The 51,499-nt window shown below is 32.7% G+C and overlaps 1 protein-coding gene across 2 annotated transcripts; it reads right to left on the reverse strand.

Moving 5' to 3' along the window:
* Positions 1 to 1,093: 1,093 nt before the first annotated feature.
* LOC127791528 (ABC transporter C family member 3) lies at positions 1,094 to 39,072 on the reverse strand. Of its 2 annotated transcripts, XM_052321448.1 has the most exons (11): positions 38,365 to 39,071; positions 4,973 to 6,750; positions 4,540 to 4,626; positions 3,805 to 4,455; positions 3,489 to 3,653; positions 2,839 to 3,133; positions 2,528 to 2,742; positions 2,102 to 2,407; positions 1,930 to 1,993; positions 1,598 to 1,837; positions 1,094 to 1,496 (listed from the first exon to the last, which is right to left on the reverse strand). In XM_052321448.1, the coding sequence occupies exons 1-11, from the start codon at positions 39,002 to 39,004 to the stop codon at positions 1,387 to 1,389; spliced, it is 4,551 nt and encodes a 1,516-aa protein (XP_052177408.1). In that variant the 5' UTR covers positions 39,005 to 39,071; the 3' UTR covers positions 1,094 to 1,386. The 2 variants fall into 2 exon arrangements, with proteins under 2 accessions (XP_052177408.1, XP_052177409.1); XM_052321449.1 differs by lacking the exons at positions 1,094 to 1,496; positions 1,598 to 1,837; positions 1,930 to 1,993; ... (5 more) ...; positions 4,540 to 4,626; positions 4,973 to 6,750 and adding exons at positions 32,702 to 33,106; positions 33,208 to 33,447; positions 33,540 to 33,603; ... (4 more) ...; positions 35,418 to 36,068; positions 36,153 to 36,239 and having other exon boundaries at positions 36,587 to 39,072.
* Positions 39,073 to 51,499: the final 12,427 nt, after the last annotated feature.

A 51,499-nucleotide genomic window follows, 5' to 3' on the forward strand; every position in this document is an offset into this window, starting at 1 on the left:
TGAACCACCTAATCTGATTAGAATTCTTTAATAAAATTAAGGAATAAAGTCGAAGGTGATATAAAATTACTTTTTACAATCCAATCATTAATGCTAATCTTAGTAAACCTAAGATAAACCCCTTCTTATAAATTATCAGAAAGTGATTTTAGAGGATGAAACTAATCTCCTAAAACTATCTAAAATAAATTATTCTTAGTCAATGATCAACAAGGAGACTTAATTCTAACCAATAGACTACATGTAAACTACTCCAGATAAAATAGATTTTCTCTTTTCGGATAAGCTTTCTCAATTATGATCTCAACCTCCCTTACTTCCTTACTATTGCTCCACGCCTAACTTAGCCATTGGAGTGTCTTTTTAAGCTAACCTTGAGGCAGCTTCACCACTCTTTTTTGTAGAGGATCGATTTAAGAATCCAAAGTTTATGACTTTTTTTGCTATCTAATACAATTTCTCAATAAATATATTGATGGTTAATTCTGCGCATCATCGATGATATATATATTTGTATATATATCTATTACAGTGAAGATCACCTTAATTTTCTATATATGCTTTTTCTTTTGCAGGAGACAAAATATAATACCCCCTCATGAGGAATGCTAAGAAGATGAAAGGAAATTAAAGGAGAAATACATATTTCCCACAAACCCATATTTTGTTGTTTTATGGTACATAATCTTATATTTTTAGAGTAAATCAAATAAAATCAATGCTTGAGCTTATAAGAGTTAAATTAATTATTATTTTTAGAAAATCATAAATGCTAGGTTTAGTATTAACTCGAATTCAAACTAGTTTTGATTGGATTTTTAAAATTAGACCCGAAACCAATTCGAATAGAAAGTTGAACCGAACCAACCCCAACCCAATAAAAGTTGGAATGATTCAGGTTAGGTGGTGACTCCAAAATATATACAAGATTTCAAGAGAAACAAGTAAAATCCTACAACACAAAATTCTACACAGCAGAGAAATGCTGCAGAATTCAAGTGTTCCAATAGCAACAGAAGTAGAGTAAATGGAGATGCATGGATCCATCAACAAGGCTGGACATTCTTGTTCTTCATCAGAAAGGTTAAGAGTCTTAGGAAAACCGAATAGATTTTATTCTAAACATATTATACAACATGAGTCAATCACCGGTAACAGAAGTGCCCAGCAATATTACAGTTGATCTCACTTGATCTTGCATGAAACTAAGACTGACTGATAACTTGGTGTTTTATAACCAGAATCACTGAAGCAGTACAACAAAACAAAATCAAAAAATGAATCTCAGATGCTAGTAACTGCCTGATTTTCTGGTTTCGTCATCAACCTTGAATGCTAGAGATTTGCAAGCTCTATCGCGATCCCATCCTTCAAACAGCTTGCCGCTTACTTGAAAGTAGAATTGGATCTTGAACTGTATTCTGCAACTAACCTTGAGAAGGAGGATGACTTGTTTTCGAGCAACTTTATTGGGGAATCATATTCCATTACAAGTCCTGTGGAAGAAAACAAAATTGCAAATAAGAAGGCAAATACTAAGAATATTTCCCACAGCTTCAAAGGTGTAGAGACAGAAGAATAAAGCTGCGATACTAACCATTATCTAACAGCAGAACCATGTCGCTATCGAGTACAGATGTTATCCTGTGTGCAATGGTTAAAACCGTACAGTCTGAGAAGTGTTGCTTGAGTGTTTGCTGAATAAGAGTGTCGGTTGCAGTGTCGACTGATGCTGTTGCTTCATCGAGCACCAAGACCTTGCTTTTCTTGAGTAGCACCCGGCCAAGGCAAACAAGTTGCCTCTGACCCATACTCCAATTCTCCCCATTCTCGGTAACTGCAAAAAACAGGATTCTAGAAGATAAGAACAATTGATCATACAATTTATCAAGTCCTTCTGGCCAAAAGTACTATAGTTGATGACAATACCTGATGAATCAAGCTTGCCTTCCTTCTTCTTGACTTCATCTACAAGCTGGCACTTGTCAAGAGCCTAAAGCAACAAGAGTATTTTCACAAACGCAGTCCAAAGAAGAATGCACTAGCTGTTGCTTTATATAAGTTCAATAAACCGCATAGACATCAAAGAATACAAACCCACCTCCCAAATCTGTTCATCAGTGTACTCTTCGAGGGGGTCCAAGTTGCTTCGCACAGTTCCTTCAAACATGGTTGGATCCTGCGGAATGATGCTTAACCTAGACCGTAAATCATGCAGTCCAATTGAGGAAATGTCTACACCATCTATCAGAATTTGACCAACAGTAGGATCAACAATGCGGAAGAGTGTCTGTATGAGCGTTGACTTGCCACTGCCCGTCCTCCCAACAATTCCAGTCTTCATTCCACCAGGGAAAGTGCATGTAAGGCCTCGTAAAACAAGTGGCAAGTGCGGGGCATATTGGACCTATATCCATGCTCAAGATATTGGGATCAAATAATTCCATACATGAATCTCATTTCTTATTAAGAAAGAGAATTTAGCCAAAAAAAAAAAAAAATGAAAGAGAATGGAAATTGGCTTTACCTGCAGATCTCTTATATTGACTTCTCCCTGTGAGGGCCACTGACTATTTGGTCTCTTTGCTTCAATCACTAGAGGAGGCTCACTCGGGATAGTAGTGTACTGAAGTATTCTTTCAACTGATATAATTTTATTCTCCATATTGCAAATATTCCATATAACCCATGCCTGTAACATGTTAAGATTAAGCCCATACGTCACTGCTAATCCTGCAATACCTGCAAATTAACAAAAGAAGATGAGTTCATAATCAAGTGTTGAACACCTGCAAAACAAGGAACACTGAATCAGAAAAAAAAAAAAAACTTAATTACTTGGATCAATTGCTCCTGTTGGTATAGAGATCAAGACAACCAGAGAAAAGGCAAATGTAATAGAGGACAACATATCCATGCGGAAGCATAGCCATTCCATTGCAGCAGCATTATAAAACTTTGGTCGAGAATATGCATCTGTCAGTTTCATATATAACTCCTTGAATCTTGATTCCTGATCAAAGCTCCTGATAGTAGTTGATCCTGAGATGGTTTCAGCAAAATGCTGTATAACTGGACCTTTGCATACTCCAACCAAGCGTGCAAGTTCTCGTGCTGAAGGTATGTAATATTGCTGTGATGATATGAAGAGGCAAGAACCTTCAGTAATCTTCTATGCATATACGTTTGTGTTTTCATTGCTTTACAATTAGAATGATCAAATTTTCAAGGAAGAGGTGGTCGAATAAAGTCATAAATCTATTGTCAGCCAGCAGGCCTCTTTGCATTAAATCCTTTTGTCAATAGAAAAGAGCATCAAAACTCAATTTAAAAAAAATGAAAAAAGATAAAAGAAAACATTTATTTCAAATAGTTAGGAGCAAAGATAGGCATAAATATAATTAAACTCAGAAGGTTTGTAATCCTAAAGGCAATTGAGATTGTAAAAGCTTAAGGTGCACAACTTGATTGACAATCAAACTAATTACCTGTAACCAAATGCAGGTTGCAATTACAGGAATGAATATAACAAAGACCTGCCATGCAACCTGTGACATTACTGCAATAATTCCCAGGAGCTGTATCGTTGAGAAAGCAACTGCCCCAACTCGAAAAGGAATATCCAAATCTATCGTACTTTGGTCTGTAGATGCCTGAAAGAGGAAAACATATTGATCAACTAAGGTTTTATATTTATGCAAGCATACAAAACCAACACATTCACCATCCACACCCTTGTTGGAACAAATTACAGAATAGGACAACAACAATGATAGCAAGGGTGAAGTTGATAGATATACTTACTCTATTTAAGATTCGTCCACTTGGGGTGGCATCAAAGAATGACATGGGAGCACGGAAGATGCAGTAATGCATTTTAGAGAAGAGTGCTGTGGCAGTTTTATACCCAGCTGTTATAAGAAGAAAGACTCTGGTGAAGACACAAAAAGCACTTCCAATTGCCAAAGCTACATAAACGCTCAGGAGAGTAACACCTCCAACTGGAGGTGCCATATCCTTTGACACAGGAGTTGCCCAAGCCATCCAATAGTTGCTTCCAATTTGAAGTCCCTGAAACAGAATCTGTGCCATCAATATGAGGGGCACAAGAGCTCCTCCATATGCTGTTGTTATATATTTCCAGTAGACTGGAAAACCAACTCTGCCTTTCTCTCTTTCTTCCTCTTGAGTGAGTTGTCCTTTTTGTCCCACCACATCATCAGCCTTACCATTTTGACTATCCCCAGCTTCCTCTTTCTTGACAGACTTGTTAACACTCCCAATACGATCATCCTCCTCATTGATATTTAAGTTTTTTGAGGCTGAACCAGCCACTCTGGAATCCAAGACTGATAAAGCTTCCCTGTGTGCTCCCACAAGTTCCATAAAGTCAGTACCTGAACTGAGTATGTCGTTGTACTTCCCAGCTTGAGTAATCATTCCATCTTTCATGACCTAATGAGAAGGAATTATATTGCGTCATGCATTGTATTCATCAAGTATAAAAGACATGGAAGAGACAATACAACAATAGCTCACCAGGATGAGATCTGCAGCAGGTAAGAACTCTACTTGATGAGTAACATACACCACTGTTTTTGAACCCAATTGTCCCAGTAGACATTCCTGTGAATCAATGATTAACAAAGTGATTCAATGCAAATGCAGCTGCCTATCCAAATCTCAGAGGAGAGAAGAAGATACAGAAGAAGAAAAGAAGCAAATGCCAATCAAACACAGCAGGAGAATTAAATCGCAAAGAAATACAAAAGTCTAAGAAGATTTTTGTTCCTTTTAAAAAAAATACGAAGCCAGTAGACATATTGCAATAGTTGTTTATCATCAATTTAGTACTTTCCTGATTTACTAACCAAAAAAAAAAAGAAGGGAAAAAACAAACAAAAAACAGAAAGTTATCCCTATTTTTGTTCAAAAAACCAAATAATGAGTAGAAAAGGAAGAACATAATCACCTTAAAGAGATGGCTTCCTGTATGAGCATCTACAGCACTAAATGGATCATCGAACAGATAAATATCTGCATCTTGGTATAGAGCACGTGCAATCTGTATCCTCTGCTTCTGGCCTCCACTCAAGTTGATTCCCCTCTCACCTATCTCTGTCTGATCACCAAATGATAGAATTTCCAGGTCTTTCTTCAGAGAACAGGCTTCAAGTACCTTCTCATACTTGTCTCGGTCCATCTCCCTGCCAAACAGTATATTCTCTTCTATCTTCCCACTCTGTATCCATGGTGACTGGGCAACGTAGGCCTTTGTTCCGAAGAGCTTAATGGTCCCTGATACTTTGGGAATTTCCCCCAAAATACATGAGAGCAAACTTGATTTGCCTGAGCCAACAGTACCACAAACAGCAACCCTCATGCCACGGGACACACTGATATTTATATCTTTAAGCGTTGGACTGTGGGAAGATACATCCCAAGAGAAATTCCCATCAACAATCTCAATTGCAGTTTGTGAACTGTCTCTAGGAAGCTTCTCTATGACATCAGGCTGCAAGTCATCGAGACTAAGGAATGCTGCTATGCGGTCAAGGGACACTTTAGTCTGGACAATCATTGAGATTGTGTCGGGAAGGTTATAAATAGGCTCTTGAAGTATCCTAAATGTTGCGAGTGCTGATAAGATCTTCCCTGATTCAAGTGGGATACCCATAAGAATACAAGCACCAAAAGTGGCTACGGACACAAATACAGGGGCAACCCAAAAGACAAAAGATGTCATAGCTGACGTATATAAAAATTTTCTCAACCATCCTGCTTCAGTTTGCCTGAGATCAACCACTCTTGACAAAAACTTCATCTCCCAGGCCTGAAGCTTGAGAATCCTCATGTTCCTCAAGATTTCAGATTCTGCTTTCATCCTCCTATCTTTGGATTTCATTAAATTATCCTGAAACTTCTCCTGGAACTTCCCAAGTGGAACATTTGCCAACATCACAATTATGGTAGCAACTAAAGTCGCAATGCAAGCAAGCCCAAGATTTCTGTACAATATCACCAAGGCCAAACCAATTTGCAGGAGCACCATCCATGGATCATGTATATACCAACCAAAGTCCCCAATCCTCTCCGCATCAATAGTCATGAAATTAATGATCTCCCCACTCGTGTGCCCTTGTTTCGAATGGCATGATATGGTCAAACCTTTATTGTAGATCATGGTAACAAGAACTGCCCTGGCCCTAATTCCAGCCTGCTGCAACTTGAAGAACCAGCGCCTCTGCGCCAAGCACTCGATGAGCTTTGCTATGAAGAATGCAGAGACCAAAACATAGCCTTCATTATTGAACTCCCGACGTCCGTTAAGGTACTGAACAAAGGTGTCTATGAGGTAAGGACCAACATAAGACGCCAGCGTATATACGAGTACAAGAAGAGCCGTCAACAGAATCTCTCTGGACGTAACGGAGATCAGGGCCTTCACCAGCTTCATTGTCGTTATTCTATTTCCACTTCCACCATCCGACTCTATCTTACTACTAAAAATTGAAAAGGCCCCTTTCACCCTGTCAACATTGGCAAGTTGAGGAACATCCTCAAGGTTTAAAGTTTTCTTATAACCCACTCTAATCAAATTACCCATCCAAGAGAAAGTCAGGATGCTAAATAAACTAACATTTTCACAAGGGGCATCGATTTCACCTTCACTAGACTTGTTCAAATCTGTACCATTACTCAGACTAGTAGTACCATTCAAAAGGGGTTCTTGAAGAATACCATCTTCACCTTCACCTTCACCTACCCTCCTTCCCAAAAACCCCAAATAACACAAGAACAAACCCGTAATCGCCGAAATAGCATCCGGTGCCAACAATTGAATTGGTAAGGACCGGCCCTTCTGATTAAGGAGGAAATCAACAAGAAGGAAATAACATGACAGTGAGAAGTAAAACCCCCACCAGGCTCTTAACAAAACTGGGAACTTCATTTGCCCCGAATCAGATAAATGGGTGTGCAAATAAACAGAGACGGCTAACCAAGCCAGCGCTCTGAGTCCAAAATCCGAGATAAGTACAATCTTCTCCTCAGACCAACCATTTCGATACCAATAAAAGTAGCTCAACGAACAAAGAACGAGATTAAAGAGTGAGAGAGCCAGAGAGCAAAACAGAGCTTGCTTAAAGCAGGAGATTCTAGCTCTCATGGCGCTCTGTTTCGGGCCTCCATGGCGGCCAATCCTGACCCTCCTCCAGACCCAGAAGACAAAGAGAGAAAGCAGCAAAAGCAGGTGGAGTGAACCGGAAACCCCATGAAGGAAGATGGGTCTGAGGAGGAAATCACTGGGCATGGAGGCGGAGTACAAGCGGGTGAGGAAATTGGACAAACCGGTCTTCGGCGCTTGAAGAAGTTCCATTTTTGTGGAGAGTTTCAGGGTCTGTAGAAGTAAGGATACGCCGGATTTTTCAATGGGGTTTCGGCTATAGGACAGTGTCTGATATATATATATATATATATATATGGGGAGAGAGAGAGAGAGAGAGAGAGAGAGAGATTCTAGGTTCTCTCCGTCAGCCGAGTCTTGCGCGCCACGTTATCCTACTACAGTCACGGAGTGCCAATTTTGACTCTTGCTCCTCCCCTCCCTTTCAAGGAAGTCTCCCTCACCCCCCCCCCCCCCCCCCCCCCCCCACCCTTCTCTCTCTCTCTCTCTCTCTCTCTATATATATATATATATACATATATATAATTATTGATGTATGATATATTTGTATTGATATAGTAAATAATATAATATCTTAATATATAAACATTTCTCTAAATACTAAAATTAAGTGTTTAAATAACATTTCTAATATATATGTTTGGCTTATCATTCAAAGGTTCAATGTGTTTGTTGTTTATGATACTCAAAAGTTACTAAAAATCATATGTTTTACTTGAAATGATACATTTCTCGTAAATAATTGATATTATTAGTTTTATGGTATTGTTTTAACGTTTATTCGGCATAGATAAATTGAGAGAAGGGGTGAAACCCACACACTCACTCTCTACAAAATTGTAAACCTGCGTCAAGCAACATAACAATGCTCATTAATGTTATACTTTTAAATTTAGTGTCATTAACTATTATAATAGATATTTTCTTAATATCATCCACGGATATTTTAACGGGGCATTTGTTAATTAAGATATGGATTGAAAAAATCAAGATATGGGATCCATGCTGGACTTTTATCTTTTTCAACATATTTATTAAGCTTATCTGACCATTTTTAGAAAAATTATTAATGACTTTTTATCTTAATTTTTCAATATATGCATTTATCTCTTCTCTCTTAAAATAAACATATCTTAATCTCTACATATAAGAAAAAAATGACGCCTGTGTCCTCTAATGCATTTCAAAGAATTTAACAAATAATTTAATAAAAATTTTGAAATGCTTCTCAACTTTATCTTGACCATTCCATATTTTGGTCCAAAAACCATTCCAGACTTATCTTGATACTCTCTTATCTTGCTCATTTTAACAAACGCTATCTAACTCTATTAATAATAGCAACTTTACCCCGCACTTGTAATTTGTTATATTTTAAGTTAATATTTGTTATATATAAGCTAGAAAATATAAGATATATAAAGTATTTCAAACTTTTGTTATTTTTAATGTGTTTGTTAAATTTATCTGATGATCATTAAAAAAAAGTTACATGACTTGTTATCTAGTATTTTTCAGATATGTTTATCACTTTCCTTCAAGATAAACATATCTTGAATCTTACAAATAAGAAAAAATAATACATATATCTTCCAGTATATTCTAAAAAATTTAATAAATAGTTTGATAAAAATTTTGAAATTCTTTTCAATTTTATCTTGATTATTTTTTATTTTGGTGCAAAAAATATTTTTATCTTATTTTGATACAATCTTATCTTACTAAATTTAACAAACGTTGCTTAAAGTACACTAATTTATCTTATTTTATTGGTAACTTTACCCTAAAATAATTACAATGAATGAAAGATGTTTAAATTACAAGATAACAAAATAAATTGAAAAATTAATAATATATTCTGTCACTATTATTGAAAAATTGATAATAAATTGAAAAAAATTGATATCTTATGACACTCAAGGTTAATGGTCAATTACTCGCCAATGATTCTTCAGTATGAAAAATCACCAATGAAGCAAATCTTTACAGATCAGTAATTAACTATTAATTTTGAGTGTTCAAATAATACTTGTGTTTGTGTCACAAATGTCATTAGTTTTATAATTATAAATTATTAATTATTTTTCTTTCAATATATAATTTTTAATAAACTGAATAAACTGCTTTCTAACTGATGAGCAAATGCAAAAATCTTAAAACAAAAAAAAATAATATAAAAAAGAAAAGCATTAAATATATGATTCATTGTTGAAATTAAATATCAAACAAAAAATAATAATTGATATTCACTCTCATTTTTAATAATTTTTAGTTTAAATACTAAAATGTAATTAATTTTCTTCACATACTTCATAAATCGGATTAGATGGACTTCAATATGGAAGTTGGATTAAAATAAAAATTACATATAATTTATTTAAAAGTCACCTTAAAAATTAAAAAAAAAAATTAGACGGTCCATTTAATAGTTTTACTTTTCTGGATTAAGGGATCGAATCTTAAATATAAAATCCATTTGTGAAAAGTAAATTTTAGAAACGATGTTAAATTTGGGATCTATGCAAAGTAACGAGTTGGTCATTTTAACAATAACTATGACTCAAATTTAATATTTCTTAACCACAAAAAAAAAAAATATGATCATATTTAAAAAAAATTACTATATGGATCCCATCGCATCCACCTTCTGCCTAACAAAAACAAGTTAGGAGTCAATAAAGTAAAAATGACAAATACTAATACATATATATACATATGTTTTAAATTTGTATTTTGGGGAAAAATTAGGGTGGGGACCCTACAAGCACTTGGAGATGGTGTGGTGAGCAAGGAAAATTTTTAAATTTAGGGCAATGTCAAGGGGACTAAGGGAAGTGGGACATTTGGTGGGTGTAGACAGCGCATTGTTAATGGAAAGTTTTTTTTTCCCCTTATTTTTTATAATAATTGGTAGGTATTTTTTTTTTCTTCTTTTTTTATTTTTTTATTAATATGTATCTTTTTATTTTCATGACAACCAATATTGATGCTTTTGATTATTGTAACAATCCCACTCTAAGGTAGTATTTGTTAAAATAAATAATATAAAATTATATTAAGATAAGATTATAATATTTTTCGAACCAAAATATAGAATAATCAAAATAAGATTAGAAAGTATTTTAAATTTTTTATCAAATTATTTTTTAATTTTTTTAGAATATATTAAAATATATGAATCAGATTCAAAATAAATTTATCTAAATAATCTCACATAAAGAGTTACATGATTTATTTTCATTGAGTTGATAAATAAATTTAATAAATATAATAAAAAATAATTTTTATAAATGTAATTTAGATTATTGAACTCTATTTAATATTTCAATAAATTAATAATCTTAACTTGGCATTTACAATTTGTTGTGACCACGTGAAGGATGGCATCATCTTTGGGAGTCATCATTTTCGCGCGAAACAAGGAGACAGCTTCATGGAAGTTACAATCTTCTACGCTCGTGCTTTGACCCCAAAATTTACCCTTTTTTTAATTGGGGGCCCAAGGAATTGGATTCTACGCACCTGAAGAGTTTAAAATTTAAAATTTATATTATTGTCGTTTAAGTAAGATAATAAATTTATTAATTAAAAATATCATCATTGATTTATTTAAATTTTATTTAAAAATACAAATAAATCATTACATAAATATTTCGATATTTAAATCAGATATTGAAAATTTTAAAAATATATTAAAATTAATATTAAATATGTATTTTTTTAAAAATAAGAACTTATCTATTTATAGAATAATATAAGATTTTTTGAGATTTATTAGAATTAAATTTTTTTTAAATAATATGTATCTCAAGGTCCACTAAAATTAATTTTTTATGAATAATATTTATTCTTTTTACAAAATTTCTAGAAGGATCTAAGGTCAATTTAAAATTTTTTATAAATAATTTGTTCCACATCTACCCTTATTTTATTAAAATATAAAATAAAATATTAGAATTTAAGATCGGAAATAGATGAACCCATCCCTGGCATGACTAATGGGTTGGTCAAATTTTTAATTTTTTTTAAAAAGTCTTTTAATATATAATTTGACTCATCTCATATTATTTATATAAAATATAAAGACTTTAAATCGCTTGTCAATTCTGAGATCCGTGTCTTAAAGGACTTAGATCTGCTGTCCCCAAAATAGTATTCCTTTGGATGTAACAGCTTCTAATAAATTTGTTTAGATGAAGAGATAATTTCTTTTAATAAATTTTGAAAAAATATTAAATTTTTTATCATAATTTTAGATAATTACTATTTAATAATATATATTATTTTGATAATATAACAATTTTTTTTATTAATGTACTATCACGAGCGTCTCTTCTGTTTCGCCCCATGATTTTATAAGAGAAGTAAATTAGGGAATCTAGCAAGCAGATTTTAACCCTTAACACAACTATAAATGTGAGGGTGACAAATATTTTTTATTTTTCAAAATTATTTTTTATCCATTGAACTATTTTTAGTCAGAGTCAAACACAAAATTTGAGAATTTAAAAAATAACACGCCAATAATATAACAACTTTTGATGATGGACGACAAGGAGACACCATTTGAGAATGAAAAATGCTAGAAAGCTCGATGGGATTATCGAAAGAAGTCAAAAAGACCTAAATGCCCTCGTCCACCTTCACCTCTCTCCTCTCTTCTCTCCTCTCTTCTTTCTTCCACGGTTGTTTTGCAGAGCCCTCGCCTCTCTGGCCAAAGCACTACGTAATCGAACCCACCAGTGACGTATGGCTGCTCGTCTGGGGTTTATGATACCAAAATGATATTACACATTTATTAGTAACTATTTATTATATTATATTGTCAATGATCATTGATCTGATCAGAGACTGATATGTCAACCCCCAAACCCCCTCACAAATTTCACCCACTCCCCCCTCCTCCATAACAGGCCACGCGTCCCCATCCCCAATTATTCCCACATATATACATATATAAAAATAATTTTATATTTTTTAAATATTACTATAAATTATTATTTAAATAGTTCTGATCTATTCAGTTAAAATTACACTTATAAATATAATTTTTTTAATAATTAAATTATAATCATAATTAATAATTTTTTTAATCATAATAAAATTTATATTTATTTTATATTTTTTAATCATATTTATGAAATAAAAATGTAACTGAATCGATCAAATTACTTAAAAGAGTCTATCGTGATTTAATTGGGAGGAGAGAGGGTGAAATTAAGGGTTTTAAATATATTATTGTATAGATTATGTTAGTGTTCAATAACATAAACGATTGGATGTAACTAAATTATTTAAATTAAATAGATTATTTTTAAAAAAAAATCGAACCAACTCAATCGAATAGATACTCAAATTGAATAAATTAAAAAATAAAAAATAAAATATTAAACTATTTATATTGTCCAACACTGATGTAGCCTAGACAATAACAAACTTAAAACTCTCTATTTCACCTGGCAATTAAATCATGTAAAGCCCCTCTGAATAATTTGATCGATTTAGTTACACCACTGTCTGATAAACACGATTAAAAAAATATAAAATAAGTATAAATTATATTATGATTAAAAAAATAAATAAATTATTAATTATGGTTATAATTATAATTATTAAAATAATTATAATTGTAATTCTAATTCTAATTGAACATAGAAGAACTAATAATGTTTTTAAATAATAATTTATAATAATATTTAAAAAATATATAATTATTTTCATATATATATATATATATATCGGGGGGATAATTTTTATTTTTTTTTGGGCGACTGGCCTGTACTCGAGGAAAGAGGTGAATTTTTTTATTTGGGAGGAGGGGATTGGGTGGTGGGGCTCCATCATTAGGCAATATAAGGTTGCTTGATGTGGGCAATATATCAGTTCTCTTATTGATTAATAAATAATTATCATTAATGTTGAGTGTCATAAAAGAAATTATCAAAATTTAATGTCCATATAACATTTTTATTTAGGATGAATATATAAATACATTATTATTATTTTTTTTTATGACTCAAGTGACCAGGTCTAACCCGTCTAGTCCCAGAGGAGACTAGCCTTCTCCCTTGGTTAGACCTTCAAGTAAATCGAATGCAATTGCAAGCTTATATACTCTCAAGCGGACACGCAGTCAGTCCTCATCAAATGGGGCATTTCTATCTCCACCAAGAGTTGATTCTCTGTCATTCTCAAGAAAATTTGAGAGTTTTAACACTTGCGTCATGCCCTAAGGGCATATAAATGTACTCTTGGGATTATTGTCTTTGCATGACCCTTGGTATTCGTGCCGTTGATTACGTCATGAGAGATAAATTGTAAGTTAGGCATTTGGCTCTTGCATAAGGCAATGATCAAACTAGTAACCCACCGGATTGACACCCCTATATTGTTTATCCAACCATTAAATCTATGCCCTAAGTGCTATATAAATGTACTCTTGTACTTTATCAAAAAAGGTATTATGACAATATTTTAAATTTTCAAAAAAAAAGTCATATTAGAGACACGTACTTTAAAAAAGTAAAACTATTAAATAATTTAGCAAAATTAGCGAGAACACATTAGTGAATGCGTGAAGTATGGTCATTGTTATGGTGGGTTTATATATGTGTGCATATATACATAATTAATCAATTAGAACAACAATGGGTTTTATCGATCAGAGCAATAGTAAATTTATAGGAGCAACAACGAATTTATATGCATACTTATATATACACACACCTATAATTGACCCACTATAATAAAGAATGGTTGTTAGGAACAACATCGAGAACTGAACGATGATGGTCTCAAAGATGGGCTCGACCAATTTGACGACAGACACAACAAATTTTGACATTCTGGTATAGGAACTATGATAGGCTCGATGAAGACGAGAATGATGACAGGGATGACGGAAGGAACGACGAGCGGGAATGGTTGGTCGGACGATCTGCAAAGTACAAGAAAATAATAGAAAAATGGGTGAAAAAAAGAATAAACCTAAAACCCTTATGAGTGCATTTCACTTCCACCGTTCTCCCTAATTATTATTTGTTGAAATATAATTTCATTGTTTTGAATTACATGTATTTAACTAGACATCTTAAAAGTTTGGAGTGACACAATACTTTTTTAATAAAGTATAAGAGTGTATTTATGCTTTCACCTTTTTATTTACAATAACTATTCAAAAAAATTTATGGTACCAAACGACATGGAAGGTATTTTATATAATATACAAAGTGTATTACATAATATAAATATAAAAAAGATTTGATGTACAATAGGATGTATTCTTTTATTATGTGACACTCTTTACGTTGTATAAAACGCTATTAGGCATTGATATCCTTGACACCATAGGGGTTCCCATTTTATTTCTCGTGTTTGTATTTATTTATTTTTTAAAAAATTAAATATAATTTGCATAATGTTGTTTTCTAAAATTTTAAATAAAGATAAAGTGATAAAAACTGTATATTCTATTAGATAATTATGTAGCTATATGGTAAAATCAAAAAAATTGAAAATGATATAGTAAAATCAAATGACCCATATGATATATAGTTATATAAAATTATTTTTTTATTTAGATCACTTGGCAAGTTAATGGAGCTCACAATTTTAGTCAAACTCAGTTAGCGATTTATGTAGAGATACAGTCGATATTAGTGGACAATTATGCCACGAGATATTTTCTAACATATTTTATTTCTAAATAAAGTTGACTTTTGATGAGAGTATGATTATTTATATTATTATTCAATAAATACAAGTCCTATGTATCAAGTCGGTCTATAAAAGAAGGCCCACGGTGGCCTACAGAGACGCTTTAATTCAGACACATTTGTTTTCAAACAATTTATTTCAAATACTTAATTTTACATAATTTTGATTTGTAGTCTCATAATTTATATATAATATTTATCTCTCTGCCTTATATCTCAACAGTCAGTATCTCTTGACATCAAAGAGTGAATCGGCCTATTAATTGGGTCACATGCCAGTTGGTCCGACCGATTAGACTGGAGTAGTCCGACCGAACGATGTCATATATATTTTATAATTAAATAATATATATATTAAATATATATTTAATATATATTTAAAATACTAATATTTTATATATTATTATGAGAAATATTATTATTAACTAATATACAACTAATATTTTATATATAATTGTTATATATGTTGTTAAAGAATTAATTAAGAATTAAAATTTTAAAAATAAGTGAGAGAGTGAAAAAATCAGGGTCAATCCAATTCCCGGTTCACCGATCCAATCGAATTTTGACCGGATTGAAGGAAATTTGATTTTTTAACTCAAATCAGACCGAATAGACCATTGATTCCAAGTTAAACCAGTTTAATTGATTGATTTGATTTGATTTTTAAAACAATATTTTCATCAATTATATTACTGACTTGAATATGAAGAAGCGATTCCAAGAGTGTTTCGTGAAGTCGCAACCCTTATCTTGCAAGTGGCTACCCAAGATATTGTGTCATAATCTATAAATAATTTGGTGGCCGATTTTCGTATTATCACTACATTTAAAAAATAAATTGAATAAACTGCTTTCTAATTGAGCAAATGCTAAAATCTTAAAACAAAAAAAAATATAAAAAAGAAAATCATTAAATATATGATTCATTGTTCAAATTAAATATCAACCAAAAAATAATAAAAGTTAAATCCACTCTCATTTTTAATAATTTTTAGTATAAATACTAAAATGTAATTAATTTTCTTCACATTCTTAATAAATTGGATTAGATGGACTTCAATATGGAAGTTGGATTAAAGTAAAAATTACAAATAACTAATTTAAATGTCACATTGAAAATTACAAGAAAATTAGAACATTCATTTAATATTTGTAGCAACGTCACTCTAAGGAAACATTTATTAAAATGAGTAAGATAAAATTATATTAAAATAAGATTATAATATTTTTTAAACTAAAATATAAAATGATCAAGATAAAAATAAAAAAATATTTTCAAATTTTTATTTGCTAATTTTTTTAGAATGTATTAGGGGTATATGAGTTTTTTTTTATCTTTAATATTTATAAATTTAATAAATATAATATAAAATATTTTTTATATCTTATATTTTTTAAATTTATATCAATGAATGCAATTTAGATTATTAAACTCTATTTAATATTTCAATAAATTAATAGTCTTAAACGATGGCATTTTCAATTTGGTGTCACCACAAGAAGGATGGCATCTTTTGGGAGTCGTCATTTTCGCGCGAAACAAGGAGACAGCTTTTTTGAAGCTGCAATCTTCAACGCTCGTGCTTTGACCCCCTGACTTCCTGTCTTTTCAACTTGGGGCGCAAGGAATTGGATTCTATTCATCTTGAGAGTTTAAAATTTAAAATTTATATTGTTGTCGCTCAAATAGATATAATTTATTAATTAAAAATATTATTATCAATTTATTTAATTTTTATAAAAAAAAGGTCAAATAACATAGAAAAGTCATTGTGTAAAATACTCTAATACTTTTTAAAAATTAATATTAGATACATATTTTTTTAAAATGAAAACTTATCTATTTATAGAGAAATATAAGATTTTTTGAAATTTACTTAAATTATGATATTTTTAGATAATATTTATCTTAATATTCTAAGATTTTTAATATTAAAATTTTTATAAATAATATTTATTCTAACATTCTAAGATTCACTATAATCAAAATTTTTATAAATAATATTTATTCTTTTTTCAAAATTTTTTAATATATTTTTGAATGTCAGATTTATTTTGTTTGCTCTTTATTCAAGACTTCTCAATTAAGGAAAAAAATTATATTTTTAGTAATTTAGGCTTTTGGAACTTTTTTTTTATCTTTTAATGAGTTTTTATCTATGACACATCATATATAAAATAAATTATTATAATTTTTATAATATAAAAATTTGTATATAATATATTTTTTTATTACATACTAAAATTTTATATTATTATATAAAATATCTTTTATTTATATAACGTCGCATTCTACTCTCATTTAAATGTCCATCCGCTTTGAAGCTGACTTCTCAGTCCAACCGGACAGTACTAAAATAAATAAATAAAATCCCACCACCAACACGTAACATCCACATCCGTTTTAGTCAAAAGCAAACCATACCGCAACCACAAAATATAAGTAATTTTCGTGCACATTACATTTATTGTGATCGGTTTTAATATTATAAATTTTTATAATTTATTTTTTTAAATAACAATTCTTGTTTAAGGTACATTTGACAGAAATACATTATATATTATTCAGAACTGAGTAGTGTTGGCAAAATATTTCGAACTTGCTAGGACTCGTTCTTAGTGATGTGTTTTAATATTAAATTTGGATGACGTTTGACATATGTTATTAATACGTGTGATGTATTTTTGTATTTATAATTAATAACAAACAAGTTTATTTTTATTTATAAATTTTTTAGTTTGCTATATGAATCAGTTTATAAATCTCTTGTTTGATAATCTTATTCTTAAGGTGTTAAGAATGTGCGACAAATTTTTTTGATAATATGACTTCTTAACTTATTCTTGATTCTTAGATTAATTGGATGGGACTCTGATTAGTCAAATATGAACTGACACAATATTTACTACCTTGATTAGTATGAATTATTAATGGTTAAGGGTTAGTGAGTCACATATCATATGATATGAGGATGTTTTTAGTAAATTTGTGAGAGGTTGTTGGAGAACAACGCATTGAATGCGACATTGATTGTTGAGCCAACTTGCTCTATTTAAGCTCTAATTTAAGTTTTGATGATTATCAAAAAGAATATTTTTTAATAATATACAAATTGTAAATCTTAATTATTTTTGATTAATTTATAAAATATTTTTTTATAGTATATACATAATCAAAATTTTTATTTTCTATTAAAACCATTTCTAAAGTAAATATAAAATTCATAAAATTATTTTTCCAAAATTTGGATTAAGAAGTCGACTTCTGATTTGCCAAAAATAGACTTTTGTATAACTTTAGTCGACCCGTTCGAGAGAAATTTATGTAGAGTCGATTTATCCAAGAGCTATCTTTTGAAAAGTCAACTTTTGCTTGGCACAAAATTGGAAAGGTGGTGGGGTGGCTTCTAAAAGAAATTGAACAAGAGAAAAAAGAGAGAAATAACAAAGAGTTTTATCTGGCTTATTCTCTGTTGTTTTTCCTTTACTTCTGTTTAATATTACAAGTATGCAATTGTTAGGTGCGAAAAAATTTGAAGATTCCGATGAGACACACAAATGCAGGTGAATCATCGTCCTCAGGCTAGTATAGAACGAGGGTCATATATATATATATATATATATTCTATTATACATCTTTGATGCGTAAATTTTTTTAAATTTATTTACACAATCATATATGTATTCCAACACTGTTTCACCCTACCCTAGTTGGGATAGTGTCAAAGTCGATTGGGTTTGATTCAAGAAATTCTTGGTTATGTTTCAATTGAGGCCAGGGTGAGGATGGCATTTAGCATCCATGCCCTCTCTTTCTCTTTCTCTTTCTCTTTCTTTTTCTTTATGTATTATTATTTATATAATAAATATATATTTTATTTTATTAATTATATAAAAATAATCTATTCTATATATTTCTATATATATATATACTACATCAATATATATATGAAAATATTAAGATTACGTTCTCTTTGCTGTTTTTAAGTCATTTTTAATTTTTAATTTTCTAAAATAATGAAAGCGCGTTCTCTTTACTGTTTTTAAACTCAAAACATATTTATTTATTTATTTATTCATATTTTATTATTATAATGAGAAAAAATATTATAAAATTCATTAATTTAAAAATATATATATATTTTTAATAATACATTAATATTAAATATTTTTAATTTATCAAATAATCAAATTTATTGAATAAAATATCATTAAAAATTAATTTTCAAATTTCAAAGAGAACGCGTTTTCTAATTTTTTGTTTTGAGAAATAATTTTTCAAAATGATAAAGAGAATACATTTTTAATTTTTTAAAAATAGATTATTAAAATAGAAAATTGAAAATAAATTTAAAATTAAAAATTAAAAATTGAAAAGTACTAAAACTTTAAATCAATTGTTAAGTCTGACATCCGTGTCTTGGAGTCAGTGTGATGGGCAGTGGACCTTCCGGCCGAAGGAATACGTAATCGAACCCACCAATGACGTATGCCTGCTCGTCTGGGTTTATGATACCAAAATGATATTATATTGTGAATGATTATTGATATTGGTATATTCTTCACGTCGGCAACATACTCTCATATTATTTAAATACATTATTAATTATAGTCTATTCAATTAAAATTATAATTTTCTTAATAATTAAACTATAATCATAATTAACAATTTATTTCTTTTAATCATAATAAAATTTATATTTATTTTATATATATTTTAATCGTGTTTGTGAGATAAGAATATAACTAAATTTATCAAATTACTCAGAAGAATTTAACGTGATTTGATTGGGGGAGAGGGTCAAATGAGAGATTTAATTAGAGATAAGTTTTAAATATATGTTACTGTTTGAGCTACGTCATTGTTTAAAAATATAAATAATTAGATGTAACTGAATTAATCGAATTATTCAAATTAAATAGATTATTTTTTTTTAAATCAAACCAACTTGATCGAATAGATACTTAAATTAAATAGATTAAAAAATAAAAATAAATTAAAAATATTGAACTATTTATGTTGTCGTTGTCCGATACTGATATAGCCCAGACAATAACAAATTTAAAATTCTTTTTTAATTAAACTCTCTATTTTGCCCCTCAATTAAATCACTCATGTCTTTATGAGTAATTTGATCGATTCAATTATATCCCTATCTCACAAATATAATTAAAAAATGTATAAAATAAATATAAATTTTATTATGATTAAAAAAATAAATTATTAATTATGATTATCGTTTAATTATTAAAATACTTATAATTGTAACTGTAATTTTAATTGAATAGACGAGAACTAATAATGTATTTAAATAATAATTTATAGTAATATTTAAAAAATATAAAATTATTTTCATATATGCATGCATGTGGGGATAATATTGGGGAAGGGGGAGGGGGCTGGCCGGCCTGTAATGGGCGGTGGGTGAAATTTGGAGGGGAAGGGGTGTGCGGCGGGGAATTGGGTGGTGGGGGTCCATGTTAGGCAATATAAGATTATTTGATGTGGGTAATATATTTGTTTTTTTATTAATCAATAAATAATTATCATTAATGTTGAGTGTCATAAAATAAAATCTCAAAATTTAATGTCCGTGTAACATTTTTATTTAGGATGAATATATAAATGTAATCTATCAAAAAGGTATTATGGCATTTTAAAATGTCATATTAGACATATATATTTTAAAAAGGTAGAATTTTTAAATACTTTAACAATTTAAAGTAGAATTATTAAATACTTTAACAAAATTAGTAAGAACACGAACTAGTGAACGTGTGAGGTATGGCCATTGTTGTGGTGGGTTTATATATATAGGTGCATATATATATATAATTAATTAATTAGAGCAACAATAAGTTTAATCTATCAGAACAATAGTGGATTTATAGGATCGATCACAACAACAAGGGATTTATATGTATACTTATATATACACACCTATAATCAATCCATTATAACAAGAAATGGTTGTTGGGAACAACGATGAGAATCGAACGATGATGGTCTCAACTATGGGCTCGACCAGTTCAACGACATGCCCAATAAATTATGACATTCAAGTATAGGAACTAGGATAGGCTCGACGAAGACGAGAATGATGATGAACAAGAATGGCTGGTTGGACAGGTTGCAGCGCACAAGAAAATAATAGAAAAATAGAAAAAGAAGAAACTTAAAACTTTCACATGTTTTTATTTCTACCATTCTCCCTAATTATTGTTTATTGAGATATTTAATAGTTTCATTTTTTTTATTTGGATCACTTGGCAAGTTAATGTAGCTCACAATTTTAGTCGAACTCAGTTAGCAATTTATGTAGAAATAGAGTCAGTATTAGTGGATAATTATGTCATGAGATATTCTCTAACATATTTTACTTCTAAATGAAGTTGACTCTTGATGAGATTATGATTATTTATATTGTTATTCAATCAAGATAAGTCCAATATATCAAGTTGGTCTATAAAAGAAGGCTCCTAGTGGCCTGCAGAGACATTTTCTAAAATCTCGACATTTAAAAATAAATAATAATTATTTAAATTAGTATTTGAGCATATTATTGAATATTTGAGAATTTAAGAGGAATTATTTATTTGTGTGGTTTTGAGGAAAATAAAGAATTAAAGGTAATTGATTAAATTATTTGAAAATATTTAATAATTATTAATTGTTGTATTCGTGGTAATTATTGAATATTTATGGGTTAAAAGGGAATATTAATTTATTTGGGGATTTAGAGGTTTAAGAAAATGTGTACTTATGTTATTTTGAGAAAATAATTATTTATTGAAGAGTCATTAATTTAATTGATGTTAATAGTAATTATTAGTAATTTGGGAGTATTTATGGAAATAAGACAATAAATTAATTTAGTGGCGGTAGGTCGCGGGTTCCATCCGCGGGGGCGTGCGTGCGCTGGGGGGTTTTCTGCTGATTTTTCCAAGCCAATGATGTCCAAAACGACGTCGTTTTGGCCTTGAGGCGGTGGCCTTTCAGCGGCCGTCACGTGGTCGCGTTCTGACCGTTTGTTTTGGCCAATTTAAGGCCGTTTATGCCCGATTTTCTTCCAGCAAATGAAGTAGCAACAAAGGGAATTAAATTCCATGAAGAAGAAGCTCGAACCAACGCTGTAGATGGAAGAAAAATGGCAAAAATTAAGGCTTTAATCAAGTTTAATTGAAGTTTTAATTAGCCAGGTAAGTAAATAAATATGTATTAAACATTCTATACGGTTGAAATTTCATTTTGAGTCCAATTTTTATTAATTTTGGGAGTTTAATATATTTTACAGCGTGTATTATTTTGGTGGCATTCAAGCGTAAAAACGCTGTAAACGACTAGATATAGGCAAACTCTCATCTACCCTTACAATTTCTTTCCATTTTATGAACCCCTCGCCTTCCCTTAATTCGTTTCGGTTTCGCGTATTAATTATACGAAATGAGGATTTTATTAGCGTGATTTAATTTTAAATTAAATATGAGACTCGTTGGGGTTTATTTACGGTGTGCCTACGTGAGATTTTAGACGATTAAATTATTTATATTACACGGTTAGATTTAATTAATGTGAGTTACGGATTTTATTAATTGTTATTAAACGTTTTACTTCGCAGCGGGAGTGCAAGAAAGGCAAGGAACGGCCGTGTAAAGGCAAGCTCCTAACTCTCTCCTCATGATTTTTAATTCCCGTGAAAGACCTTATGATTTCCCGTATTTTATCCTCTCCCTTACCCTAATTCGGCGCCTAGCATTATTTATTGAGTTATTATTCATTTGTTTTAATTTAAATTAAATCCGAGACTTTTAGAGTTTTATTTATTGTGTGCCTACGGGGGTTTGTACCGCCCCCATTCCTTTCGGAATGATGCTGAACCAGTTTGGGGACTAGATTCCTAGACGTGCGGGTTTATTTATGGTTTTCTCAAATTTATTTATGGTTCGGTTAGAGCTATCGAGCAGTGAGGCAAAGGTGGACTATTTGGTGACGTTGGGGTAGACTATTGTACAGCACTAATGTGGACCGTCGGGTGGACACTCCTAGTCACTGGCCGTTAACCGGTGCCGGGCACTGCTGACTAGCTCTGCCGGTATGTGATTTACTGGATGATTATATACATTGTATTACTGTTCATGATTTGATATGTACATGGGTACGGGTTGCATGTTGGGATATTCATTTATTGAGTATGCTTGGACACGAACATTCTAGCTTGGTTAGATTGCATCTAGCAAGGGTATATACATTGCGTGTGGTTTACTATGTGGGCAGAGCATGGCCTGATGCCTGGATGTATGGGCGTCAGTGTATCACGCTGATGCTCACTACGCCATTGCATTTTTATGTACATTGCATGGCTACTGGTAGTATATAGTTATCGGACTAGAGTACCGTTCGGAGGGAGCCTATGGCTCGGGTGTCAGGAGTACCGACATGGACGAGTGATGGGAGTACCGACTCGGGACAGCGCACGCAGGTTTGTTGGAGATACATGTTGCCTTTCAGGGTAGCGGCAGGTTGGTATGGGACTTGGGTGCCAGGTGTCTTGTGTGGGCCCCAAGGACCGGTATGTGTTTTTATTATGTTATGCTATTGTGTTGTAGCGTCTCATGGCTTGTGTGTACTTGGGGGTTTATTCTGGGGAGAGTTTATTGGATCTATACAGCCTTCAGCCTTTATTTCCTTATGCTTGCTGATTCTCTCGACTCACTTTGCTTTCCATCATTCTAGGTAGTGGCAGCGTGGGCCATGGCAAGGGAGTCAGCTTATAGCGGCAAAGTCGGTATGGTGTACAGACAGTTCCGTATGTCCCTGTCAACTCTGATGTCTGAGTAGGATTTACTCTATTATTTTGTACTGTGCCAGGTCTTTTCTCGAGTCTCGTGTATGCCGGCACAGGAGTATGTATTTATTTATTTATCATGTGACCGCTGTGCTAGCGGGGTACCCGTAGTGCATGTATGTGTTTAGTTTCGCTTCCGCTGTTCTTATTTTTGTGTATGCATGCCAGGGTGGTTTCTGTTTTATGTTTCATTCTTCCCCTTTCCGTAGGCGCTCCCGTTCGGATAGTCCGGCTGGTTGGGATATTCGAGCGGGAGTGCTTACACATTTTAATTCGGACACCTTTATTTTCGAACAATTTATTTCAAATAGTTGATTTTACATAGTTTTAATTTGCAGTCTCATAATTCATATACGATATTATATCTCTCGCGCCTCATATCTAAAGAGTCAGTATCTTTTGGCATCAATAACTCTTCTATTCTCATCATTTTTTTATTTTCTCTACTTTTAATAAATTATATTACTGACTTGAATATCAAGAGGGGATTCCAAGATTGTTTCATTCAATCCTAACCCTTGTCTTGCAAGTGGCTACCCAAGGCTCGATCTTCCAATGATGTTCAATATTAATTCATGACTAACTATTGTGCCTTAATCTATAAATACAGGGCTGCTATGTTGCCCATTGGCGGGCTGTTGCCCGCCAGTAAGAGAGACGGGGGCCCCATATGCAGAGGCAAGCCCCACGTGCATGGGGCCCGTGCCTCTCTCACTGGCGGGCAACTACTATGTTGCCTGCCAATGGGTAACATAGCAGGGTTATCTATAAATAATTGGGTGGCCGATTTTTGTATCATCACTAAATTTAAAAAATAGTTCTTTAATCTAATAAGTTAGACCATTGATATGAAAAGCTCATTTTAGCGAATCAAATGACTTCTTGTTTTGGCATATGAAAAATAATTATAAGTATTTAATGAGACAAATAACTAAAGTCACGTGTAATGTAAATTTTGGATCTATAATTAATCTAATTATAAAGTAAAACGAATCAAATGAAACATTAAAATATTAAGATTATAAAATTATTTTGATTTAAATTTTAAATAATAAACAAAAATATATTGATAAACAATAGTAATTTAATAGGTAGGGTTACAAATGAGTTAAGTTGGTTGTGAGCGGTTCAATGTTCCTTTCGATAAAAATTCGTCCGAGTTCGTTTATTAAGGTAATCGACCCGAGTTTGAATTAAATTTTGAAACTCAATTTATAAACGAGTTGAAGTTAAACTCATTAAAATTCTGCTCGTTAACTTATGAACAGATCTAATTAGAAGTTTGCGAATAGTACCTTTATAAATATTTTACTAAATTTATTTATAATATTTTAATATATATTTTATAAATATATTATTTAAATAAATATACATAATATATATATATATATCATTATTATATCTACAAAGAATTGATCTGTTAACCACTGGGCAACAATTATGTTGGCTTATGTGACCTATTACCTTGGGACAACATATTTAAAATCGCCCCAAATTCAACCCCCCCCCCCCCCCCCCCCCCCAATTAAATATCCGCAACACCCTTCCCCTTAAAATAAATAAATAAATAATCTCGTGAACCACCCCCTCTAATTAAACCCCATCCTCCAAGTTTTCTCACTTATCATTTTCATTCATTCTCTGGCTTATTTTTGATCTTTTCATTCCTTAATATATTTTACTCTACCACCACCTTCGGTATATTGCCCATATTTTTTTTATTTTGTTTTCATTTATCTTTTTGCTTAAATGACACTTATTTATATTTAATTTTCACTAACTTTAGAGTATTAATTTTCACCAATTTAGAAAAACCATTAATTAACTAGCACATATAAAAAAGTTTTATTAAATTTTACCTCCCTCATTTTGCATAATGAGTATTCTCATTTACTGGTAGTATTGAAGCCTTACTTTATGGTCAATTTGTTGATATATCTTGTGTTGCCCTAATGTGTTATTTTTAATTGGAGCGTAATATTTTTTTGTATGGATGGAATCACAAAGTTCTGATAATGTGCATATTTCTCTAGGTTTCATTGGTCAAATTCTGAAAATTGACTAGGTATTTGAATCACACGAGGAGTCGTATATTTTTTACAATGTATATGCACGAGAAGCAGGTTTTAGGGCTCGAATCATGAACAACAAAAAGAATAAAGAAACAAGTAAAATCATATGGAAGTTATTTATATGCTCTAAAGAGGGGAAAACAGATAAGGCTTATTAGATGCACCGTAAAAAGGTTTTTTCACGGATTGGCAAAAGAAACCATGGACATACATGAGTTGGGTGTTGATGGTGAAGTAACAGACTGGCAATAGTTGGTTGGTTAGACAATTTGTGAAAGAACATAACCATGGTTAGACTACTCCCAACAGAGTATATTTGTTAAGTTCACACCGAAATGTCTCAATCACAAAGAAGACACTTGTACAACAAATTTCGAAAGCCAAAATACCAACATATCAACAATTGCGACTCATTGAGATAGATTTGGGCGGTCCATCATCGATGGGTTGTACTGAGAGAGATATCAGAAACCATGAAAGGGATTTACATTAAGAACAAATAGGTTATGATGCTGAAATACTAATCAAGCATTTCACATTTGAGAGAGAGAAAAGTTCAAACTTTTTCTTTGATTACGATACAAACTCGGACAATAGGATGCTTTGTTGTTTTTGGGTTGATTTTGAGTCAAGAAGATCATATCCATTTTTTGGAGATTACTTAGTGTTTGATACAACCTACAATACTAACAAGTACTTGACGATTTTTGCCCCATTTGTTAGTGTAAACCACCATGGCCAGACCATTATCTTTGGCTACAGATTATTGAGTAATGAGATGACCGAATTATTTGTTTGGTTGTTCTTGAAGTTCCTAGAAGCCATGCCAAACCAAGCGTGTAACATCCCGAATTTTGGAAATAAATAATAATTATTAAAGACGGTATTGAGGCCATTATTGGGTATTTGGAGACTTAAGGAAAAATAATAATTTAAGTTGTTTTGAGAAAATAGGAAATTAAGGGTAATTAATTAAATTATTTGGGAGTATTTATGAAAATAGGAAAATAAATTAATTTAGTGATTTCTTTAAATTTCGGGGTGGAAGTGAAATAAGTGGAAGTTAAGATTATGGGTGTGTGTGTGTGTGATTTTCAGAAGTTTCTAGGTGCTGAACGTGATTTGCGGAAGTGGCCGAGTTTCATTTTAAATTTAATGATGTGAGTATATGTAATGAAGACGCAGCTGGAGTAGGTGGTTCGCGTTTGAGGAGGTTGAGGCAAGGTCGCGGGTTTGAGCTGCAGGGAGTGCCTCAAAACTTAGATGTCTAAAGAAAATGGTATAACATCAACAAGCGTCTCGAGACGAGATTTATGATGCCGAAAGAAATCAAATTCGAGATAGTTCCCGATACAGTTAAATCATAGCTTGAAAGACAGAATGGTGGTAAGGGGCATCCAAAAAATCCACAAAACCCTGAGAAAGCTCTAATTTTCTAGGTAGAACAATCATTAAGTGGTTTCGAGAAGAAACAAAAGGATTTGCGGTCAAATCATGATATTCGGGCCTAAGTGTAATGTTTTAATCTTGCTCGAATGAGGTCAAAAAGATGATTTTTCTGAATCTTCGGAGATGAAATGAAGATTTTGAAACTTTGCAGCTTAATGGAATAGTTGGAAAGCTTAGAGGCTTCAATCAAGGGCAAAAATGGAAATTAGAAGAAAAATGGGGTCAAAGTGCAAAATTTTGAAAAGCTGCCATAGCCACCGCCGACCAAGCTTCTGCCGTCACCGACCAGCCTCCTATCGACATCAAATGGGTCATTTCAGGGAGTCAAAAGTGGGCCCCAAAGCATGGTCGTTCAATTGGGAGCAAGCATGGTCGAGAAATGGTTGGGTATGGCCGTGATTTGACGTGGGTATGGCTGAGACTTGCCGAAATATTGGGGAAGTGGTGTTCGAGGTACATTTCAATGATTTCACGCTATCTAAGGTTATATCAAGCATTAAAGACCTGGATTTGACTAAGTATGGCTCATTTTGGACAAAAAATCGGGTATAAATAGGGGTTAGGGATGGCCAAATGTTTAACAAGTTTAAACTTCAAATCGATCATGTTAGAGAGTGAATCAAGAGTTCTTGATAGAGGGTTTTTGTTCCTTGGGTTGAAAGGATCGATTCTAGAAATTTTGGAGTGATTTTATGTTGGTTTGAGTTAGTTTCAAAGGGTTGCCGGAAAACACAAAGGTCGCCAGAGCTGGACTATTATTCGTCCAATTAAGGGCCTTCCAATTGATTTTTTGAGCATCCAAATGGTGCCCTAGGATCAATTCAATGAGAGATTCATAGGGGTGTCGTTGGATCAGTCATCGGAGGTCGTCGCCAATCGCTGTCATCGGAAAAGACAACTCACGAAGGTAAGAAAAAAGAAAAAAATAGAAGAAAAATCTAGAAAAAAATTGGAAAATTATTTTGTGGATTTTAGTGGAGGAAAATTCTGGAAAATATTGGAGGAATTATTTATTTTATAATTTTTGAGGAAAAATGAATTATGGAAAATAGAGAAAAAATAGGAGAAAAATTTGGAAAAATTCCATAAAATTATAAAAAATTAGGAATATTATTTTATGAATTATTGTGGAGAAAAATTTGGGAAAAACTTCGAGGAGATATTATTTTGAAAAAATAAGATTGATGGAAAATAGGAGAAAATAGAGAAAAACTAGGAAAATTATGAAAAATCTAGGAAAATCAAAAATATTGATTTTCTTGGATATTTGTTGATCAGGAGGAAATTTGGATATAAGATTTGGATATTTGCACAATTTTTTAGGTCAGCATGTTCTTCGAGAAATCCTGAAAAACAAAATTAAGATGAGTGGTTCTATTATCAAAACTTGGGTTTACTTTAGGTGGTTCGACCCTATACTTGATTTTGTTTCATGCAATGGTTTTGGCATGCAAATGGTTGATTTCATGTGAATGGTTTATTCAAATTGTTTATTTTCATGTGCATTAAAAAACGTGCATTGAAATGTCGTTTTATGTAATGCATCATTACATATTGTGGCTATGGCGTTGACACATGTTTTGGACATGGGTAGTGTTCTACAATGCTTTTGAGTGGGAACGTAATCTCTGACGTGATTGTGGTGAGTTGGGTTCCTGCGTTGATGTTGCCTCTCCTAAGCTAGGGTTGTGTTATGCCAATGCGTCAATGTGATTATGTGACATGGGTTAAGCGCGTATGGGATTCTCTTTGGCTGGGACATGTCGGGATATGTCTATTTTTCATGGTCTTGCATGCATTCACGAAAATATTTTTGAACTCTCACTTAGATGATTTAGCATCTAAGTTGGACTATGTTCCTAGAATATTCAAACGTTCAGGTAAAAGCAGCGGCGTCAAGGGAAAGGAAGTTATCGAGATATAGTTGATAGTACATATTAGATCTTTTGTAGGTCTTTTATTATGTATGAGATATTCAATTGTAGGTGTATTATTTTGATGATGTCATCACTGACATGATTTCTATATTATGAATAAAGAAATTACGATTATGTATCATTGAGATTTCGATCTTACTTCCACTAATGTGATGATATTACTTGTCATAGCTTATTCCTATAAGTTGATATGCTAAGATGGTAGATCAGGATTGTTAGTGTTTAATTTATGTTGAGTGTATGTTGAAAAAAAAAATATCCCCAAAATCTCAAGTTAACGCACGCTTGGGAGAAGTTGGGTGTTACAGCTATGGAAGAAGAGTTTGCAGCCTTGCAGCGCAATCACACCTGGGATTTGGTTTCATTTTCTAAGGATATAAATCTGATTGGCTGCAGGTAGGTCTTTCGAATTAAGTATAATTCTGATAGGACAGTGCTTAAGCACAAGGATTGGTTAGTAGCCAAGGGGTTCATTCAAACTCTAAGTATTGATTATGCTAAGACATTTAGCCTTGTTGTTAAGGCCCTTACTATTCAAGTTTTGTTCTTATTGGATGTTACATTTGGTTGGGATATACAACAGGTGGATGTAAACAATGCTTTTCTAAATGGTGAGCTTATTGAGGAAGTCTTTATGTCTCAACCAAAGGGCTTTGTAGACTCTCAGTTTCCTAGACATGTTTGCAAGCTGAAAAAGTCCCTTTATGGCCTTAAACAAGCTCTTAAAGCTTGGTACACTAAGTTGCAAGCCACTTTACAGTCTTGGGGTTTTACACGGGCTGTGTCTAATGCCTCTTTGTTTATCAAGTGATCATCTCAGTTTGTGATGTTCATCTTGGTGTATGTGGATGATATACTGATCACAGAATCCGATACCATGGCCCTTAGAGCTTGTATTCAGGATTTGGATACTCATTTTGCTCTAAAAACTCTAGATTTTGTCAATTATTTCCTAAGATTTGAATCACATGCACCAAGATCATAATGGCATTTATCTTACTCAGTCAAAATATACTTTGGATCTCTTGAGAAAGACAACCATGCTAGACTGTAAACCTTGTGCCACTCTTGTGAATACAGTTATCTCTTTAACTAATAAGGGTGATCTTTTCTCTGATCCATCGTTATATCGGACTGTGGTTGGCTCTTTGCAATATTTGACCTACGCTAGACCAAATATTGCCTTTGCAGTTAATAAGTTCAGTCAATTTCTATCTTCTCCTAAGCAACAACATTGGTTGGCTTGTAAAAGGCTACTTCGATATTTCAAGGGTACTCTTGGTTTGGGCTTGTTATTATCTCCTTCATCCACAGATCTGCCCTTAATTGTGTATATTGATGTTGGTCATGTTGGTTACAAGGTAACCAGGCATTCAACAAGTGGACTGTGTGTGTTTCTTAGAAATAATTTGATAGTTTGGAGCTCCCAAAAACAATATGTTGTAGTAAGGTTTGTTGGGGAAGCTGAGTACGGGGCTATTACTTAGGGTTTGTGGCTAAAATCCTTATTTTCAGAGTTGGGGTATCCAAGTGTTCACACACCAATTGAATGGAGTGACAACCTAGCTGCTAAGAGTATTGCTAAAAATCCAGTGTTTCATTCTCGCACTAAACACATTAAGATTGATGTGCATTTTGTGTGAGAAAAGGTGGAGAATGGTAAAATTGAAATACGTTATGTTCTTACTTTTGATTTCACTAAAGACCTATCAAGGAATAGATTTCAGTTTCTGTGTGACAAACTCAATCTTAAGTTGTCACCTATTCAGACTACTTTTCAAGAAGTTTCAGATAGGCAATCGTCCAAGAAAAAGTCTAGTTTAACGGGGAATGTGAAAGGAAGTATTTCCTGAGTTGTTCATAGTCACGTTATTGTTGTTAAATTAGTTGATGTTTCTATAATGTTGTCTTGTAAGGAAGTATTTCTTGAGTTGTTCATAGTCACGTTACTATTGTTAAATTAATTGATGTTGTTGTAATGTTTTCTTGTATTTTACTCTATGTATTAGTTAGTCTATTATTAGATTTGTTGAGTATAAATATAAACTCAACAGAGTCTCTTGTATTAATTTTTCATTTTCATTCATCTTGATCTTTAATTTAGAGAATCAAGAGAGCCTTTCTTCTCTTTTGATTGTGCCCTACTTATTCTTGTTTGTTTCCTAGCATACTGTTTCATTAATACACTCGAAAATAATACATGGGACACATGTACATCTAGCCAGGCCGCCTTCGACCTTGTGCCACTACACCAAGCCACACCTTGGGTATTTGTAAGTCATTCTCAGCTTTAGCATTTACAAACCATCTTTGATCTTGGAACCTAAGTGAGGAAGATGATTTTTCTTCTACTTCCTCACTTCAAATACATTAAACCAAGGAAATGAAAAGTCTTGATGTACCTAAAAATTGCATATACAAAATATGTATGCCAGGCCACATACTAGGTCTGCTACAACAGGTTGCCTTTGATCTTAGAGTTCATAATCCAATCATTACTTAATGCTAATCCTAGTAAACCTAAGATAAACCCCTTCTTATAAATTATCGAAAAGTGATTTTAGAGGATGAAACTAATCTCCTAAAACTATTTAAGATAAATTATTCTTAGTCAGTGATCAACAAGGAGACTTAATTCTAATCAATAGACTACATGTAAACTACTCCAGATAAAAGAGATTTTCTCTTTCCGGATAAGTTTTCTCAATTATGATCTCAACCTCCCTTACTTCCTTACTATTGCTCCACGCCTACCTTAGCCATTGGAGTGTCTTTTTAAGCTAACCTTCAGGCAGCTTCACCATTCTTTTTGGTAGAGGATCGATTTAAGAATCCAAAGTTTACGACTTTTTTTGCTATCTAATACATTTTCTCAATAAATATATTGATGGTCAATTTTGCACATCATCAATAATATATATATATCTATTACAGTGAAGACCACCTTAATTTTCTATATATGCTTTTTCTTTTACAGGAGACAAAATATAATACCCCCTCATGAGGAATGCTAAGAAGATGAAAGGAAATTAAAGGAGAAATACATATTTCCCACAAACCCATATTTTGTTGTTTTATGGTACATAATCTTATATTTTTAGAGTAAATCAAATAAAATCAATGCTTGCGCTTATAAGAGTTAAATTAATTATTATTTTTAGAAAATCATAAATGCTAGGTATAGTATTAACTCGAATTCAAACTAGTTTTGATTGGATTTTTAAAATTAGACCCGAAACCAATTCGAATAGAAAGTTGAACCGAACCAACCCCAACCCAATAAAAGTTGGAATGATTCAGGTTAGGTGGTGACTCCAAAATATATACAAGATTTCAAGAGAAACAAGTAAAATCCTACAACACAAAATTCTCCACAGCGGAGAAATGCTGCAGAATTCAAGTGTTCTAATAGCAACAGAAGTAGAGTAAATGGAGATGCATGGATCCATCAACAAGGCTGGACATTCTTGTTCTTCATCAGAAAGGTTAAGAGTCTTAGGAAAACCGAATAGATTTTATTCTAAACATATTATACAACATGAGTCAATCACCGGTAACAGAAGTGCCCAGCAATATTACAGTTGATCTCACTTGATCTTGCATGAAACTAAGACTGACTGATAACTTGGTGTTTTATAACCAGTATCACTGAAGCAGTACAACAAAACAAAATCAAAAAATGAATCTCAGATGCTAGTAACTGCCTGATTTTCTGGTTTCGTCATCAACCTTGAATGCTAGAGATTTGCAAGCTCTATCGCGATCCCATCCTTCAAACAGCTTGCCGCTTACTTGAAAGTAGAATTGGATCTTGAACTGTATTCTGCAACTAACCTTGAGAAGGAGGATGACTTGTTTTGGAGCAACTTTATTGGGGAATCATATTCCATTACAAGTCCTGTGGAAGAAAACAAAATTGCAAATAAGAAGGCAAATACTAAGAATATTTCCCACAGCTTCAAAGGTGTAGAGACAGAAGAATAAAGCTGCGATACTAACCATTATCTAACAGCAGAACCATGTCGCTATCGAGTACAGATGTTATCCTGTGTGCAATGGTTAAAACCGTACATTCTGAGAAGTGTTGCTTGAGTGTTTGCTGAATAAGAGTGTCGGTTGCAGTGTCGACTGATGCTGTTGCTTCATCGAGCACCAAGACCTTGCTTTTCTTGAGTAGCACCCGGCCAAGGCAAACAAGTTGCCTCTGACCCATACTCCAATTCTCCCCATTCTCGGTAACTACAAAAAACAGGATTCTAGAAGATAAGAACAATTGATCATACAATTTATCAAGTCCTTCTGGCCAAAAGTACTATAGTTGATGACAATACCTGATGAATCAAGCTTGCCTTCCTTCTTCTTGACTTCATCTACAAGCTGGCACTTGTCAAGAGCCTAAAGCAACAAAAGTATTTTCACAAACGCAGTCCAAAGAAGAATGCACTAGCTGTTGCTTTATATAAGTTCAATAAACCGCATAGACATCAAAGAATACAAACCCACCTCCCAAATCTGTTCATCAGTGTACTCTTCGAGGGGGTCCAAGTTGCTTCGCACAGTTCCTTCAAACATGGTTGGATCCTGAGGAATGATGCTTAACCTAGACCGTAAATCATGCAGTCCAATTGAGGAAATGTCTACACCATCTATCAGAATTTGACCAACAGTAGGATCAACAATGCGGAAGAGTGTCTGTATGAGCGTTGACTTGCCACTGCCCGTCCTCCCAACAATTCCAGTCTTCATTCCACCAGGGAAAGTGCATGTAAGGCCTCGTAAAACGAGTGGCAAGTGCGGGGCATATTGGACCTATATCCATGCTCAAGTTATTGGGATCAAATAATTCCATACATGAATCTCATTTCTTATTAAGAAAGAGAATTTAGCCACAAAAAAAATGAAAGAGAATGAAAATTGGCTTTACCTGCAGATCTCTTATATTGACTTCTCCCTGTGACGGCCACTGACTATTTGGTCTATTTGCTTCAATCACAAGAGGAGGCTCACTCGGGATAGTAGTGTACTGAAGTATTCTTTCAACTGATATAATTTTATTCTCCATATTGCAAATATTCCATATAACCCATGCCTGTAACCTGTTAAGATTAAGCCCATACGTCACTGCTAATCCTGCAATACCTGCAAATTAACAAAAGAAGATGAGTTCATAATCAAGTGTTGAACACCTGCAAAACAAGGAACACGGAATCAGAAAAAAAAAAAAAAAAAAAAAACTTAATTACTTGGATCAATTGCTCCTGTTGGTATAGAGATCAAGACAACCAGAGAAAAGGCAAATGTAATAGAAGACAACATATCCATGCGGAAGCATAGCCATTCCATTGCAGCAGCATTATAAAACTTTGGTCGAGAATATGCATCTGTCAGTTTCATATATAACTCCTTGAATCTTGATTCCTGATCAAAGCTCCTGATAGTAGTTGATCCTGAGATGGTTTCAGCAAAATGCTGTATAACTGGACCTTTGCATACTCCAACCAAGCGTGCAAGTTCTCGTGCTGAAGGTATGTAATATTGCTGTGATGATATGAAGAGGCAAGAACCTTCAGTAATCTTATATGCATATACGTTTGTGTTTTCATTGCTTTACAATTAGAATGATCAAATTTTCAAGGAATAGGTGGTCGAATAAAGTCATAAATCTATTGTCAGCCAGCAGGCCTCTTTGCATTAAATCCTTTTGTCAATAGAAAAGAGCATCAAAACTCAATTTAAAAAAAATGAAAAAAGATAAAAGAAACCATTTATTTCAAATAGTTAGGAGCAAAGATAGGCATAAATATAATTAAACTCAGAAGGTTTGTAATCCTAAAGGCAATTGAGATTGTAAAAGCTTAAGGTGCACAACTTGATTGACAATCAAACTAATTACCTGTAACCAAATGCAGGTTGCAATTACAGGAATGAATATAACAAAGACCTGCCATGCAACCTGTGACATTACTGCAATAATTCCCAGGAGCTGTATCGTTGAGAGAGCAACTGCCGCAACTCGAAAAGGAATATCCAAATCTATCGTACTTTGGTCTGTAGATGCCTGAAAGAGGAAAACATATTGATCAACTAAGGTTTTATATTTATGCAAGCATACAAAACCAACATATTCACCATCCACACCCTTGTTGGAACAAATTACAGAACAGGACAACAACAATGATAGCAAGGGTGAAGTTGATAGATATACTTACTCTATTTAAGATTCGTCCACTTGGGGTGGCATCAAAGAATGACATGGGAGCACGGGAGATGCAGTAATGCATTTTAGAGAAGAGTGCTGTGGCAGTTTTATACCCAGCTGTTATAAGAAGAAAGACTCTGGTGAAGACACAAAAAGCACTTCCAATTGCCAAAGCTACATAAACGCTCAGGAGAGTAACACCTCCAACTGGAGGTGCCATATCCTTTGACACAGGAGTTGCCCAAGCCATCCAATAGTTGCTTCCAATTTGAAGTCCCTGAAACAGAATCTGTGCCATCAATATGAGGGGCACAAGAGCTCCTCCATATGCTGTTGTTATATATTTCCAGTAGACTGGAAAACCAACTCTGCCTTTCTCTCTTTCTTCCTCTTGAGTGAGTTGTCCTTTTTGTCCCACCACATCATCAGCCTTACCATTTTGACTATCCCCAGCTTCCTCTTTCTTGACAAACTTGTTAACACTCCCAATACCATCCTCCTCCTCATTGATATTTAAGTTTTTCGAGGCTGAACCAGCCACTCTGGAATCCAAGACTGATAAAGCTTCCCTGTGTGCTCCCACAAGTTCCATAAAGTCAGTACCTGAACTGAGTATGTCGTTGTACTTCCCAGCTTGAGTAATCATTCCATCTTTCATGACCTAATGAGAAGGAATTATATTGCGTCATGCATTGTATTCATCAAGTATAAAAGACATGGAAGAGACAATACAACAATAGCTCACCAGGATGAGATCTGCAGCAGGTAAGAACTCTACTTGATGAGTAACATACACCACTGTTTTTGAACCCAATTGTCCCAGTAGACATTCCTGTGAATCAATGATTAACAAAGTGATTCAATGCAAATGCAGCTGCCTATCCAAATCTCAGAGGAGAGAAGAAGATACAGAAGAAGAAAAGAAGCAAATGCCAATCAAACACAGCAGGAGAATTAAATTGCAAAGAAATACAAAAGTCTAAGAAGATTTTTGTTCCTCTTAAAAAAAATACGAAGCCAGTAGACATATTGCAATAGTTGTTATCATCAATTTAGTACTTTCCTGATTTACTAACCAAAAAAAAAAAAAAAGGGAAAAAACAAACAAAAAACAGAAAGTTATCCCTATTTTTGTTCAAAAAAACCAAATAATGAGTAGAAAAGGAAGAACATAATCACCTTAAAGAGATGGCTTCCTGTATGAGCATCTACAGCACTAAATGGATCATCGAACAGATAAATATCTGCATCTTGGTATAGAGCACGTGCAATCTGTATCCTCTGCTTCTGGCCTCCACTCAAGTTGATTCCCCTCTCACCTATCTCTGTCTGATCACCAAATGATAGAATTTCCAGGTCTTTCTTCAGAGAACAGGCTTCAAGTACCTTCTCATACTTGTCTCGGTCCATTTCCCTGCCAAACAGTATATTCTCTTCTATCTTCCCACTCTGTATCCATGGTGACTGGGCAACGTAGGCCTTTGTTCCGAAGAGCTTAATGGTCCCTGATACTTTGGGAATTTCCCCCAAAATACATGAGAGCAAACTTGATTTGCCTGAGCCAACAGTACCACAAACAGCAACCCTCATGCCACGGGACACACTGATATTTATATCTTTAAGCGTTGGACTGTGGGAAGATACATCCCAAGAGAAATTCCCATCAACAATCTCAATTGCAGTTTGAGAACTGTCTCTAGGAAGCTTCTCTATGACATCAGGCTGCAAGTCATCGAGACTAAGGAATGCTGCTATGCGGTCAAGGGACACTTTAGTCTGGACAATCATTGAGATTGTGTCGGGAAGGTTATAAATAGGCTCTTGAAGTATTCTAAATGTTGCGAGTGCTGATAAGATCTTCCCTGATTCAAGTGGGATACCCATAAGAATACAAGCACCAAAAGTGGCTACGGACACAAATACAGGGGCAACCCAAAAGACAAAAGATGTCATAGCTAACGTATATAAAAATTTTCTCAACCATCCTTCTTCAGTTTGCCTGAGATCAACCACTTTTGACAAAAACTTCATCTCCCAGGCCTGAAGCTTGAGAATCCTCATGTTCCTCAAGATTTCAGATTCTGCTTTCATCCTGTTGTCTTTGGATTTCATTAAATTATCCTGAAACTTCTCCTGGAACTTCCCAAGTGGAACATTTACCAACATCACAATTATGGTGGCAACTAAAGTCGCAACGCAAGCAAGCCCAAGATTTCTGTACAATATCACCAAGGCCAAACCAATTTGCAGGAGCACCATCCATGGATCATGTATATACCAACCAAAGTCCCCAATCCTCTCCGCATCAATAGTCATGAAATTAATGATCTCCCCACTCGTGTGCCCTTGTTTCGATTGGCACGATATGGTCAAACCTTTATTGTAGATCATGGTAACAAGAACTGCCCTGGCCCTAATTCCAGCCTGCTGCAACTTGAAGAACCGGCGCCTCTGCGCCAAGCACTCGATGAGCTTTGCAATGAAGAATGCAGAGACCAAAACATAGCCTTCATTATTGAACTCCCGACGTCCGTTAAGGTACTGAACAAAGGTGTCTATGAGGTAAGGACCAACATAAGACGCCAGCGTATATACGAATACAAGAAGAGCCGTCAACAGAATCTCTCTGGACGTAACGGAGATCAGGGCCTTCACCAGCTTCATTGTCGTTACTCTATTTCCACTTCCACCATCTGACTCTATCTTACTACTAAAAATTGAAAAGGCCCCTTTCACCCTGTCAACATTGGCAAGTTGAGGAACATCCTCAAGGTTTAAAGTTTTCTTATAACCCACTCTAATCAAATTACCCATCCAAGAGAAAGTCAGGATGCTAAATAAACTAACATTTTCACAAGGGGCATCGATTTCACCTTCACTAGACTTGTTCAAATCTGTACCATTACTCAGACTAGTAGTACCATTCAAAAGGGGTTCTTGAAGAATATCATCTTCACCTTCACCTTCACCTTCACCTTCACCTACCCTCCTTCCCAAAAACCCCAAATAACACAAGAACAAACCCGTAATCGCCGAAATAGCATCCGGTGCCAACAATTGAATTGGTAAGGACCGGCCCTTCTGATTAAGGAGGAAATCAACAAGAAGGAAATAACATGACAGTGAGAAGTAAAACCCCCACCAGGCTCTTAACAAAACTGGGAACTTCATTTGCCCCGAATCAGACAAATGGGTCTGCAAATAAACAGAGACGGCAAACCAAGCCAGCGCTCTGAGTCCAAAATCCGAGATAAGTGCAATCTTCTCCTCAGACCAACCATTTCGATACCAATAAAAGTAGCTCAACGAACAAAGAACGAGATTAAAGAGTGAGAGAGCCAGAGAGCAAAACAGAGCTTGCTTAAAGCAGGAGATTCTAGCTCTCATGGCGCTCTGTTTCGGGCCTCCATGGCGGCCAATCCTGACCCTCCTCCAGACCCAGAAGACAAAGAGAGAAAGCAGCAAAAGCAGGTGGAGTGAACCGGAAACCCCATGAAGGAAGATGGGTCTGAGGAGGAAATCACTGGGCATGGAGGCGGAGTACAAGCGGGTGAGGAAATTGGACAAACCGGTCTTCGGCGCTTGAAGAAGTTCCATTTTTGTGGGGAGTTTCAGGGTCTGTAGAAGTAAGGATACGCCGGATTTTTCAATGGGGTTTCGGCTATAGGACAGTGTCTGATATATATATATAGATATATATGGAGAGAGAGAGAAAGAGATTCTAGGTTCTATCCGTCAGCCGAGTCTTGCGCCCCACGTTATCCTACTACAGTCACGGAGTGCCAATTTTGACTCTTGCTACTCCCCTCCCTTTCAAGGAAGTCTCCCTCCCTCCCCCCCTCTCTCTCTCTCTCTCTCTCTCTCTATATATATATATATATACATATATATAATTATTGATGTACGATATATTTGTATTGATATAGTAAATAATATAATATCTTAATATATAAACATTTCTCTAAATATTAAAATTAAGTGTTTAATTAACATTTCTAATATATATGTTTAGCTTATCATTCAAAGGTTCAATGTATTTGTTGTTTATGATACTCAAAAGTTACTGAAAATCATATGTTTTACTTGAAATGATACATTTCTTGTAAATAGTTGATATTATTAGTGTTATGGTGTTGTTTTAACGTTTATTCGATGTAGATAAATTGAGAGAAGGGGTGAAAACCACACACTCACTCTCTGCAAAATCGCAAACCTGCATCAAGCAACATAACAATGCTCATTAGTGTTATATTTTTTAATTTAGTGTCATTAACTATTATAATATATATTTTCTTAATATCATCCACGGATATTTTAAGGGGGCATTTGTTAATTAAGATATAGGGTGAAAAAGTGAAGATATGATATCCATGTCGGACTTTTATCTTTTTCAACATATTTGTTAAACTTATCTGACCATTTTTAGAAAAAGCATTAATGATTTCTTATCTTGATCTTTACATATAAGAAAAAAATGACGTCTGTGTCCTCTAATGCATTTCAAATAATTTAACAAACAATATAATAAAAATTTTGAAATACTTCTCAACTTTATCTTCACCATTCCATATCTTGGTCCAAAAACCATTCCGGGCTTATCTTGATACACTCTTATCTTGCTCATTTTAACAAACGCTACCTAATTCTATTAATAATAGCAACTTTACCCCGCACTTGTAATTTGTTATATTTAAGTTAATATTTGTTATATATAAGCTGGAAAAGATAAGATATATAAAGTATTCTAAACTTTTGTTCTTTTCAACGTGTTTATTAAATTTATCTGATAATTATTAAAAAAAAAGTTACATGACTTGTTATTTAGTATTTTCCAGATATGTTTATCACTTTTCCTCAAGATAAACATATCTTGAATCTTACAAATAAGAAAAAATAATATATATATCTTCCAGTGTATTCTAAAAAATTTAATAAATAATTTGATAAAAATTTTGAAATTCTTTTCAATTTTATCTTAACTATTTTTTATTTTGGTGCAAAAAATATTTTTATCTTTTTTTGATACAATCTTATCTTACTAATTTTAACAAACATTGCTTAAAGTACACGAATTAATTTAATTCCAACTCTTAAAGTACACTAATTTATCTTATTTTATTGGTAACTTTACCCTAAAATAATTACAATGAATGAAAGATGTTTAAATTACAAGATAACAAAATAAATTGAAAAATTAATAATATATTCTGTCACTATTATTGAAAAATTGATAATAAATTGAAAAAAATTGATGAGCAAATGATTCTTCAGTATGAAAAATCACCAATGAAGCAAATCTTTACCGATCAGTAATTAACTATTAATTTTGAGTGTTCAAATAATACTTGTGTTTGTGTCACAAATGTCATTAGTTTTATAATTATAAATTATTAATTATTTTTCTTTCAATATATAATTTTTAATAAACTGAATAAACTGCCTTCTAACTGATGAGCAAATGCTAAAATCTTAAAACAAAAAAAATAATATAAAAAAGAAAAGCATTAAATATATGATTCATTGTTGAAATTAAATATCAAACAAAAAATAATAATTGATATTCACTCTCATTTTTAATAATTTTTAGTATAAATACTAAAATGTAATTAATTTTCTTCACATACTTAATAAATTGGATTAGATGGACTTCAATATCGAAGTTGGATTAAAATAAAAATTACAAATAATTTATTTAAAGGTCACCTTGAAAATTAAAAAAAAATTAAATGATCCATTTAATAGTTTTACTTTTCTGGATTAAGAGATCGAATCTTAAATATAAAATCCATTTGTGAAAAGTAAATTCTAGTAACGATATTAAATTTGGGATTTACGCAAAGTAACGAGTTCGTCTTTTTAACAATAACTATGACTCAAATTTAATATTTCTTAACCACAAAAAAAAAAAAAATTATGATCATATTTAAAGAAAATGACTATATGCCTCACAAAAACAAGTCAGGAGTCAATAAAGTAAAAATGACAAATACTAATACATATGTTTTAAATCTGTATTTTGGGGAAAAATTAGGGTGGGGACCCTACAAGCACTTGGAGATGGTGTGGTGAGCAAGGAAAAATTTTAAATTTAGGGCAATGTCTTGTGAGGGGGACTAAGGGAAGTGGGACATTTGGTAGGTGTAGACAAGCGCATTGTTAATGGAAAGTTTTTTTTTCCCCTTATTTTTTATAAGAATTGGTAGGTATCATTTTTTCTTTCTTCTTTTTATTTTTATTTTTTTATTAATATATATATCTTTTTATTAATATGTATCAAAATAAAGTTAAAAAATATTTTAATATTTTTATCAAATTATTTATTAATTTTTTTTAAAATACATTAGAGAATACCAGTTAAGTTCAAAATAAATTTATCTAAAAAAAATAAAAAATAAATTTATTTAAACAATCTCATATAAAGTTACGTGAATTATTTTTATTGAGTTGATAAATAAATTTAATAAATATAATAAAAAATATTTTTATTTAAAATATGTTTCATATCATATCAAGAATGTAATTTAGATTATTGAATTTTATTTAATATTTCAATAAATTAATAATCTTAACTTTGGCATTTACAACTTGACGTGACCACAAGAAGGATGGCATCATCTTTGGGAGTCGTCATTTTCGCGCGAAATAGAGAGACATTTTCGTGGAAGCTACAATCTTCTATGCTCGTGATTTGACCTCAAAACTTAGTGTCTTTTCAACTTGGGGCCCAAGGAATTGGATTCTACGCACTTGGAGAGTTTAAAATTTAAAATTTATATTATCGTCATTTAAATAAGATAATAAATTTATTAATTAAAAATATTATTATTAATTTATTTAAATTTTATAAAAAATAATAATTTAAAAATATAAAAAATCACTACATAAACATTAAACACTTTGATACTTGAATTAGATATTAAAAATTTTAAAATTAATATCAAATAAGTATCTTTTTTAAAAATGAGAATTTATCTATTTATAGAATAATATAAGAATTTTTTGAGATTTATTAGAATTAATTTTTTTTTAAATAATATGTATCTCAAGGTCCACTAAAATTATATATATATTTTAAAAGTCTTTTAATATATAATTTGACTCATCCCATATTATTTATATAAAATATATAGACTTAGATCTGCTGTCCCCAAAATAGTATCCCTTTGGATGTAACAGCTTCTGATAAATTTTTTCAGATAAAATACTTTCATCTTTAGATGAAGAGATAATTTTTTTTAATAAATTTTGAGAAAAATAATATTAAATGTTTTATCATAATTTTAAATAATTACTAATTAATGATATATATTATTTTGATAATAATGTAACAGGTTTTGATTGGTGGAGTCAGTGTGATGGGCAGTGGACCCCCTGGCCGAAGGACTAGGTAATCGAACCCACCAGTGACGTATGGCTGCTCGTCTGGGGTTTATGATACCAAAATGATATTACACATTTATTAGTAACTATTTATTATATTATATTGTCAATGATCATTGATCTGATCAGAGACTGATATGTCAACCCCAAAACCCCCTCCCGAATTTCACCCACTCCCCCTCCTCCGGAACAGGCCACGCGTCCCCATCCCCAATTATTCCCACCTATATACATATATAAAAATAATTTTATATTTTTTAAATATTACTATTATTATTGCCAAATTACAATAATAATATTTATTTATCTAGGAATCAGCTTGAGCAAAAGTATCCATCAATGACAAGAGTCCAAGGTATCATTCACGAGGCTTCAACGGAACCGAATTGTGCCGGAGTTAGAATTTAACAAGGCCTGGGCCTAGAATAGTCTTTAGAATCTTCTTTGTGAGATACCCGAAAAGATCTTCTTGTGACAAGCAATGTGGGGCCCTGAGTTGGTCTTCAATAGATTGATCTTCTAAGGCTAAAGGCAAGCCATCCAGGATTTAGCTTGCAGACATAACAACAGTTAGAAGGCCACGCTGGGGAATTCCTCGCGCAGGCCCTTCGACGGCCAAGTCAAATAATATTTTGAGAAATACGTCTAATGCATGTCGTAGATATTATGCATGATATTACTGATATGTGCATAAATGTTCATATTTATGCTGATGAATAGTTGCGGGTGAATAGTTACTTTTTCATGAATTGTACACTTCAAATAATCGACTGGGTGCTGATTATAACCGACTAACTGCTGATTATAATTGACTAGCTGAAGAACCGTCTAATTGCTGATTATAAGCGACTGGCTGCTGATTATAACCGACTAGGTGCTGATTATAACCGATTCGTTAGAGAATCGACTAGGTCTTCATTAGAATCGACTGGGTCTTCCTTAGAATCGAGTGGTTTTGAGTAACGATTGGGTCTTCAAAAGAATCGAATGGGTCTTTATTAGAACTGAGTGGCCTTGAGTAACGACTGGGTCTTCCTAAGAACCGACTGGCCTAAGAACCGACTGACCCTTTGAATGCTTGAGAGCAAAATAGAGTCATTCTTCCTCCAAGAATCATTCCCCCTAATGAAGAGGCAAGCCTCATATTTATAGACAAATGGAGTGAGGGACAAGTGGCAATCATCCCGAGCTTCTAGAGGGACACGTGGCAACCATCGGGAACTTCTCGAATGACATATTCTCAACATATTCGACTCTAGGATTTTGAAGAAGCACAAGCTAAGAACCGAGTTGGAGCCACTTGGTTCCAAAGAACCGAGTGGGTCTCGATGGTGGCCACTTAGTGGCCACCACTTGAATCGAGAGAAGAGGGCTGAGAGGCCCCTTAATTGCAACCAAGACCCACTCGGTTCAATGGAATCGAATGGGTCTCGATTTTGGCCACCCTTGGGTGGTCAAATTTGAATTGAGAGAGGAGAAGGGTGAGAACCCCCTTTAAAAATAACCGATACCTACTCGATTGAACCGAGTAGGTCTTGGTTGTGGCCACCCCTTGGGTGGTCACAATTGAACCGAGAAAAGGGGCAAGAACCCCTTCATTGTTAATCAAGACCCACTCGATTCGGTTCCAAGAAATCGAGGCCCCACGATGAAACCGACTACGGGGCCGAGAGCCCCCATTAATAAAACCGATCGCCCCCATTAATAGAACGAGATTGAGGGGGCTGCATGCTATTATATATATATATATTATATAATATATATGGCTTGGACTTCACAATGTGAACTTCGGCACTTCCAATTGTTTAATAATATTCATGATGGATCAATTGTGCCTTCACGCGTAGAGCTTCAGCTTCAATTGCCAAGTTTGAGACTCCACTAGTTGTTTAATCAATTAAATATTCCAATTGCCAAGCTTCGTATCATCTTAATTTGCTGTTTGGCCGTGGCTTCTCGATGGTGGCTTGAAATTAATAGCTCGGCGTATATTTAACTCGAGTTCCCCCTTACGAATTTGACCCAGCTTCGTCATATGAGTCCGGCCTATATCAAAAATATTTGCAGGGCATATCAACTATAAATTATTATTTAAATAGTTCTGGTCTATTCAGTTAAAATTACAGTTATAATTATAATTTTTTATAATAATTAAATTATAATCATAATTAATATTTTTTTAATCATAATAAAATTTATATTTATTTTATCTATTTTTAATTATGTTTATAAGATAAAGATGTAACTGAATCAATAAAATTATTCAAAAAGACCTGTCGCGATTTAATTGGGAGGGAAAGAGGTGAAATTAGGAGCTTTAAATATGTTACTGTATGGACTACGACAGTATTTGGCAGCATACACGATTGAATGTAATTGAATTATTCAAACAGAACAGATCAAATTTTTTTTTTAAAAAAAAAATCGAACTAACTCGATCGAATAGATACACAAATTGAATAAATTAAAAAATAAAAATATCAAACTATTTATGTTGTCTGACAATGATGTAGGCTAGACAATAACAGACTTAAAACTCTCTTTTAATTAAACCCTCTACTTCACCCCGCAATTAAATCATGTCAAGCTCCTGAATAATTTGATCGATTCAGTTATACCATTATATGATAAACACGATTAAAAAATATAAAATAAGTATAAATTATATTATGATTAAAAAAGTAAATAAATTATTAATTATGGTTATAATTATAATTCTAATTGAACATAGAAGAACTAATAATGTATTTAAATAATAATTTATAATAATATTTAAAATATATATAATTATTTTCATATATATATATATGGGGGGATATTTTTTTTTTTTTTGAGGGGGTGTGGCTGGCCTGTACTCGAGGAAGGAGGTGAATTTTTTTTTTTTTTTGGGAGGAGAGGATTGGGTGGTGGGGTTGCATAAGGTTGCTCGATGTGGATAATATATTAGTTCTCTCATTGATTAATAAATAATTACCATTAATGTTGAGTGTCATAAAATAAAATATCAAAATGTAATGTCCATATAACATTTTTATTTAGGATGAATATATAAATGCATTATTATTATTATTTTTTTATAACTCAGGTGTTCGGGCCTAACCCGCCTAGTTCTGGAGGGGATTAGTCTTCTCTCTTGGTTAGACTTCCGAGTAAATCGAATGCGGTCGCAAGTTTATACACTCTCAAGCGGACACGCAGTCAGTCCTCATCAAATGGGGCATTTATATCTCCGCCAAGAGTTAATTCTCCGCCACTCCTAAGAAAACTTAAGAGCTTTTACCACTTACGCCATGCCTTGAGGGCATATAAATGTACTCTTGGGATCATCGTCTTTGCACGACCCCTAGTATTCGTGCTATCGATTATATCATGAGAGGTAAATTATAGGTTAGGTATTTGATTTTTGTAAAGGGCGATGATTGAACTGGTAACCCATCAGATAGACATCGCTATATTGTTTATTCAACCACCCGATCTATGCCCCAAGGGCCATATAAATGTACTCTTGTACTTTATCAAAAAAAGTATTATGACAATATTTTATTTTATTTTTAAAAAAAGGTCATATTAGACTCATTTACTTTAAAAAAGTAGAACTATTAAATAATTTAACAAAATTAGTGAGAACACATTAGTGAGTATGGCCATTGTTGTAGTGGGTTTTTATATATATATAGGTGCATATATATATAATTAATCAATTGGAACAATAATGGGTTTAATCGATCAGAGCAATAATAAATTTATGGGATCGATTGGAGCAACAACGAATCTATATACATACTTATATATACACACACCTATAATCGATCTACTATAACAAGGAATGGTTGTCGGGAACAATGACGAGAACTGAATGATGATGGCCTCAACGATGGGCTCGATTAGTTCGATGACAGGCACAACAAATTTTGACATTCTGGTATAGGAACTACGACAAGCTCGATGAAAATGGAAATGATGACAAGGACGATGAAAGGAACGACGAGCGAGAATGGTTGATTGGATAATTTGTAGAGTACAGGAAAATAATAGAAAAATGGGGAAAAAAAAAAGAGTAAACCTAAAACCCTCATGAGTGCATTTCACTTCCACCATTCTCCCTAATTATTATTTGTTGAGATACTTAATAGTTTCATCGTTTTGAACTACATGTATTTAACGAGATATTTTAAAAATTTGGAGTGACACAATACCTTTTTGATAAAGTATAAGAGTGTATTTATGCCTTCACCCTTTTATTTACAATAACTATTCAAAAAATTTTATGGTACCAAATGACATGGAAGGTATTTTATATAATATACAAAGTGTATTACATAATATAAATATAAAAAAGATTTGATGTACAATAGGATGTATAAAACCCTATTAGGCATTGATATCCTTGACACCATAGGGGTTCCCATTTTATTTCTCGTGTTTGTATTTATTTATTTTTTAAAAAATTAAATATAATTTATATAATGTTGTTTTCTAAAATTTTAAATAAAGATAAAGTGATAAAAATTGTATATTCTATTAGATAATTATGTAGCTATATGGTAAAATCAAAAAAATTGAAAATGATATAGTAAAATCAAATGACCCATATGATATATAGTTATATAAAATTATTTTTTTATTTAGATCACTTGGCAAGTTAATGGAGCTCACAATTTTAGTCAAACTCAGTTAGCGATTTATGTAGAGATACAGTCGATATTAGTGGATAATTATGCCGCGAGATATTTTCTAACATATTTTATTTCTAAATAAAGTTGACTTTTGATGAGATTATGATTATTTATAAGGAAATTCTATTGGTAGCCCGACAAATTACTCTTCACAACCTGTTTCATGCAAAATTATGTATTAATTTTTAAATTCTCATTTTAATCCCAGCCTCCTACCTCCTCCGACCACCACCTCACATCTCTATTTTTCTCTTACACTATATACACATATACACACATATATCATATATATATATATACACATACAATTTCATGGTCGTGGAAACCGACCCACCTCGTGGGGAGAGAGAGAGTGGGTCGGCCATGACCGACCCAGTGTGTGCATATATATATACATTATAAATTCTTTATTTTATAACAAATAGAAATAAGAGTAAAAAAAAAAAAAGAAAAAAGTATAACTAACCAGCCAGTTTAAAAATTTATTATGCGCAGATGAACCTTTGATTGGACGTGGAGACGCATTAATATATACTTTGTAGAACTGCTCCAAAACAACACGTACGGTTAAAAAACAAAAAATTATTTCTGAAATAATTAAATATGAGCAGAACGAGCACAGCAAGCCGTAGCTTTTGTGTTTTGTTTCATATGCATCCTATAATTATTATTTTTCTTTCCTACCAAACAGATGAATCCAGCTTTCCATTATTAGTTCTGTAATCCAGCCGCGGCCACGGACCTCCGCACCGCGAGGTGCGGACGTTTCTCAGTCTCCGCACCTCGCAGTGCGAAGGATCCTGCAACCTCTGCATCGCAAGGTGTGGATTTTTCTCAAATCTTCGCACCTTGCAGTGCCGGCATTCCTGACATCTCGCAATGCGGGGCTTGCTGAAATCTCCGCACCTCGTGGTACGAGAGTTGCTGAAACTCCCACACCACGAGGTGAGAGGTTTTCATGGCCGCGGCTGCTATGGCCGCAGCCATGCTTTTGTGTGTGTGAGTGTGTGTATATATATATATAGGTGTGTGTGAGTGTGTGTGTATATATATGTGTATTTGTGTATATATATATATACATATATGGGAGTGTGTGTGTTGGGTTTCATAACCACGACTGCCATGGTCGCGGCCATGTTGTGTGTGTATATATATATATATATATATATGTGCGCGCGCGTATGCTTGCTAGTTTGTGTGTGTGTGTGCAGTTGCTGGTTGCATGGTCGCAACCATGCTCTATATATATATATATGTATATGTGTGTGCTGGTTGAATGGTTGTATGTGTTTGTGTGTGTATATAATGCGGGAGAGAGAAAGAGATGCGAGACGATGGTGGCGACGAGAGGTGATCGGAGGAGAGGATTGATTGTGGGGTAAAATAAGTACTTTACAATTTTTAGAAAATTTGATGGGACGCGGGTTGTGTAGAATAATTTTTCGGACAGCCAATAAAATTTCCCTTATTTATATTATTATTCAATAAATACAAGTCCTATGTATCAAGTCGGTCTATAAAAGAAGGCCCACGGTGGCCTACAGAGACGCTTTAATTCAGACACATTTGTTTTCAAACAATTTATTTCAAATAGTTAATTTTACATAATTTTGATTTGTAGTCTCATAATTTATATATGATATTTATCTCTCGTGGCTCATATCTCAAGAGCGAGAATCTCTTGACATCAGTAACTCTTCTATTATCATTTTTTCTTTGTTTTCTTTACTTTTCATCCAATGTTTTACAAATTTGACTGGAAAGCGAGCCAATTTATTAATTAGATCATAGATCACGGGTCAGTTAGTCCGATTGATTAAATCGGAGTGGTTAGACCGGATGATGCCATATATATATTTTATATTTAAATAATATATATATATTAAATATATATTTGAAATACTAATATTTTATATATTATTATGAGAAATGCTATTATTAACTAATGTACAACTAATATTTTATATATAATTGTTATATATGTTATCAAAGAATTAATTAAGAATTAAAAATTTAAAAATAAGTGAGAGGGTGAAAAAAATCAGGGTCAACCCGATTCCCAGTTCACCAGTTCGACCGGATTTTGACCGGTTTTAATCGAGTTGAAAGAAATTTGATTTTTTAAGTCAAATTGAACCGAATAGGCCATTGATTCCCAGTTAAACTGATCCGATTGACCAATTCGGCCTGATTTTTAAAACAATATTTTCATCAATTATATTAATGACTTGAATATCCATAAGCGATTCCAAGAGTGTTTCGTGGAGTTCTAACCCTTTGGCTACCCAAGGCCCAATTCTCCAATGACGTTCAACATTAATTCATGACTAACTATTGTGTCATAATCTATAAATAATTTGGTGGCTGATTTTCATATTATCACTACATTTAAAAAATAAATTGAATAAATTGCTTTCTAATTGGGCAAATGCTAAAATCTTGAAACAAAAAAATATAAAAAAGAAAATCATTAAATATATGATTCATTGTTCAAATTAAATATCAACCAAAAAATAATAAAAGTTAAATTCACTCTCATTTTTAATAATTTTTAGTATAAATACTAAAATGTAATTAATTTTCTTCACATTCTTAATAAATTGGATTAGATGGACTTCAATATGGAAGTTGGATTAAAGTAAAAATTACAAATAACTAATTTAAATGTCACATTGAAAATTACAAGAAAATTAGAGCATTCATTTAATATTTGTACGTTTTCTGGTTTAAGGGATTGAATCTTAACTATCAAATCCATTTATGGAAAATAGATTCTCCTAAGGATATTGAATTTGGGGCCTTTTCGGTAATGTCCAGGACAAACGCCCCTATTTTGGCGGCCTCATCATGGGAGGGGGGTAAATCAGGACCCGAGCTCCCTTAATTTTAAATTTGAGAATATCTGCACTTGCAGTACCTCTACGAAAGCGATAGAGTCACTCGGGCTGAGCCCTAGGATAACTACTATACGTGTTGATGGCACAAAATGACCACCTTATCTTTTTGACAGTAACTATAACTTAAATTTGATATTTTTTAATAATAAAAATTTTTTATGATCATATTTAAAGGAGATTTCTATATCCCCATCACATCCACCTTTTACATAACAAAAACCAATTAGGAGTCAATAAAGCAAAAATGGCAAACACTAGTAGGCACGCACATATATATATATATATATGTTTTATATATGTATTTTGGGGAAATTTTGGGCTGGGGACCCTACAAGCACTTGGAGATGGTGTGCTGAGCAAGGAAAAATTTTAAATTTAGGGCAAAGTCCTGTGAAGGGGACTAAGGGAAGTGGGACTAAGAGAGCGCAATGTTAATGGAAGGTTTATTTATATATATTTTTGTTCTTAATAAGAGTTGGTAGGTATTATTTTTTTTATTAATATATATCTTTTTATTTTCGCACGACACGCGCTACCAATGCTTATAATTATTGTAGCAATGTCACTCTAAGATAACATTTATTAAAATGAATAAGATAAAATTATATTAAAATAAAATTATAATTTTTTTAAATTAAAATATGAAATAATCAAGATAAAAATAAAAAAATATTTTAAGATCTTTATTCGATCGTTTACTAATTTTTTTAGAATGTATTAGTGGTATATGAGTTTTTTTTTATCTTTAATATTTATAAATTTAATAAATATAATATAAAATATTTTTTATATTTTATATTTTTTTAATTTATATCGATGAATGTGATTTAGATTATTAAACTCTATTTAATATTTCAATAAATTAATAGTCTTACACGATGGCATTTTCAATTTGGTGTCACCACAAGAAGGATTTTTATAGATAATATCTAATTTTTTCGCAAAACTCTCTGATGTATTTTTGAATTCGGATTTTTTTATCTTTTAGTAAAAAAATTTATATTTTAAGTAATTTAGGCTTTTGGACTTTTTTTTATCTTTTAATGAGTTTTTGTCTATGACACATCTCATATAAAATAAAATTATTATAATTTTTATAATATAAAAATTTGTATATAATATATTTTTTATTACATACT

The sequence above is a fragment of the Diospyros lotus genome, chromosome 15 (genome assembly GCF_014633365.1).
Source record: "Diospyros lotus cultivar Yz01 chromosome 15, ASM1463336v1, whole genome shotgun sequence".
Lineage (NCBI taxonomy): Eukaryota > Viridiplantae > Streptophyta > Magnoliopsida > Ericales > Ebenaceae > Diospyros > Diospyros lotus.

Coding starts and splice junctions, on each gene's coding strand:
- LOC127791528 (XM_052321448.1), bottom strand. CDS start 39,004: ATGGAACTTCTTCAAGCGCCGAAGACCGGTTTGTCCAATTTCCTCACC. Junction 2,743..2,838: donor AACAGGAGCAATTGATCCAA/GTAATTAAGTTT, acceptor GTTAATTTGCAG/GTATTGCAGGATTAGCAGTG. Junction 1,497..1,597: donor GGTTCTGCTGTTAGATAATG/GTTAGTATCGCA, acceptor TTTCTTCCACAG/GACTTGTAATGGAATATGAT.